The 69360-nt window shown below is 54.9% G+C and overlaps 1 protein-coding gene across 2 annotated transcripts; it reads left to right on the top strand.

Annotated features, from left to right (window-relative positions):
* Positions 1-2168: 2168 nt before the first annotated feature.
* PITPNB (phosphatidylinositol transfer protein beta) lies at positions 2169-49883 on the top strand. Of its 2 annotated transcripts, XM_007529602.3 has the most exons (12): positions 2169-2305; positions 7239-7269; positions 9043-9188; positions 17586-17677; positions 18132-18139; positions 18609-18683; positions 20175-20258; positions 32976-33053; positions 41335-41445; positions 42618-42740; positions 46904-46989; positions 48171-49883. In XM_007529602.3, the coding sequence occupies exons 1-11, from the start codon at positions 2286-2288 to the stop codon at positions 46949-46951; spliced, it is 816 nt and encodes a 271-aa protein (XP_007529664.1). In that variant the 5' UTR covers positions 2169-2285; the 3' UTR covers positions 46952-46989; positions 48171-49883. The 2 variants fall into 2 exon arrangements, with proteins under 2 accessions (XP_007529664.1, XP_016046560.1); XM_016191074.2 differs by lacking the exon at positions 46904-46989.
* Positions 49884-69360: the final 19477 nt, after the last annotated feature.

Genomic DNA, 69360 nt, shown 5'->3' on the forward strand with positions numbered 1-69360 from the left:
GGTCTGGGACACAGTGTCAGGGTTGAGGGACAGTGTCAGGGTCTGAGGGACAGTGTCAGGGTCTGGGGGACAGTGTCAGGGGTCTGGGACACAGTGTCAGGGTCTGGGACACAGTGTCAGGGTCTGAGGGACAGTGTCCGGGTCTGGGGGACAGTGTCAGGGTCTGGGGGACAGTGTCAGGGCCTGGGGGACAGTGTCAGGGTCTGGGGGACAGTGTCAGGGTCTGAGGGACAGTGTCAGGGTCTGGGACACAGTGTCAGCGGTCTGGGACACAGTGTCAGGGTCTGGGACACAGTGTCAGGGTCTGAGGGACAGTGTCAGGGTCTGGGGGACAGTGTCAGGGGTCTGGGACACAGTGTCAGGGTCTGGGGGACAGTGTCTGGGTCTGGGGGACAGTGTCCGAGTCTGGGGGACAGTGTGAGGGTCTGGGGGACAATGTCAGTGGTCTGGGACACAGTGTCAGGGTCTGAGGGACAGTGTCCGGGTCTGGGGAACAGTGTCAGGGTCTGGGGGACAGTGTCAGGGGTCTGGAGGACAGTGTCAGGGTCTGGGGGACAGTGTCAGGGTCTGGGGGACAGTGTCCGGGTCTTGGGGACAGTGTCAGGGTCTGAGGGACAGTGTCAGGGGTCTGGAGGACAGTGTCAGGGTCTGGGGGACAGTGTCCGGGTCTGGGGGACAGTGTCAGGGTCTGGGGGACAGGGTCTGGGGGACAGTGTCAGTGGTCTGGGACACAGTGTCAGGGTCTGAGGGACAGTGTCCAGGTCTGGGGGACAGTGTCAGGGTCTGGGGGACAGTGTCAGGGTCTGGGGGACAGTGTCAGGGTCTGGGGGACAGTGTCCGGGTCTTGGGGACAGTGTCAGGGTCTGAGGGACAGTGTCAGGGTCTGGGGGACAGTGTCAGGGGTCTGGGACACAGTGTCCGGGTCTGGGGGACAGTGTCCGGGTCTTGGAGACAGTGTCCGGGTCTGGGGGACAATGTCAGTGGTCTGGGGGACAGTGTCAGGGTCTGGGGGACAGTGTCCGGGTCTTGGGGACAGTGTCAGGGTCTGGGGGACAGTGTCAGGGGCCTGGGGGACAGTGTCTGGGTCTGGGGGACAGTGTCCGGGTCTGGGGGACAGTGTGAGGGTCTGGGGGACAATGTCAGGGGTCTGGGACACAGTGTCAGGGTCTGAGGGACAGTGTCCGGGTCTGGGGGACAGTGTCAGGGTCTGGGGGACAGTGTCAGGGTCTGGGGGACAGTGTCAGGGTCTGAGGGACAGTGTCAGGGTCTGGGACACAGTGTCAGCGGTCTGGGACACAGTGTCAGGGTCTGGGACACAGTGTCAGGGTTGAGGGACAGTGTCAGGGTCTGAGGGACAGTGTCAGGGTCTGGGGGACAGTGTCAGGGGTCTGGGACACAGTGTCTGGGTCTGGGGGACAGTGTCTGGGTCTGGGGGACAGTGTCCGAGTCTGGGGGACAGTGTGAGGGTCTGGGGGACAATGTCAGTGGTCTGGGACACAGTGTCAGGGTCTGGGGGACAGTGTCCGGGTCTGAGGGACAGTGTGAGGGTCTGGGGGACAATGTCAGGGGTCTGGGGGACAGTGTCAGGGTCTGAGGGACAGTGTCAGGGGTCTGGAGGACAGTGTCAGGGTCTGGGGGACAGTGTCCGGGTCTTGGGGACAGTGTCAGGGTCTGAGGGACAGTGTCAGGGGTCTGGGACACAGTGTCAGGGTCTGAGGGACAGTGTCCAGGTCTGGGGGACAGTGTCCGGGTCTGGGGGACAGTGTCAGGGGTCTGGGGGACAGTGTCAGGGGTCGGGGGTGTCGCCAGCGGGGACTCAGCGTCTGCGGCGTCGCGACCTCCCAGAGGTGCCGAGTGGTCCGATGGCGCCCGTCCGGAAGGCGGGCTGGCTTCCTTCCTCCGCTGTCGAGCGCGCTCCCGGGGTGCCCGGCGACGCACGGAGACCGTGCCGGCGTGGGCGAAGCGGGCGGAGACCCGGAAGGCGCCCGGCCACCATGGGAGGAGCCGCAGGGACTGGCGACTGAACGCGCGAGGCCGGCGCAGGCGCAGTGGGAGATGCACGCGGTCAGCCCCGCGCGCAGGCGCGCTGGAAGCTCCACGCGCCTTGGGTGGGGCGCGGCCGGGGGGCGGGGCTGTCTCCTCGCGCGTGATGACGTCACGCGTCGCGGCGGAAGCGTGCGAGCGCGCAGGCGCCGTGGGCACCCGGGAAGCAGGAAGGCGGGGCCGCGCAGACGCGGTGAGGAGCGGCGGTAGCGGCGGCGGCAGCTGTGAGGGGTTCCGGGAAGATGGTGCTGATCAAGGAATTGTGAGTGGGGCGCAGAGCGCGCGGCGGGGTCCCCCGGGCCTGCGGCGGCCGGCCATCCCCGGATGCGGCGTGCGGGGCGATCGCGGAGGGCGCCACCAGGCCGGCAAACCCGCCCCGCGCCCCCGCCGCCGGGCGCCGGCTCCCTCGGCCGCGCGCCCCCCGCTCCCCCGGGGCGTTGCCGGGGCAACAGGCCGCCCTCCCGGGATGCCGCGCGCGGCGGGGAAGGCGCGGAGGGCGCGGGGGCGCGGCAGCCCCTCACCCCACGCGGGCCTGGTCCCCGCCGGCCCGGGGTCCGAGCACGATCGCGGCAGGCAGCCCGGGGGTGGCCGCGGGAGCGCTGTGTGCACCGGCCTGCGCCTCCGGCCTCCCCGCGGCCCCCCGCTCCTTGCCCCACACCCACACCGCACCGTGCCCGCGCCCATCCCCGCACCTTGCCCCGCACCGTGCCCGCGCCCATCCCCGCACCTTGCCCCGCACCGTGCCCGCGCCCCTCCCCGCACCGTGCCCGCGCCCATCCCCGCACCTTGCCCCGCACCGTGCCCGCGCCCCTCCCCGCACCTTGCCCCACACCGTGCCCTCGCCCCTCCCCGCACCTTGCCCCGCACCGTGCCCGCGCCCCTCCCCGCACCTTGCCCCGCACCGTGCCCGCGCCCCTCCCCGCACCTTGCCCCGCACCGTGCCGCGCCCATCCCCGCACCTTGCCCCGCACCGTGCCCGCGCCCCTCCCCGCACCTTGCCCCGCACCGTGCCCGCGCCCATCCCCGCACCTTGCCCCGCACCGTGCCCGCGCCCCTCCCCGCACCTTGCCCCGCACCGTGCCCCGCACCGTGCCCGCGCCCCTCCCCGCACCTTGCCCCGCACCTTGCCCCGCACCGTGCCCGCGCCCCTCCCCGCACCTTGCCCCGCACCTTGCCCCGCACCGTGCCCGCGCCCATCCCCGCACCTTGCTCCGCACCTTGCCCCGCACCCCTCCCCGCACCTGCCCGCACCCCTCCCCGCACCTCCTCCCCGCACCCACCACACCTCCCTGCATCCCCTCGACCACCCTGTCCACCCCCTGTCCCCGCACCCCTCGCCTGGCCGGGTGGCCGCCTCTCCCCTCAGGCTTAAAACCGCACCCGGCCCCTCCGCCTTGCACCGCGCACACCACTGCAGCCGCGGGGCGCGCGCGCTCTGCCTCTCTCTCTCTCTCTCTCTCTCTCCTTTTCTCTCTTTCTCTTTAAAAAGTTTTTTATTATTATTTTTACCTACTGGGTAGAGACAGAAATCGAGCGGAAGGGAGAGACAGGGAGGGAAAGAGACAGAGAGACACCCGCAGCCCCGCTTGACCGCTCGCAGAGCTCCCCCCCTGCAGGTGGGGCCGGGGCTCGAACCTGGGGCTCCTTGGGCCCTGCAACGCCGCCACCCGGCCCGTATCTGTCTGTCTATTTACTTTTATTCTTTCTCTCTCTCTTTCTCTCTCTCTTTTCTTCTCTCTCTCTCTCGCTCACCAGGGCCCGCCCAGCTCTCAGGCGGACGGTGTTTGCAGAGCCCGGCTGCCCCCCCTCCTGGCTCGGCGGCCGCCCCCACTAGGGACCCCAGCAGACCGGCCCCCCCCCCCCACACCCGTGCAGGTGTCCTGGCCCCCGCGTCAGGACAAACGTCAGGACAAACGGAGGAAGCCGACAGAAGGAAGTGCACTTCCCGCGTCCAGCACGTAGTGGCCGGGCCTGGGGTCTGACCGCTTTGCTCCCGGAAGGCAGGGCCCCCCTTCCCGGCCACCACCGCACACGCCGGGCTCCCGGGAACGTTTCTGGTGTCTGTCCCCTAGACGTCGTTCCTCTCGGCTGCTGGGGATGAGGGCCTGTGTGTGTGTGTGTGTGTGTGTGTGGTAAGGTTTCATTTATTGATTGATTCCCTTTGGTTGTCCTTGTTTTATTGTTATAATTGTTGTTATTGTTGATTGATGTCGTCGTTGTTGGACAGGACAGAGAGACATGGAGAGAGGAGGGGAAGACAGAGGGGGGGAGAGAAAGACAGACACCCGCAGACCTGCTTCGCCGCCTGTGAAGCGACTCCCCTGCAGGTGGGGAGACGGGGGCTCGAACTGGGATCCTTAGGCCCGTCCTTGCGCTTTGCGCCACGTGCGCTTAACCCGCTGCGCCACCGCCCGACCCCCAATTTATTTATTTAGTAATGAGAAAGGAGAGAGAAAGAACCAGACGTCACCCTGGCGCATGTGCTGCCGGGGATCAAACTCGGGACCTCATGCTTGAGAGTCCAGTGCTTTCTCCACTGCGCCACGTCCCGGATCACAAGGTCCTGTTTTTTATTTGAGTTTTCCCAGTATCCACAACAGATCTGAGGCTCGAGCACCGTCGGCATTCCCAGATTGCTCCTGGCCAAGAGCAGTGACTAGGCCGGACCTCTGTGCAGTGTGGGTGAACTGCAGCTCCTTGGGCGAATGCTTGCTGTCTTCAGAAAGCTCTGTTTTGGACACGCTTAGACTTGACTTTGCCGGGTGGCCCATTCATTCCGTTCAACCAGTTCGCTGGGAGAGTGCTCCTGGGAGTTTGAGGTTTTCCAGACGGCTCCAGAAGTTGGAACCCGGCTGGAGGACCTGTAGGGGGGATAAGTAAGCGGGGCCCGTTGCTTCCTCCGTCCGATCTCAGAGCGGCGTCTTGACTCATCCCCTGAGTGTCTTTCTTACTCTTTCGCTTTCATTTTGGGGAATAAAGTCGCCCTGAAAATCTCGTCACGTAGAGACGGGGAGGGACTCTGTCGCTGAGAGCGGTCCCCCTGTGACACTTGGGGGCCTTTTCCTCTTCCCGTTCCTCCCGCCCCTCGGCAGCCCTGCTGCTTGGCCTGGCCCCGGTCAAGCCTTTGCTCCTCTTACTGCCGCTGCGGCTTTATAAGCGTGGCCGTACCGCACAGCAGCCGCCCTGGCCCGATCTTCGATTCGCCCTTTTTTAGGGGGTGCAGGGGGTCCCGGACCTCATGGGCTGCAGTGCGTGGCCTGCGGGATAGCTGTCTGCTGGCGCCCTCGCTCGTCGCCGGTGTCTGCCCACAGGTCACCTGTTGAGGCTGGCTGCAGGCGCGCCATCAACTTTGGGGGCGACCTGCGGGTCCTTCCTGCCTCACCGGTCCAACACACTTCACGGCGGCTCGGGTTGAGAGTAAGAGGTCAGAAAGCGCCAGGCAGTTGTAGAGGGAAGGGGGGTCCGTGGCTTGGAAGGGACCCCTGTCGGGCAGCTTGTCTGAGCGGCCGCCACAGGGCGCAGGCTAGACTGGTACACGTGCTGAGTGGTCGCGCGGCGCTGTGGGCTCTCCGTGTTGGAGGGTTGGCTGGGAGACCTTCCACTAGGCGGAGGAGAGAGGTGGGCTTGCTCCGAGGAAGCTGTAGTGTCCAGCGGTCCTTGTTCAGCAGATGCCCCACAGCGCAGGGGCGGATGCCGTGGTCAGGAGGGTGGGTTCCCAGCCGCCGTGAGTACCTCTGCTCAGCTGGGGGCTGTCTGTCTTGGGCCGGTCAGAGCCACTGGTGTGGAGGGTGTGGCCCCCGGGATGACTTAGCCAGCATAGCCTCGAAGCCACAAACCTCGGGCCAGCCTGTTGTCCGTCTTTCTGTCTTTCTTTTTATTTATTTATTTGCCTCCAGGGTTATTGCTGGGACTCAGTGCCTGCACCATGAATTCACTGCTCCTGGAGGCCATTTCCCCCTTTGTTTTTTGTTGCCCTTGCTGTTGTAGCCTTGTTGTTGATGATGTTGTCGTTGTTGTTGGACAGGAAAGAGAGAAATGGAGAGAGGAGGGGAAGACAGAGGGGGAGGGAAAGACAGACACCTGCAGACCTGCTTCACCGCCTGTGAAGCGACTCCCCTGCAGGTGGGGAGCCGGGGGTTCGAATCGGGGTCCTTACGCCGGTCCCTGCGCTTTGCGCTACGTGCGCTCAACCCGCTGCGTGCGCTTAACCCGCTGCGCTACCGCCCGACCCCAACCTGTTGTCTTAACCCCAACAGAGTCCAGCTCTGTTTTATGTGGTGTGGGGCAAAAATGAATGTTCAGACAGCTGTTGAAGGAGAGTAGGGCTGGAGGAAGAGTTGGGGAATCCAGCTGCAGGGGAGTGAGAAAGTGCAAAGTTGACTTGTCTGTACAACGAAAATCAGGGTGACTGCCTTGAGACTTGCCTTCTCGTACTAGAGTTCCCTGAGAGCTTGTTTGGAGGTCCTAGCAGGGAGCGCAGCCACTCTGACTAAAGACTGGCCGCCGCCGCTACTCGGGGAAGGCCGGTCGTCCTCTTCGAGCGAGCGCGCAGCTTTGGAAGGGACGCGACCCTGGCGATCACTGGGGTGACAGCTGTCCCAGCCAGGTCGCTCTCACATCCTGTACTTCAGTTACTCCTACAAATCCGCGTTCCTGCTGGCTTTTTTTTTTTTTAACACCCTTTTTATTGGACAGGACAGAGAGAAATTGAGAGGGGAGGTTCGAAAGACATCTGCAGACCTGCTTCACAACTTATGTGCATCCCTCCTGCAGGTGTGGAGCCAGGGACTCGAAGCTGGGTCCTTCCACTTGGTACTGTATGCACTTAACCAGATGTGCCACCGCCCAGCCCCCACCTAACCAGCTTTCAAATGTTACATCTCGTAGTCTGTACATTGCAGTGACGTGTTCTCTTTTGTCCCTTGATGAGAATCTATGCCGACTGTCTTCAGCGTCCTGGTACAATACAGAGTTAAATGCAGGGGGTAATCGAGAGCCAAAAATGGTGTTTTCTGACTTTTGCTGGACCCGGAGTCATGGTGAAGACCCTCTTCCATAAGTGAGAGTCCTTGCTCTGTGGTGACGTGTGCTCAGCCGGCTGTGCTGTCACGGGGTTATGGGTAGTTGCAGCGTGGAAGCTGTGTTTCCGAAGCCAAATGCTTACATGTGACGTTCTCTTTCCTTTTGTCTTTTAGCCGTGTGGTTCTGCCCTGTTCTGTCCAGGAGGTAAGTCTTCCTCTCGGCACTGTCTGATCACTGCTTCGCTCCAGAGGGCGACTGGGAGGTCCTTTTCATTGACATTCTTTGCCTTCCACTAACGTAACCGATTACAGGGCGGTTTGTTACAGATACTTGCTTTTCTTTTAAAAGCTGTGTTATTGATTTATTTTGGATAGAGACAGAGAGATTGAGAGGGGAGGGAGAGGTAGAGAGGGAGAGCAAGAAAGACACCCGAGCCCTTGCGCGTGCTGCTGCCGTGTACGTGCTGCGGACCATGCCGCCGCCCGCCCTCCAGTTCACTAGTCTCCGGTGCATTTCTCTTGGACCGCCTGGATTTGGAAGGATCCAAAGACTGGTCTAGCCGACTGTGCAGTGCGGGAAGTCTTCCTGCTGGAGGCGGCCCAGGCTGTCTTTTAGCCCAGACTTGCTCTCCTCCAGCGCCCGCCCACCAGGAAGCCGCCGTTTTCGCTCCTGTCTCAAGCCTTCTCCGCTGGTGAGGCCACGAGGTCAGACATTCCCAGCATGTCATTGGGTCTCACACGACGGGCCCTCTGGGCTTCCTCACCGGCTGGTCTGGCTAAGGCACGCGGTGTCGCTTTCCAGTGAGAACCGCACTCCAGACGTGGCCCGTCGAGAGTTCAGATGTAGGGACCGTCACCTGTTCAGACCCCGAGTCTCCGAGTGTAGATGTAGTCAAGGCCGAGGGCAGACAGGCCGCTGAGAAAGCGGGGGTGCGCGGCTCGGTGCCGACACCGTCTGGGGCCGGCTAGACTCCGCACACACTTTGCACTCGTTTGGCTTCCTGATCTTCCTAGAGCTGACAGCAGGGTGGAAGCAGTGGGTTGGAAGGGGGACAGAGCACGCTGACTGATAACCTACAAGTGCCAGCTGACAGAGCTGAAGGAGCAGCCAGAAGAGGCCTGGAGTGGCCGTGCAGCCTGCCCAGCGCTGCCCACACCTCAGGTGGCATCTGGCGTCTCGGCCACCACGGTCCTCAGGGACTTGGCACACGCCAGGCACCCTTACCGGCTCTTTACTAGCGCACCTGGTGGTCTGGACTTGAATGTGGAAAGGGACATTGGTTCTTTGTTACCTTATTTTATTGTTTTTTGGGGCGGTTTCCAGATACTTGAACCAACTTGTCGAAATCTTTCTGAGTCTTGGTATTGTCACCCAGACAACCTCAGCCATCTCTCCTCAGAAGGCTTTGAAATGAAAATGAGGCGGGGGTGGGGGGGGACACGGACCCTGCCTTGACTTGCCCCGTGTGCTGCCTAGGCGTGAGGCCGGCACCCCACACGGGCTGTGCAGCCCAGGGGAGGCTTCTGGATAGCGGCGTCTCTCGTTTCTCTGTCTCCCTTTATCTGAAACAGCCCAAGGTGGCAGATGTCGCGTGCACAGGGCCCAGGTAATGCAGCTGGTGATAGTAGCTATTGGAAGTCAGAACGGGAAAGCGAGGCCCATGGTAGGAAGTGCGGTTCTGCGTCAGCATCTTCTAGCTACTCTGCTTTTCCGCTGTTTCCATAGGATTCTCTCACAGTTGCTCTTCTTGACCAAGGCTCTGCGGGCCCGAGCTCTGCCGGCATAGACAGGGGCCTCAGACGGAGGGCTCAGCACTGCCCACGCCGCCACTTCCCGGGCAGCTGGATTTGGTGTTCTGCTGTCGCTGTAGTCTGTTTGCTTGCTTGTTTGTTTGTTCGCCTGTGGTAATGTTTTAGCATTGGAAACTTTTGTGATTACTACTGTCTAACTGGACTTTTCTGCTCTTTGAAATTTCAGTACCAGGTTGGGCAGCTTTACTCTGTCGCAGAAGCTAGTAAGAATGAAACAGGAGGTGGAGAAGGAATTGAAGTGCTAAAGAATGAACCTTATGAACAAGATGGAGAAAAAGGACAGTTTACACACAAGATCTATCACCTAAAGAGGTAAGAAGGGTGCTCGCAATGCTTGCTAAACAAGAAACTGCCCAGCAGTGCTGAAGTACTTGCTAAGTGTCACTGTGACCAAATACAGCATTTGAAGAGTTCTCTGAGAGAATGCCCCCTCTTTATTAGGCATTTTCAAATTATAAACATTTCTTATTTCCTAATAAAAACCAGAAGTTGCAAAATGAAAACAGTCCTCACCACTTGCCTTCAGGTCCCCACAGCTCCAGAGAGTGGCCCTGGGGCAGATTAAACTCCCAGACCACTTTCTATCCCTGCTCAATTGAGTTTAGCAAACAAAGATTCCACTGGTGTTACAGTCGCGTTTGGCTGCCGCCAATGGGAACTTTCCACACGTGAGGTTCTGCAGTTGGTGCTGTTGGTCACACAGCTGCGTGCCCTGGACATCCGTCCACATGTGCCCGTATTCTTCTTAAAGCTGTGTCAAATGTCTTAGTATGGATGTTAGCATGATTCTACTTCTCTAAGTGAGTCATTTTAGGTATTCCAAGTATTTTATCGTTTTTGCCTTTGACAGCTAGTATTCCTGTGGTCATGTGTGTGCCTCGGCTGTTTCTCCAAGAGGAACTTACGAAAGTAGGAGTGCTAGAAGGAGTCTTGTTTTATTAGATTGATTGATTTTATTTATTTATTTTACTGGAGCACTGCTCAGCTCTGGCTTAAGGTGGTGCGGTGAATTGAACCTGAGACTTTGGAGCCTTGGGCATGAGAGTCTGTTTGCAGAACCATTGTGCTATGTACCCCCGCCCCAGGCATCTCATTTTAAATGTTGCTACCACTGCCAGACTGCCTAAGCATTTGCTAGAGTTAATTTTTTTCCCCACATTTTTCTTTATTTACACATGTTCTTAGCAGTTTGGTGCACAGAAAGTGGTCTCTTTAAATTTGCATGTTATGGTTAAAGTTGAATGTTTCGTGTAAATTGACCGTTTGCGTTTTTACATGATTTGATTGTTCACACCCTTTGGCGACTGTGCATCTGGTTGCTAGAAGTTTCTCCTAGCTTTTCTCGCAACTCTCTCTTTGGCACAGGTACTTTAAAGTAGACACGCTGATGAAGTCTAAGGCAAACGCCCACAGGAGTCTTTCTTCATTGCCTGCTGTCAGAAGCCTCCTTGGTTTATTAACAACTGGAGGACTCTTAGCTCTTCTTTTGCCTTTATTCTCTTTTGTTTGTTTGTTTATTTATTTACTTACCGGAGCACTGCTCAACTCTGGTTTATGATGCTGCAGGGGATTGAACCTAGGGCTTTGGAGCCTCAGCCCTGAGAGGCCAGTTTTGCTGATAAACTAATAACCACATAATGGTTTTGCAAACCGACTCTCATGCCTGAGGCTCTGAAGTCCCAGGTTCAATCCCTCACCTCACCATAAGAGCTGAGTAGTACTCTGGTAAAGACAAAACAAACATTATGCTGTCTACCCCACCCTGTCCTCGGGCGTTGAAATGAACAGCATTCATCCCTGAAGAGTTCCTTAGTGCTGCAGATGAAATGTGATCGGCTTCTCTTATTTTCTCAGCTTAAGGTTGCTACTTGTTTCATAGTGATAGACACATAGGAAGCGGGCTATTGCTTTCTATGACTTTAAATTCATTATGATTTTCTCTTGGAATATAGCATTTCTTTGCTAGAGATAGATATCGCAGGTCTGAATAAAAGCAGTAACTGACCACCAGTCAGATATCCCTGGAGACTGTCTTATTCATGTTTTTCTTTTTAATGACTTTTCTTGAGGAGTTAATGGTTTACAGTACAATTGTTGACACACGAGCTCATCATGAGGACTTGGGACACTGGACCATCTGCAGGACACATTCTCCCCCAGCTGGGTCCTTTCAGTGAGTGAGCAGCACTCTGCTGTATTGAGAACAGATCTGTTGGCGTTTGCAGTGGCACAGCTCGGGTGCAGAGTTTACTTGAGCAGCCATGCTGGTTCTTTATTGCCCGGCTGTTTACTCATCAGGTGAATTTTATCAGTACTTGAGGCTGTTACATCTGTCTTAAAGTGGAGTAAAACTGCTCCTCGTATGAAAACTCAGAGTTGAAACACTGAGGAAGTAAGTTTGACATTTGTTCTGTAAAGAGGATCAGTCGCCAACATGCACAAAAATATAAGTATGTAACGTTAACCGATGTCTTTGTAAAAGTCAGAAGAGCCCAGGAAGTGATTCATTTCCAGGAAAAGCATACTTACTCCCCTTGGGTTATAGGATGATGGTGAAGAGCCTTGATGGGGGTCCAGGAGCTAGTCCACCCAGTAGAGCTTACACTTTGCAGTGTAGCAGGGACCCGGGTTCAAGCCGCTGGCCATCGTATGAGACCACCTGCACAAGGGAAGCTTCCACAAGTGGTGGAGACATACTGTGGTGTCTCCTTTCTCACTATCTTAATTTTTTTTTAATTTAGGGGTTTTTTAAATTTATTTTTTTCCCTTTTGTTGCCATTGTTTTTTATTGTCGTAGTTATTAATGACATCGTTGTTGGATAGGACAGAGAGAAATGGAGAGGGGGGGAGAGAAAGGCAGACACCTGCAGACCTGCTTCACCGCCTGTGAAGCGACTCCCCTGCAGGTGAGGAGCCGGGGGCTCGAACCGGGATCCTCACGCCCTCACGCCGGTCCTTGCGCTTTGCGCCACGTGCGCTTAGCCCGCTGCGCTACCTCCCGACTCCCCCCCCTTTTTTTTTTTTTTTTTTGAAGAGATTCCTTCAGGAGTGGTAGAAGTGTGCAGGTTCAAAGTTCCAGCAATAAGCCTGGTGGCAAAAAGATACTTCTTTCCATTACTGGTCTATGTTTACTTTTATAAGGAAAAGAGTGATAAAGGGGGCTGGGCCGTAGTGCATGGGGTTAAGCACACATGGCGTGAAGCGCAAGGACTGCCATAAGGATCCCAGTTTGAGACCCCCGCTCCCCACCTGCAGGGGGGTTGCTTCACGACCTCTGAAGTAGATCTGCAGGTGTCTGTCTTTCTCTTCCCTCTCTGTCTTCTCTCTCGATTTCTGTCCTATCCAACAACTACAGCAGTAATAACAATGGAAAAAAGATGTTGTCCAGGGGCAGTGGATTTGTAGTGCAGGCACGGAGTCCCAGCGATAACCCTGGAGGCGGGGGGAAAAAAAGGATGCTAGGTAATTATTGAAACTTCTGACTTGCATGCCGTGTTTCCCTTCTTGGGAACCTTCAGCTTTGCTCCTGTGTTGTGCACACATCTTCACCATCTGCAGGCACCAGGCAGTCCTAGGTGATGGGAAGTGTGTGGACTTCTACCTCCTCCAGAACGGCCTTGTTCCTTCCCGAGAGGTTGAAACAGCGGAGGTTTTTAGGAAAAGAATTTTCACATTCGTGAGGTTCAGGCAAAGAGCTTATTTTTGTAAGCAGAAAGAATCGTTTGCCGGGGATCTAGGGTTATGTTCATAGTTGAAAGATGAGCCGGTGAAATGAGCTCGATGAGAATTCGGATTTCCTGTCACTGCCAGTTCCATTTAGAGAACGCCTGATGAACTGCCACAGCCAGGGAGCGCGCCGTGCCTCTCACGCGCTCATGCACGCACTGTTGAAGAGTCAGCCATCCACGTATCTTTTTTGCCCCTTAAAATGTGCGCCAAAACTTGCAAAACATTATCATTCCTCTGGTCCTCAGCAACTTTTTGTCACACAAAAAATCCGAGTTCTTTTTTTTTTTTTTTTTTTTTTTTCCCTCCAGGGTCATTGCTGGGCTCGGTGCCTGCACCATGAATCCACCGCTCCTGGAGGCTATTTTTTTCCCCTTTTGTTGTCCTTGTTGTTGTAGCCTCGTAGTGGTTATTGGTTATTATTATTGCCATTGTTGATGTCGTTCGTTGTTGGATAGGACAGAGAGAGATGGAGAGAGGAGGGGCAGACAGAGAGGGGGAGAGAAAGACAGACACCTGCAGACCTGCTCCACCACCTGTGAAGCGTCTCTCCTGCAGGTGGAGAGCCGGGGGCTCGAACCGGGATCCTTAACGCGGGTCCCTGCGCTTTGTGCCACATGCGCTTAACCCGCTGCGCTACCACCCGACCCCAAAAATCTGAGTTCTTAACTTTGCAAGCCGGGGCCCATGCCTGCCCCACCATTCCCATCTGGTGTCCCTCTGTCCCTTGCTCAGTGCGACCTGGCAATGGAGGCCTCAGAGCAGCATGAGAAGGTCAGGTCTTTTTGTCTTGGGACCCTGGGCAGCCTGTTCCGGATGCCCCGCACCCACTGCCTCCCGAGGTTTCCGTTTGTCTGGCAGCGCTCCGTTCCCAACCTGTCCAGCTCGACAGCACCTCCTGCTCTCAGCCTGTCTCCCTCCAGGAAGCCGAGCTCGAGGAGTCGCTCTTGTTGGCACGGCCGTGTTTGCGTAGCCCGGCCCCTACAGACAGTCATTGCCACTGAGCACCGAGCCGAGCACCGAGCCGGCGAACAGAGTCTCGCACGGTAGGGAGGGACGGAGGCAGGGTTATGGAATGATGGGCCACTTGCTTTACTTACGGCAAGTTAGTCTGGCCTTCTGATTCTTGCTTGTGTCTTTCGACATTTTGATCTTAATCCATAGTAGTATGGAGGGTAGCAAAATAGCAGCTTGGGGCTGTGGAGATAGCATAATGGTTATGCAGGTGACTTTTCTGCCTGGGGCTCCTGTGATCCCAGGTTCAATCCCAGCATCTCCTTAAACCAGAGCTGAGCACTACTTGGTCTATCTCTGTATCTCTCTCATTAAAATAAAATGAAGTCTGTTAAGAAGCATGGAAACTTGCACTGTTTTGTTCACAAGTACATGTAAAAATTTCATGGGCAAAGTGCATTTGAAATGATTTGTCCAAGGTATGATTTATGTCCGAAACAGAAGTTTGGAACTGGAAGAAAGTCCATCGTACATTGTGATTATTTTTTGTTCTTCATTGAACTGCATAAGCCCTGGGAGTTGGGCAGTAGCATACCAGCTTAAGCGCAAGAGGCGCAAACTGCTTGCAAGGACCGGCATCAGGATCCCGGTTCGAGCCCCCGGCTCCCCACCTGCAGGGGAGGTGAAGCAGGCGGTGAAGCAGGTCTGCAGGTGTCTGTCTTTCTCTCCCCCGTCTGTGTTCCCCTCCTCTCTCCATTTCTCTCTGTCCTATCCAACAACGACATCCATAACTACAACAATAAAAAAACAACAAGGGCAACAAAAGGAAATAAATATTTTTTTAAAAAAAGAAAGAAAACTCCATAAGCCCTTGACTTGCTCTCAAGAAAGTTACCATTACCTTGAGACAGGTTTACATCCATTGTGGCACTGAGGTTAGAGCTTTTTTATTATTATTTTATTTTTATCTAAAGGTTTTTTTTTAAAACTATTTATTTCCTTTTATTGCCCTTGTTGTTTTTGAGGTTTGATCTTAACGGAAATCTTTCAGCACAGTTGTCAAAGCATTCCGTGTGGAACTGTACCTTAAAGTTGGGTGTTCCCGGTGTGCATTCAGGGCTGACGGTGGGTGCTGTGTGGGCAAAGAAAGAGCCTTTGTGCTCTGGGACAGCGCTGGAGTTGACTGAGTGGCAGCTGCGGGCTGAGTGCGCTTACCTGGAGGTGAGAACTCTGAGGAATGAGGTCAGTTCATGGTAGGAACGAACAGCTCGCCCCGTGACTCATTTGGGAGAGCATGGTGGGAAGTCCGCCCTCCGTGTTTACTTGCGCAGACCTAGTTCCATTCTGTCGCGTCCCCCAAGTCTCCTGAGCTTCACCGTCGAGAAAGGGGTGCGCTAGTGTTCTGTCGTGTAGAAAAACATCGACTGGCGGCAAAACTAGTCCAAAGCCTGGGGGGGGTCTTAACTCAGTCAAAGCAGGAACTGGACTGTTGGAATTCCGTGAACAGAAAAGGCACTCTGGCAGTAACCACATAGCTTGCTGGTAACGAGGAGGCCGGTGACACCGCGCCAGACTTTGACGCCCAAGGTTCAGGGCACGGCACCGCCATAAGCCCGAGGCGAGCAGTGCTTGGTGAATAATAGCGTTAGCCCCACCACACTGAAGGGAAGCCAGTGCAGTGGGCCCTCTCGCTCCCCACCCGCCTCTACCTCTCCAGTCAGACAGCAGACAGCAGTAATGCTGATGGTGGGATATTGAAACTTCATTACAGATCTGATCTTGCCAGCCCTTTGACCGGCTGCGAGTTTTCTTCTGTCTGGGTAAACAGTGGAAGGGGTTTGGATGAGTACAGAGTGGATAGTCTTCTGCCTTTTCTTAGTTCTCTAAAAATTTTTTCTTTTTTTTTTTTTTTTTTTTTGCCTCCAGGGTTATTGCTGGGGCTTGGTGCCTGCACTATGAATCCACTGCTCCTGGAGACCATTTTTCCCATTTTGTTGTGGTTGTTATTGAATAGGACAGAGAGAAACCGAGAGAGGAGGGGAAGACAGAGGGGGAGAGAAAGACAGACATCTGCAGACCTGCTTCACCTCTTGTGAAGTGACCCCCCCCCCTCAGGTGGGGAGCCGGGGGCTCGAACCGGGATCCTTAGGCCGGTCCTTGCGCTTTGTGCCACGTGCACTACATGCTCCGGTACCACCTCCCCCCCCCCCCCCCCCGTTTTCTAGATTTTTCCATTGTCATTCTAGAATGTTTTTCTCTGAGATGGATAGACGTTTCTGCAGCGCCTGTTAATATTATTATTATTATTCCTATCAATTTATTTCCCTCTCTGTACTATAGACTTCTTTTAAAGGCATGATAGGCCCTGTTCTTTAGCAATAGAAGAAGTAATCCAGATGTTAGATAGATTTTCTTCGACTTTTAATACAGTATTGTGTTTAGTTATCCTGGCTTCATTTTTTTTTTTTCTGACGTTACACCCCTTTGCATTAGTCTTCCCAAGGTTGTTGAAGATTTGTGCTCAGAATTCTCCCTCCTTTGTCATTGTCTTTAAGGAGGTGAAGGCAAGGCTTCATTTCCTCAGACTCTTCCTCCTGCCCACATAAATGACTTGGCCACCACAGCGGGCCCGCAAGCCTCGCCCGTGCTGGTCACTGGGGAGACGGGAACGTGCTGTCGGCGCGGGGCTCCTCCCATCTGCCACACTCCCCTCAGAGATCGGCAGAGATCTGACCCTGCCCGGCTCTCCATCTCCCGAGGCCGCGTCTTCCTGCCCTGCTTGCGGAGCTCCTTCTCTCACTTGGGGAAGTGGCAGTGCTCCATAGCTTGCGGAGAAGCAGCCCCGATGCGAGATCATGGGACGGCAAGGTGGAGCTAGCGGTCGGTGCTTGCCTGGCAGTGAAGAGGGGCTTGTGTCGCGCTCACTCACCTCAGTGTCCGCTTATAGGAGGCGGTGGCCGCCACTGGCAGGCCGCTGCTGGGAAGTGTGCTCGCCGCGCCAAGTTCACCTGCCAGGCAGAGCAGGCCCGTGAGCGCCGCTACCTCAGAGCAGCGCTGGGATTGGAACAACCCCCCCCCCCCCCGAAAGCCTTGCAGGTGAAACTGCTCTCTGCTCTCTGGCTGCTCGTCTGCCTTGCTGTGAAGGCTGCTGTGACACCTCCCCATTTGATAACCAGTTATGTTTTCTTTCCTTTTTATTTTATTTATTTATTTATTTATTCCCTTTTGTTGCCCTTGCTGTTTTATTGTTGGATAGGATAGAGAGAAATAGAGAGAGGAGAGGAAGACAGAGAAGGGGAGAGAAAGACAGACACCTACAGACAAACCTGCTTCACCGCTTGTGAAATGGCCCCCCCTGCGGGTGGGGAGCCGGCGACTCGAACCAGGGTCCTTATGCCGGTCTTTGCGCTTCGCGCCACGTGCACTTAACCCGCTGTGCCACCGCCCGACTCCCAGCCAGTTGTGTATTCTATTTGCGGTGCCTCTGCTTCTGAAGACTGAGCAGTCTTTCCAGACTCTTACTGCAGCAGCTCAGATTTCATGCTTAGAAATATTTTACTAGCTCAGTTTCTCCATGGGATCTTCCCACTGTCTTTTATTCCTTAAGTTTATTCTGTAAATTGTATTCAACTTTGATTTTTCAGACACTCTCTTAACCTAGAGCTTTTCCTCACTGAGAGAAGCTGCTGTGTGGTTCAGCAACACGGGCGGGGTCTTCTGTGTCGAATGTCTTCAATGCACTTAGAGTTCCTAGTAAGTCACAAGTTCACAAGGGAAAACTGCTTGTATTTGAAAAAGAACTCTGTATGGCTGGACATGCTCTTACTCATGTTGTTGTGTCTGTATTAATTTTCTACCTGATTACTTTGAATTGGAAAGAAAACTGTTGATCAGAGAGCGTTGAACACAAGTTACGGAGCTGAGGTCATAACCAGCTCTGATCACAGTTCTCTTCGAAGCAGCAGGCTGGCGGGTGCCAGCAGAGAGCAGTGCCGCCGCTCAGAGTAACGCCCAACAATCTCTCCACAGCAAAGTCCCTGCGTTTGTGAGGATGATTGCTCCCGAGGGCTCCTTGGTGTTTCACGAGAAAGCCTGGAACGCATACCCCTACTGCAGGACGAGTAAGCCGCGCCTGGCCGCCGCGCCCTGCCCTTCCCCACCCCGCGGCCCGAGGAGGGGCGCCCCGGGTTGGGGCTCCTGGAGAAGCTAGGCCCTGCGAGAGTCACCGCACGAGCTGTGACAGAAGAAAGGCCAGTGGGTGTAGTGGGCTCCTCCCCTCAGAGCTTCCTTCGGGCGTGTTCCCAGACAGCAGTCGCCCCAGGCCCTTGGAGAAAGTGAGGGCTTCCTGCTTGCCCGCCAGCCTCGTGAGCAGGGCTTCGGCTCCGTGCCACCATCCCTTCCTCTGGCCCTGCAGTGTCACCTGGCCAGAAGGAAGCAAGCTATGTAGACATGAACTGTTCAGTGTTGTGTCTGCAGGCAGTCTGGTTGTGACGTGGAATCTCGGGACACCGTTTGATTCTGATTAATATTCTGCATTTCTCTCCCCTTTGCCTCCGCCTGTCTGTCACGGCCCAGTTGTAACGGTGAGTGCAGTTTGTTTTTCTGATCTTGCTTTTCTCCCCATCTTTAGACTTTGATTTGCCTAGTAGTCCTTTTCAGCCCCTCCTGGCTTGTTTAGCGGAGACTGCCCGCTGCTGGCGGCTCTTCTCTCGCCCCCGCCCCCGTTCTGCCCCGTGGCCCCGTGGGAATCCGGGCTTCCCCAGCCTTCTCTCATCAACCCCTTAGCGCCTTGATTTTGCTTCTGCTCCTTCCTTTGAATGCCAGAATGGCTCAGCAGAGTTCACGGCTTCTGTACTCGCAGCCCTGCATGCCACGAGCCCGCAGGGTCGTGTGAAGTCTTCCAGAGTGCGCCTGGTCTGTCGCTCGGGGCCAGTGGCCTTCATGGAAGGCTCATTCTGGGCCTGGGCGGGCATCTGCGCGCGGGCCCCCCCCCCCCCCCCCCGTCAGGATGATCGAATGGTCACTGCCGCTTTGCTGTTGTGTTGTCTGCAGAATGAATACATGAAAGACGACTTCTTCATTAAAATCGAGACCTGGCACAAACCAGACTTGGGAACACTGGAAAACGTGAGTTGGGGCCCTGGGCACGCACCCCACAGATCCCCAGAAAGGGCTGTGCTGTCGCCCGTCTCGTCAGCATGCCTGCATCTGGCCACAGCCGGGTGTGTCAGAACTCGGTGAGCAGGCTGCTTGGAGCCGGTGGAGTGGACTTTGTTGTGCTTGCTGTCCTGGGGCTGGGGCTGGGGCTGGGAGAGCGTGACCGGTCAGGTCATAGACAACCCCCAGTCTCCCGTGTCTGCTGTCCTCGCCCTGTGTGTTTGTCAGGGCTGCTTGCAGAGCAGGCTGACCGCCTTCAGTCCCGCCTCCATCCCTCTTTGCTGGGGACATGGGTTGATGTCAGATAAGCGACCAGTGGCAGGAGGTGCTTTGAATAATTTACAAAAAGTTGACAAGCTCCTAGATTTTACAAGTTGGTGAGCATTTATCCAATAAATAAGTTTCAGCCAGCCAGTACTGTAAGCCAGAACTGAGCAGAGCTTGGAGAAAAAGCAAACAACAAACTATGTAGCCATTTAAAAAAATAATAGTAAGTTTCGGGTCAGCTGGGACTTAATGTAATCATTAACTTTCACTTAAGCTTGTGTGGGAACTGATAAAGGGTGGTGGCCTTGGCTTCCAAAGGTGTTTTGCCCGGGCCAGCAGAGGCACCTGGGAACTTGGCCTAAGTGCCGGCTCCATGCCCCCAATTCGCACGCACTCGGTGAGCCCCTCTGTGTCCTGCCGCTGCTCCTGCTGGGTTATTTCTGCCCCAGCTGCTGGTGCTTCTCTGTGTAGAGGGCGGACTACGGTCACTGCGGTCTTAAAATCTGGCTGCTTCTGTGTTGTCGATTAACACAATTCAATTTTTGAGTCACATGATTTATAGTATTTAAGTTTTCTAATTCATTACTTATTTCATGTTTTTTTTTCATAATAACTCAAATTTAACTTCTAAATGAGATAATTAGGTGTGCTCTGATCTGTGTTTGATTTAATAAGCCGCTTTGCAGTTTTTAAGCAGTTCTTAATTAGTTCATAATGGAGTTTCAGAAATAAATGAGCAACAAGAGATAGAGAAGAGATGACATCACAGTGAAGCCGAATAACTGTAGGATAGTGTCAGCTTCCGTTCCCCTGGGACTTAGAGGTGAGGAGGGCTGCAGAGTCTGATTCATGCCAAGCACAGGCCAGCTATGTTTCTCTATATAAATCGTGTCCGATTTTTGCTCATTTGACAGTGTCCTCACTCTTGGGTGGGGGGAGTAGGGTGAAGAAAGCCGACACACATCACCCTGACACAGACAGCTGGGGCTGGACCAACCTCCAGCTGCACCCCCAGTAACCTCTGTGGGTTTGCAAGGGGTAGCAAAGAATTTCTACACCCCCAAGACTCATAGTCAGTGTCTGAACCAGGGTAGCAGTGGTCTCAGAGCCTCAAGAGGAATATCACATGTATGTATTAAGGTCTTGGCTAACAAGAATCGTCTATAGTTTCCTTTGTCCCTCTGTTACTTACAGGTACACGGTTTAGACCCCAACACATGGAAAACTGTTGAAATTGTCCACATAGATATCGCAGACCGAAGTCAGGTTGAACCAGCAGTAAGTACCACATAGATGCTGAAGTTCTTAGACTCTGTTACCTCTAACATGTACAAAGATTTTCTTTTTTTTTTTTTATTCTTTATTTTATTTATTTATTTTGTCTGACCTGCATTTCCATAGCAAAATGAGCCTGGAAGATAGGTCTGGGTCTGTGCAGCAGGAACAGTGAGGAAGAAGGTGATTTTCTGTGGAGAGCATCTCCTTAAGCAATCTTAGCACACCTGGCCTAGGGGTTTTCATTGAAGAAATAAAAACTACATTTTCTTAGAAGAGGATTCTGCCCTGGCTTCTTTAAATCACACTGGCTCCCTTGCAGCTCCCAAGTGTGACTGAGGAAGCACAGAGCCGCTTTGCATATGAATATTAGCAGCTCAGCCAGGGCTAATGTTGGCACGGGGTGCTTGATGGGGGCCAGAAGGTGGCTTACCAGGTAGAGCGCACGCTGCTGTGTGTGAGGAGGCAGGCTTAAGCCACGGCCAGCACACAGGAGCACCTGCAGGGCCGGGCGGTGGCTCACCTGGCTGAGCGTACACGTCCCGTTCACAGCTGGAATTTGAAGGTAGACCTAAAACGGGTCTCAGGGTTGGGACTGGTTGCAGTGACATCTTAACCTGGGCCCTGGTTTTCTAGCGTCCCCCCCACCCCACCCCCGTTAGAGGAACAGTGTTAAGGGACCCTTGTAGTGCTTGGGTAAAACTTGGGTTTTTAGTTGTCCTGTGATTTGAAATTCGTTTCCCCCACCCTCTCCCAAAGCACTGAGCAGCAGCTCTGGTTTATGGTGGTGTAGGGGATTGAACCTGGGGCTTGGGAGCCTCAGGCACAAGAGTGTCCGCATAGCCAGTATGCTGTCTAGCCCTGCTGCCCTGAAGTTATCTTGATTGTAGGGTTGGTTGCACCTTTGAAATCGTGTAGGAAGGATCCTTTTTCCTTAGACGCAAGTGCACGTTCACTTGTCTCGTGCGCTTTTGTTTTTTCTTGGTCTCTCGGAGAGGATGCTGGGAGCACAGGAGAGGCCATCAGGAGCCGCTTGATGCGTGGGCAGCAGCATGACAGCACAGGGCCGACCCCCGGCCCGACTCGTACAACTGTCTTGCTGTTTTACAGGTGGCCTTTGGAAAGGTCGTGCTGGCCAGGCGGGATGATGGGCTCTCTCGGCTCTCAGGTGTGCTTCCCACGTCCGGCACAGAGACTGCCAGGGACACTCGAGCTTTGCGCCGTCCCGGGGCTAAACGGACTCAGTTGAGGTTTGCTGGCCCACATGCTAGGGAGAGGAGTCGAGAAGGCAAACGGTAGGGAGGCTCTGGGTGAGGCCCTGCTCACTCCTGCCGCAGCCTGACCTGCAGGAAGGGGAGGAAACCGCTGGTCTGGAGGGTGTGTATCCGCAGCCTGGAGAAGGGGCGCTCCCGAAGGAGCATGGTTGGGACCGAACCTGTGGAGCCGCCCCGAGCAGGAGTTGTGATCCTTGTCCACACCGGGCGTCGGCTGGGGCGTGGGTGAGCGCACATCTGTGTTTGTGTGTGCTCGCCCTTCTCTGTTCACAGCTGTTTTCCGAATTTTGTTTCAGAAAGATGAATTTGAGTCATAGCACCACCTTGCTGTGTAGAGTGTGTGTGTGTGATCGTGTGTACCGCACACTCGCCCCAGAGGGACTCCTCAACCTCATGACTGCCGCTGCCGGCTGCTGCTGCCCGGCCTCGGCTGCAGGGAGTCTGTTTTCCCCGGATTTGCCCGTCCGCTTATTTCCTCTTAGTGGGACCACGGCAGTTTGTGTGTGGCCAGATGTGACCCACTCCTCTCACTTCATCGTGATGTTGCCAAGGGTCGGCCATCCCGTGTCCTGTCGCTCCGTCGTCTCTCCCTCCGTCTGACTGGCTGGTGCCGGCACTCAAAGTGCGTCTGCTGTCGTGCGGGGATGCTCGTGCCATCTGCGCATCCAAAAGGAGCCCCGGCACGGTTCCCTTCTGCCAAGGAGTGTGGGCGTGCTGGGGGGACCAGCGTGGAGCCGCTCCGCCAGAGGTGCCGGCTGTGCTCCGGTAAATTCTCAGCGGATTCTCCCCGTGAGGCTGGGCTTCAGGCAGCGAGGCCGGGTCGCCATAGCTCAGCCCCAGGACCCCCTTGAGCGGCGTGGCTTGCCCTTGGGTTGACGTGCTGCTCTGATTCTGCCCTCGCATTCTGTCCTTGAGCGGCTCCACCTGCCGTGCTGGAGAAGAAGGTTTGTGGCCAGGAGGCAGATAGCCCAGCTGGCAGAGCGCTCGTCTCCCATGGGTGAGGCCCTCGCGCCCTCTGCCGACAGTGAGAAGAATGAGGGAGGCAGGTGGTGGCCCGCAGGCGGCGTGAAGCTCGGAGCGGCGTAGGGATCCCGGTTCGAGCCCCCGGCTCCCCACCAGCAGGGGGGAGTAGCTTCACAGATGGTGAAGCAGGCCTGCAGGTGTCTGTCTTTCTCTCCCCCTCTCCATTTCTCTGTCCTATAAAGGGCAACAAAAGGGAAAATAAATATTAAAAAGAAAGAAAGAAGGAAGGAAAAGGAGCCGGTGACTGGGGACCCTGTCGCGGTGACAGAGGTGTGCACCGCGGATTGGGGTGGGGGCCCTCTGCTTCAGTGTATCTGCTTCATGACCCATCACGGATTTAGTGGCCGTGTGATGGCCCAGTCAGAGGAACGGCCCCATCACCTTTGCCGTAGTTTGCCGCCTGGAAGCAGATCCGTGTCTCCCTGCTCTCCGCTCTCCGGGCGGGCAGGAGGTTGTGTGAGAGCGACCCCTGACACCTGGCGCTGTCGCACTGAGGCAGCCGTGCGCCGGGTCTCACGGGGAGGCTTCCGACCACCAGTTTTCAGCTTGCTTGATGGGCTGTGGCTTCTGAACCAGCTGATTCATGGCCTCTGCTCGCCTGCTCTGAAGGGAATAAGAGCAGTTACGCAGTGGTTTTGAGAGGGAAGCTAACCGCATCTCCTCCAGAACCAGACAAATGAGAGAGCTGGGGGGGTTCAGAAATCCAGAATGGAGGGGACTCTCCCCACTCCACCTGGTGGAGGTTTCTGTCACTGCAGGGGAATCTAAAACCAGCACAGCCAGCCCAGACACTTCAAGTCAGTGACGCTGGCACAGTCAGGACTGGGCCCTCCCTGCTGGGTTTCTTGTGTCAGATACCTGACTTGTAGACCACTCTCCTTACAGAATTGCGACTTGCTGGCCATGCTTAGGAAACAAGTAAAGGAGTCCCACTGAGGAGATTTCTAACTCCATCTTGCAGTGACATATCTTTCTTCCTTGTTCTTTTCTTGCAAAGTTCCCTCAAGTCCTCACCGCAACTCTCGGAACGAGGGCTGCTTTGAAAAATCTGTCAGGCTCAGGGTTACAGGCTAAGAGTTACTGGAGGTTTTGTTGATGATTCATAGAAGTTTGCACAGGACCGTGGCTCCAGGCCCTCCTGTCTGTAATCTAGAAGGTCCGTCAGCGTCTGCTGAAGCTGGCGGGAGTTGAGGGTCTGGGTCTCTGCACGGTGTCTGCATCCAGCTTCTTTTCTCGGCCACGTTTCCGGTTTCCGGTTTCAGGGCGAGAGGCACGGTAGTGGAGTGCTGGCATTGAGGTCCTTTAAGGAGGAGGACTCCTGCTCAGGACATATATCCCCCCCCCTTGAATAGCCTCCACTGGGGGGCCAGGGAGTGGCGCACCTGGCTGAGCGCACACATTGCAGTGTGTAAGGACCGGGTTCAAGCCCCTGGTCCCCCCCTGCAGGGGGAAAGCTTCATGAGTGAAGGAGGGTTGCAGGTGTCTCTCTGTCTCTCTCCCTTCTCAACTTCTCTCAGTCTGTATCCGATAATAAATAAATTAGAAAAGCCTCCACTGGTAAACTGGGTACTGCCAGGGGCCTGCACGGAGTCACCGTCTCCTCTAAGAAGGGAAGCTTCAACGCTCTCCAGTTCCTGAGCATGGATTTATTAGTTTCATCAGTGTCTTGCAGTTTTCAGAGTAGTTGTATTGCTCAGATGTTGAATAAATGCTACTTTTCCCTTTACTAATATCACATATATAAACTATATATACATATCTGAGATGCCTCCACATCTTAGACTCCTGAGTGCTTTCAGAATGTCAAGTGCCTTTCTTTCAGATTAAAGGTGCTTGAACGAATCAAGGGATCTCGCGTCAAACACCATAACGTAAGGTTTAATGTTTTCTAATTTCTGAAGTTCTCGCTGTTACAGAACCACAGTGTAAAAAAAAAAAAAAAAAAAAATTGAGAATTCTTTAAATGCCCTGATGGAATGCACATGCATCTCCAGCTCATTTCCAAAACATACACAAATGCAGTCAGTTGACATCTGCTCCTGTTTTTTTTTTTTTTTTTTTTTTTAGGTATAAATTGGAATCTGGCCGCTTTTAATCATCCCCAGCGTGCTGTCTAAGTAGCTCCCCAGGATCTGTATACAAAAGCCACTTCCCAGGAGAGGAAGGCCCTTTAAAGTGTAAGCCGAAGTGTACACACGATTAACATCACAGAGACCTTCATTTTTGGAAGCAATTTGAAAGAAAATGAGCAGGGTTTAAAAAAAAAAAAAAAAAAGGAAGAAATTGGAACCATATTTTTAGGTATTTCTGTGTGTTGGCAAAGATGGGCCCTTCCCTGCCTGCCCCACTTGAGCACTGCTGGAGCAGAGGGCTTTGTCTTCACAAGTTTTCAGTTCTGTTTGTTTTTTGTAGTAGAACTTTTGTTTAATTCAAAACTTTGAGACTTACAGATCTGCATCTGACATACTCTAACCCGTGTCTAACTTTTGTAGATGTCAGCAGTAAGCAGATATGAACAGTAGAGAAATCCTGAATTGTTTGGGGGCTGCAGCTTGAAAATAGACCACAGAGATACAGCAGATCAGAGAGGGGGTGACCCCAGCAGGAGGCCGTGCGCCCGGGGCCTGGGCCTGGCGATGCTCGGTGGGGCGGCAGCTTCCTCTCGACCCTCTCCAGCCCTGTGGGTGCTCCGGTGGCCTTGAGGCGGTGCCCTGAGTGTGGAGCCTCGGCCTACCTTCCCGAAGTCGCCGCTCTTCTCGTCACTTGTGGGCGGCGCAGGGAGGGGCGTCTCAAGCCGCAGGTTCACCGGCTTCCCTGGCCGCTCCCTCCGGCACAGGGCTCCTGGGATCGTGGCCGCCGCTGGGCTCCGCGCAGAGGGCCTCGCTGTGCTGTCTGCATTACGTCCTTTATTCTTCCCTCCCAGGGCTTCTCCGGGACTTGATACCTCTATGATTCCACTGCCTGGGATGACCTGCAGACTTTTTTTTTTGGGGGGGGGAGGGTCATAGACGTTGAATCTGTGGTCCGGGGGGTGGCGCAGTGATAAAGCTTTGGACTCTCAAGCATGAGGTCCCAAGTTGGGTTCCCAGCAGCACGTGTGGAGAGTGATGTCTGGTTCTTTCTCTCCTCCTATCTTTCTCATCAATAAGTAAGTAAAACCTTAAGAGAGAGAGATCACAGCACCACTCTTGAAGCCTCACACAGGGTAAGGCGCACACTGCACCGGGCGGGCTGTCTCCAGCCCTCAGGTCCTGCACTGCCGTGTTGCTTTGGTTCCCGCTGTCGCCTTTGACTGGAAAAGAAAGGCTTTCTGTCTGCTGGAGCTGTGCTGTGGCTATGCAGCTGCCCACATCTGTGGCTCTAAAACAAGAGCTTTTGTTTCGTAGCAGTCTCTGCTGACAGTCAGCAAGCCCAGGGAGAGTCCGTGCTGGCCAGATGCTGCCTTGGAAGCGCATGTGGCGTGAAGCCCCAGGACCGGCGCGAGGATCCCGGTTCGAGCCCCGGCTCCCCACCTGCAGGGGGAGTCGCTTCATAGGCGGTGAAGCAGGTCTGTAGGTGTCTGTCTTTCTGTCTCCCTCTCCTTTCTCCATTTCTGCCTGTTCTATCCAACGCCACCACCACCAATAACAACAACGGAAAAATGGCCTCCAGGAGCAGTGGATTCGCAGTGCTGGCACCGAGCCCCAGCGGTAACCCCGGAGGCAGGGAAGGAAAGGAGGAAGGGAGAGAGGGAGGGGAGAGAACTGCTTCTGTGCTCTAAGGAAAGAAGGAGGGAGGGGAGAAAACTGCTTCTCTGCTCCTGATTTGTAATAAACTCGAGTCCAGATCTTGAGGAAATGGCAGTTTTGCTTTGGCTTCCGACTTGGTGTTTCAGGTGTCGGTCCGGTCTGGTCTGTACTGTACCTGAGACGTGTACCTGAGACGTGTCCCCTGCCGGCCGCATCCCAGAGTTCATCGAGACCCATGTGAGCATGCTTCCTAGTCAGAGGAATGTGGGAGTGTTTCCGCCTTGGCTCTGCTTTGAGAACCTTGCAGGATGTGCTTCCCAGGAAGATTCAGAGACCCGCTGGAGGGTGCTGTTGGGCGGCAGTGCCCTCTTGTGGACGAATGCCACACCGCCTCTTTGATGCCTCTGATGTCTGGGATCTTAGGCAAACTGCACCACAGACATGTCTGGCCCCAAATGCCCCTTCCTCAGCACTCACTCATCACCAGCTTTGTGTTCTTTCTAACCTGTGTTTTAAAAGAAGGAAGGAAGCAGGACTTACGGTGGAGTATGAAGCAGAATCACGGCAGTTTCTGGGTGGGTGGTGTGTTCTCTGAGCAGCTGATAGCAGTGAGTGCAGATAGCTCAGCGTTTGACGTGCGCTCGTGCTGAAAGTCCTTCACCACCGGCGGTGCAGACTCTTGGGAAAGGTGTCTGGGCGGAGAGGCAGACGTCCCTCCACCGGAGTCTTGTCCTGGGGTGAGGGAGGGTATGAACCCGACCCTCCTCGTGCCTGTGCCGCCTCTGAGCCCAGCTTGTCCGAGCTTGGGAGGAGCCAGAGGAAGCAGGGGGCTCGGCCCAGGGTGTCGGTGCTACTTGTAGTCCACACCCCCCCCCCCAATGCTCAGGGATCTGTGTGATGTGTTATGAGCTGGCATGTGGGAAAAGACACAGGCGTGTGGCATATACTTAAGGATTTGTAATGTGTGCGTACTTGCGCCAGGAGCCTGCCTGCAGGGGGTTTGAAGCGGGTCTGCTGGTGTCTGTCTGTCTCTCCCACTCTCTGCCTCTCCCAGTTTCTCTGTCCTATTCAATTAAAAAAAAAAAAAGTACTTGCACCTTTAACAGAACTGACAGGTTAATATATTAAAATCTCTGGTGTCTAGCGTTTAAAATGGCTTCATTGTTAAATAATAGGCTTAACCGGGCCCAGAAAACCTAGGTGCGAGCCCGGCCTCCGCTATGTTGGAAGAAGCCTCCGTGTCTGTCTGTCTGTCTGTCTCTTTCTGCCTCTGGTCTCTCTTGCCCTGGGCGGTTGGCAGTCCTGCAGTGACAGCAGCAGCCTTGCTTCCTGGGCTCTCCTGGAACCTCCAGCCCGGCTCCCATTCCCCGGGGTCTCCTTGGCCTCCACTCCTGCCTCCATCTGGGAAGCAGATACCTGCTCTCCCTTCTGTGGGAATTCGGGTGTGGAGTCTGCTGCAGCAGGCTTCGGTTGTCATCTCATAACCCCCGATTTTTATTTCTCTCCCTCTTTTAATTTGTAACCTTGAGCGGACTTTGAGGGCCTGCCCTCATCAGCACAGCCAGGAGCGAGAGGGGAAGGAAGCAGAGAATCCTGGCTGTGCCCTGAGTTGGCACCTGGGCTGTGGCCACCCCCGTGCTCTGCGCTGAGAATGGTTGCTTGTAGGTGTGACCGCGCCTCAGGTTAAAGCTCAGCTTTTAGCAGCATCCTTGGTGAAAAGCCAGCAAGGATTAGCGAGGGGCTGAAGCGGAGAATATTTCTAATGCGGGCTTGTTCCTCCGAGGTATGTTCAGTAACAAAAACTAGGCCAACAAGTTATTGACAATTAGTGGTCCTTTGGGAATCCGTCTAGTGAATAGATAAGGACGATTTGTAATTAGCATAATAATTATATGCAAATGAATGCTTCTGAATTGCTCTAAAACACTTCTGAACTGTTGAAACAGGCCTCCTGAGATCTTGTTACTCTATTAATTTGTGTAGCAGATCTTTTTTTCATAGATCACGCAAAGATAAACTTCAGTCCAGCCCCTGTCCCGAATTGTTATGAATTCCAGTCATTCATATTATGAATTAATGAGATTTACTTATCCCACATTAATGGTACTCTGTGGGAACTGGAATGGGCTCGGGAGTCATTGGGGAGATGTAATTAAGAATAGAGGAGCAAGCTTCTTATTTGAGAACAACCACTGAGACGAGTTTCTTGAACAAGTCAGTCAGAGTTCCTCTCCACACCTCTGCTGCTGGCCCTTGGAAGTTCAGCACAGCTCTGTGCTTCACAAATGGGCTTCCCCTTCGGAGGCAGCCCGGGGTTTGTTGACTCCAGTAAGGCGCCGGGTCAAGGGTGACCCTGCTCGCTGAGGCCGCCGGGCATCGCCAGCAGGCCCTGTGGTGGTCTTGTGCGCTCACAGCCTCCGCCTCCACCCGGCCTTTGTCTTTGGCCGTGACGAGCAGGTGAGCAGCCAGCGGGGATGGACTTTGGGAAGTCCGGCACCCCTGCCTTTGAAACTTTGTGATTCTCTGTGAGCTGTTTGAACAGACACCTAATTGATCACCTTAACGCTAAAGAAAGGCATTTTCTAGCTGGCTACTCTCAGGTTTTCATGTTTACTCGGGAGACTTGTTGAGGGTCTGCGCCGGCCGGCGTGGGGGGTGTCTTTCTAAGTAAGCAGGTACCCAGCCTCTGCTTCTCCCAGCTGACACTCGGCCTCACCTGTGCCGACACACACGGGCTTCTCTAAGCAGCTCCTCGTGTCTGGGGCTCACCGCGACTCTGCCGCAAGCTGTCAGAAAAGCCGCCAGCCTGCCCCTTCCCATTCATGGTCATGAGTTGAGTCTGGGCTCAAGGACAGTTAGGTGGGCCCAGCACAGATTCTGCGCTTGTGTTTGGGGGTGGGGAGGCAGCTGCAATGCCCGAAGATTCATTAAATTAATATTCTTTGTCTTCGATGAGTCTGCTTCCTATTGAAAGTTTCTGTGGAGAGCCGTAGCAAGTAACAGATGGACACCCAAGAGGTAGCGTGGCTCTTGTATCCCAGTGACAGAAAACAGTTATTTATAAGACTCGAACGAGTGGATTCTGCAGCTCCAGCCGCGAGGCTCTGCAGCCCCTTCGTTCACCATAGTGTGTTTGTTTATTTGCTCTCCAAAGGCTAGCTTGACTCGGGCTGGCCGCCGCCTCTTAAAGACGAGTTTTCAGTTACATAGAGTTGCAGTAACACTAATTCAGATCTAGCTCATGCTGATGCCATTGTGTTTCTTTCTCTGTGGCTCAGGCACCAGCATTGGTGGTGCGGGCAGCGTCTGGGGACATTACATCTAACTTGATGATGACGGTTTTACTAAGCCCTTATCCTGGCCAAGCCTCTGGCATAAGATAGATAATTAAAATTTGATCAGAAAAGATTTTTTTTTCAATGCAATGCACCTTTCTACTCTCGAACAGGATTTGAAAACTCATTTTAAAAATACGTTTCCTGTGGTCTAGAAGGTGGTACAGTTGGATAAAGCATTGAATTCTCAAGCATGAGGTCCAGAGTTCAATCCCCGGCAGCACATGGACCAGAGTGATGTCTGGTTCTCATTCCATCTTCCCCTCTCTCTCTCTCTCTCTCTCTCTCTCTCTCTCTCCTATCTTCATGAATAAATAAATAAAATCTTTAAAAAATAATACATTTTCTTGGTCTAGTGAATTTGCATTCTTTCTTCCTTCATTTCTTTCTTTTTTTTTCCTTCCCCTCCCCTCCCCATCCCTTCCCTTCCCAAGGATTATAGAAAGTGAATAGCAAATTCAGCCTTCAGAATACCCAGGAGCTGGAGACTCAAGTAGGCTACAGCTGTCTTCACCCACAGTATTCTAAAAGAGCTAATGAGATGAGAAGTCTGCAGCTGGTGGCAAACACAATAAACCATGAGCCAAGGGCTTCTCTTCATCAGAGCCTCTCCTTTCCCCATGGGATCCCAGAGGAGCCGGAATACTAACAAAGCCAGCAGGCTGTCTCACTCCACACCAGTGCTCATTTGCAGCTACAATTGGTAGCTGAGGTTGCATTCCGTATGCTGGAACTGTCATACATGAAGGAATATATTTGTTCATTGTGATATGGATATAAATCGGCCAGTTTCCAGTACAGAAAGACCAGACCAGATACCCCACAATAAAACAGTAGCAAAAAAAAGGATCGTGCTTGGAGGATTTAGTGTTGGCTACCAGGCTACCAGAACTGTTAAACAACACCTGACTCTTTGCTCTTTAATACCTTGCTTCTTAATTCAACTGATTAAACATTTACGTGTTCACACTAACATTAAAAAAAAAAAAAAAAAAACACGGGAATTCCTAGGTTTTGACAAGATGCATTATTCTCATCTGTCAAGGGTAAGGTGCTGTTGTTAGTAATTGGGTTTTGTTACATTTTCAGTCTGTCTTTAATGTTTAATGTTTGATGCTTTTGCTTCAAGAGAAAGGGGGAAAAAAAAAAAAAAAGGACAGAGAGGAAAGACTCAACTCCCCGGGTGAATGTGTAATGTTTTCTCGGCACACACTGAGGCCTGACAGGAGGGTCCATTTTGGTTGCCAGAGCTGCTGCCTTTTTGGTGCTTTGGAACTGTGTGTTACCCGCCTGGCGTCCCTGGACGCCTTGCCCTTCTAGACTGTGGTTTCGGGGAGCGGGCCCAGGGCACGGGCGGGCGAGGACACGGTTTGCTTTCGTGCTCCGGGCCGCCTGCCTTTGCCGGCCCGCGGCTGTCTGGCCTGTGCGGTGAAGCAGCCGGGCCGGCCTGGAGGTTCAGTCCCCTCTGATGCTGGGAGTCCCCCGTGCAGAGAAGGGAGGAAACTGAGCATGTGTAGGTGCCCTGGCCGCTGGTGGTGGGTGTGAGAGCTCCAACTGGAGGCCTCTTGCCTCCAAGCTGCTCTGCCCCGGGACAGCGTGCAGTCAGTCGGAGAGAACCAGTTTCAGCCCCTCTCTTTAGTTCGCTCGTGGTGTCAGACAGGTACTGGAAAGCAGCCCCAGTGTCACCCTGGCATGGCAGGGGGTTGGGACAGTCTCGGCCCAGGCGTCCACTTAACCCCTTCCCTCCCGTCGTCACCTTCTCCGGCTGGCATCGTGCTCGTAACCCGGCTCGGGCCATCTCCTGGGGTGAGTGTTCCCTTAATGAATTCAGCCCTACCCTAAGGGAGCGTCCTTTGCGCAGGCCGGAGGTGGCCGAGGCCCGCTGTTCCAGCTGCGGTTCACGCACAGCCCTTGCGAGCGGCCGCTGCTTGGGTCACGCTGCTCTTCTCTATACACAGCGTTCGCTGAGTTTCACTTTTCTTCCTTGCGCATTGGAAGCCACAGGTTTTCCTGCAGAACATTTCTTCAGTGTGAAGGTTCTCCCCCTCCCGCCCCCCATTTTTATTTATTCAGCGTCAGGCTTTGTCTTCCAGTTAGAGATTGTTGTATTGGCCGAGTTTGTTCCTTAATGGTCCTTAAAATAATGGGACGTCCTCTGACTAATGGTCGCTCAGATTCAGAGAGTGTGTTTACTGTGCAGCTCGTGCCAGGCTCCGCTGTGTCACCTCAGCTGTGATACGGCCAGCAGGACGTTCCTCTAAGACTCGGGAACACCCTCCCCTAGTGACAGGTGCTTTCCTCAGACGCTTTGATCTGCTAAGTGCTGCCCAGGCCCCGTGGTGTCTAAATACGATTTTCAGACTCACTCGGAAATACCTCTCTGGGCTCCGTGCTGACCCGACTCTGGGCTGGTTCCCTGTTGGCGGCCGGGGCCTGTGCCCTGGGGCTTCTGTTCCCTCCTCTCAGATTGTCCCCAGCCCCCAGCGTAGACCCACTCGCCGGGACCCGGAGCAGGTTCCGGTTCTGGTTCTGCCCCCGGGCCCCCTCTGGCTTCCCACGCCAAAGGTGGTGGCTCCAGTGTTGGCGCTCGTCCGTGGGGGAGAGCAGGCTCGACCTGCTGGCCTGTGTGTCTTTGTGTCGGAACGGCCGTGCATGCAGAGCCGTCGGCGCTTTGCCGGGTTTGCAGCCGGCGTGTTTGTGGTCAGGCTGTGGCTCGATCGTGGCGTTCAGGCGGCCGTGCTGCCGCCCTAGCGAGCGAGCCCCACTGCCCGGCTCCCGAGACGACGCCCGCAGCTCTCCGCCCAGCGCGTGGTCTCCTCGATGCCGCATTCATACTGGCTCATACTGGCGGCGTCCTCCTGAGGAGTCATCGCCGGGACTGGCCGTGAGTCTGTCTCCGGTGGGTGCGCTCGGAAGTCTGTCCTGTGCCCACACCGTCCCCCGCTCCAGATGGGACGTCCTCGCCCAGAGCCCGGCTGCTCAGACGCGGGTTTTCCTCCTACCGGTAGATTGTGTGCGTGATGCCAAAGGGACTGGGAGGCAGGTGGAGCTGCAGAGAAGGTCTGTCGTCCCGGGGGGAGCCGGAATCGCACTTGCCGGAGGCGTGGCTGGCAGTGGGGAAGCCTGGGAGCCGGTCACCGAGGTCGCCGGTGGTCTCCGGAGGGTCTGCAGACCAGCGCCGCTTTCCGGTGTGTTGTCGCCGGACCTTGCGGTGGAGGCTCCAGGCGGGGCTGGAGCCAGAGCTGAGAGACGGCAACCTGCTCGGTGTCTGTGTGCTCCCATCCCTGCCAGACGCTCTGAGCGAGAGGAAGAGGACTCTCTGGGTTTTTCTCTGCCTCTGACTTTGCTTTTGCTTTGCAGGACTACAAAGCTGATGAAGACCCAGCGCTATTCCAGTCAGTCAAGACCAAGAGAGGCCCGTTGGGAGCCAACTGGAAGGTACTTGATGCTGACCTTTCTGACAGGCAGAATCCTGGCTGCCGAACACTTGACAGGTCCCGGGTCCGGGAGAGCCGGTGACGTTGAATTGAAAAATAGCAGTGGCACAAAGATAGTTGTATTTGCGATAAGGACTCACAGCCAGTTGCAGTTGGCCAGCGAGTCGGTGCCACATTAGCAAACAGAACAGAGCCAGACTGTCACTTCCAGCGTAATGCTATTCTGATAACTCTTACAAGAGACAACTGATTTAGTCCGGGGGGCTGAGATGTTGTCTTCTGAGACTTGGAGCAGTACAGACATCCATGTTAAGTGAAGGTTTCTAGTTAGTAAGTGCGGAGCGAACCCCCTCACCCAGCGTCACGCTCCTGGCTTTTTATTGGTTATATTTTGGAAAGTGGGACCACAGAGAACAACTTTGATGACAAGTAGTTGTTTTCTAAAAAAGAACACACCCATACTTGATTCATGGAAGTCAGAAAAACACTGTCAAGGTAAGAATTTCAATCGCTGTAGAAATACAGTGCTTTGTTTAATTTCTTTATTGGGGGATTCATGTTTTACATTTGACAGTGAATACAGTAGTTTGTACATGCATAACATTTCCCAGTTTTCCACATAACAGTACAACCCCACTAGGTCCTCTGTCAGCCTGTTCCAGGATCTGGACTCTCCCCCCACCCACCCACCCCAGAGTCTCTTACTTTGGGGCACCCAGCTTTCTAACAGACAGCTTCGGTAGTTTGACTTCTGACTCTGACTTGACCTAATTTCCAACCTTTTAGGAACTTGGAATGCTTTTATTTATGATCCCTCCCCCTTAATTCACATTGCATTTTTTTGGTAATAGATTCGTGTTCGTTTAAATTTCTTTTTTTTTTTTTTTTTTAATTTGCCACCAGGGCTGTTTCTAGGGCTCAGTGCCAGCACTACGAATCCACCACTCCTAGTGGCCATTGTTTCCTCTTTTTCCTTTTTATTAAACTTGACAGGACAGAGAGAAATTGAGAGGGGAGGGGGAGATAGAGAGAGAAAGAGACAGAGACACTTGCAGCCCTGCTTCACCGCTCATGAAGTCTTCCCCCTGCAGGTGGGGAGCTGGGACTGCAACCCAGGTCCGTGTGAGTGATGATGACATGCACTTCAGTAGGTGTGCTACTGCCCGGCGCCCTGTATTGGGGTTTCTTGAATAGATTTAGGTTTTAGAAATAATATGATTTTACCCTTTTTTTTTTTACTTGCATTTTAACACCTCCTGCATTTTCTCTCTGTGTGTGTGTGTGTGTGTGTGCGCGCGCGCACGCGCACGCACGCGTGTCTGTGTCTGTCTGTCTGTCTGTCCCCTGTTGGCTGTTAACTGTAGCCACACTGTGGTAGGTGCAGCAACCCGTTATCACTTGTATTGTGTTGAACTGAATTTCAGTGACCTGCCGTGGTCTCTGAAATAGCGGGGTGGTTCTGAGTAGTCAGTTGAGCACTCCTGCTGTCATGAGGCGGGCAGAGTCCAGAAGGAACTGGCTGTCCGACATGCAGAAAAAGGAGCGTGCCAGCTGACTGAGGACTTTGACCCCTTTCGCTTCCCACCTCGCATCGGTCAGCAAGCTGGCAGCCTTGATTGTCGGTGGCCGTAAGATCCCGCTGGTTTTTCAGCCAAGGTGAGAGGTGTGTGTGGAAACCAGCATGGCGTCTGAAGCCACCCAAAGAGTTCTCTGCAAGCTGATCTTTGTTGGTTTAAAGCAAGACGCCATATTCCAGATAGCCTCGCAGAGGGGAGGGCTGAGGGCGCCCCCGTACGCCCTCCCCTGTGTGTGCCCGAGTCCAGGAGAGGTGTTCACAGCACCCTGTGGTCTCTCCCTGGCAGCCTCACGCAGTTTCTGGCTGGACCTCCTTGTGGACGAGGCATTGTAGCGCAGACCTTGAGGCGGGGCTGGCTCTTCTAAGTGCCTGATTCGGCAACTAGCTTTGTCGCTGGTTTGGTGTAAGGATATAGAGACTCGCTCTGCGGTGGTCTCACAGGACACCACAAAAGGCTTCTCTGTGTCCTCCAGAAGCTCTGTGCTCAGGACGGACTCCTTCTAGCCACACCTCAGATCTCAGAGCCCAAAGTCTCCTGTCGGGTCCAGACAGTGACTGAGCGGGCTGGCCCTCTGCAGGGGCGACGGCACGGGGCAGATCAGGACGCAGACGTGCAAGAAGCCAGGGGGCCCTGTCACAGGCAGGACACTTTCCTGTCTTCGTTTTGGAGCTGTTTCCGTGAAATTAGTTTGACCCTTGGGGGTTGGGCGGTGGTGCAGCGGGTTACGCGCACGTGGTGTAAAACACAAGGACCGGCGTCAGGATCCCGGTTCGAGCCCCCGGCTCCACAGGCGGTGAAGCAGGTCTGCAGGTGTCTTTCTCTCCCCCTCTCTGTCTTCCCTCCTCTCTTCATTTCTCTCTGTCCTAACAACGATGACATCAATAACAATAACCACAACAGTGATTAAAAAAAAAAGACAAGGGCAATAAAAGGGAAAAAAATGGCCTCCAGGAGCAGTGGATTCATGGTGTAGGCACCGAGCCCCAGTGATAACCCTGGAGGGAAAAAAAAAGACTTTAGTTCATTCAGTCTTCCGACCTTGGGCTCACCTTTGCTCGCTCTGCATGGCGTTTCTCTTCTGTCCAGCCAGCTGGCAATCTCCCGCCACTGAACCCTACTTCGGGGTTCTGTCACTTGGGGTGATTTGTGTCAGGTTAGCTGATGTGTTCCCTCTGACCCCACCCCTGTTCCCCCTGAATCACAAGCCACAAGACTTCGGGTCTCACTGATGCACAGAGACTTACTAAATTTCTTTATATGTATTTATTTATTCTCCCTGCCCTCGCCTGCCGTCAGGCATGGGCAAACAGCGGCCCCGGCAAGGTGCTCATTTTTAGCTTTCTTCCTGAAATCCGTGGTGTACACTTAAATAACTAAATCGACAACCTATCAGATGCAGAGAGAATCTGGGCACTCCTGGAACCGGCGTCCTTGCAGAGTGTTAGCTGGCGAGGTGGTGCGCAGGCCTGTCCGTCTTCTCCGGCATGTCTCACCCGGGGAACCGGAGTGGGAGTGGGCCTGGGGCGGCACAGGGCCCGGCGTACCGGCTACAGGCTTAGCACACGAGCTTCCAGGAAGCCTGCGGCCTTCCGTTGTTTTACTTTCTAACTCCCTTCCATTTGTATATATTTGTTTGTCACGGACACAAGAACCTCGGCCTTGTGGAGAGCACGGGCTGATTGCGCCCCACTCGCTCAAACACGCCGCGTCTTGTTTAGTTTGCCGAGAGCTCCAGTATGCATTTCTCTCCCTCGGGCCTCGGCCGCATACCTCCGAGTAACCCAATCTGCCTTGTGAAATTAGAAACATGATTCGGGCTTGGGGCTTTGATTTCAGTTAGAAACATGAAATGTAAGGAATTCAGTGAGTATACAGACTGTTTAAATACAGCTTTGGAAACATCTCACAACTAGCTAGTACTTGCTGTGCTACAGTCGGAAGGTAGATTCCGTGTAGCGATGAATCATAGTTTGGGGTCTCTGTCAGCCCACAACTTTGGCTGTTTGTTTTTTAATTTTTTATATTTATTTACTTTCCCTTATTGTTGCCCTTGTTTTATTGTTGTTGTAGTTATTGATGTCATCATTGTTGGATAGGACAGAGAAATGGAGAGAGGAGGGGAAGACAGAGAGGGGGAGAGAAAGACAGACAGCTGCAGACCTGCTTCACCACCTGTGAAGTGACTCCCCCGCAGGTGGGGAGCCGGGGGCTCGAACTGGGATCCTTATGCGGGTCCTTGCGCTGTTTTGTGGAAGGAGCTGAGTCCATTGTCACCCAAGACTTGACAGCCACCTGCCCAGCCCAGTTTTTATTCTGTGCGTGTAGAGAAAGGGAGAGACACTGTCCTGGGATTCCTCTGACCCACCCCTGGTGCTCCCACCGCTCAGCTGTCCGCTGGGCCGCCACCTCAACCCACCTTTTCTTTTGCTTTTGCTTCCTTGCTTTATTGTTCTTCTTCTTTCATTTATTTATACGCTGTTGAACTATCCCCGCCTTCAAATCTGTAAGAGAGAAAGTGTATGAAGCACCAGCACTTGGGGAGCTCTATGTGGCTTCCATGCGGTGCCGGGCGCTCAGTGCACACCCAGGGGGCTTTGCGGGACCCCCGCCCCACGCAGCTCCAGTTGCAGGTTCAGCAGCTTTGCGGCATAGCAGCCGCTCCAGGACCTTCCGGCTGCCTGAGCCGCCCCCGAACGGTGGTGCCAAGAGGAACTGGGATCTTCACTCAGTCACTTCCGGGCAGGGTGGCCGCTTTGTGTTTTCACGACCAAATACGGAGACTTAAAGCCATTTCCAGGGGGCCTGGGCGGTAGCGCAGTGGGTTAAGCACACGTGGCCCGAAGCGCAAGGACCGGCGTAATGATCCCGGTTCGAGCCCCCGGCTCCCCACCTGCAGGGGAGTCGCTTCACAGGCGGTGAAGCAGGTCTGCAGGTGTCTGTCTTTCTCTCCCCCTCTCTGTCTTCCCCTCCTCTCTCCATTTCTCTCTGTCCTATCCAACAACAATAACAACCCACAATGATAACAAAGGCAACAAAAAGGAAAAAAAATTTTAAAAAGATAAATGGAAAATTTAAAAACCCACTTCCAAAGTGAAGCGTCAGCGCTATGGCCGCGGCTCAGATTAAAAGTTGAATTGCGTGAGTCGGGCGGTAGCTCAGTGGGGTTAAGTGCATGTGGCACAAAGCGCAAGGACAGGCTTAAGGATCCCGGTTCGGGCCCCCGGCTCCCCACCTGCAGGGGAGTCGCTTCACAGGCGGTGAAGCAGGTCTGCAGGTGTCTGTCTTTCTCTCCCCCTCTCTGTCTTCCCCTCCTCTCTCCATTTCTCTCTGTCCTATCCAACAACGACATCATCAACAACAATAATAACTACAACAACAATAAAAAAAATAAGGGCAACAAAAAGGAAATAAATATTTTTTAAAAAATTGAATTGTGTAAGCCGTTGTGAGCATTAGTGGGAGGCCTTACGGTAGCAGTGGTCAGACAGAAGCCTGGGTGTGGGGCTCCCGCTTCCAGTCACCTGCGCTGCACACTGAGGTCGCACGCTGTGCGGAAGCGGCTGGCAGTACCGGAAGCAGCTGTTACTCACCTGCTTGGTTTCCTGTCAATTTACATGTTCTTTCCTGGCCTTATTTTAGGCACTGTGTGTACGCTGGGTGACAAGCAAATAGCACATTGAAGTTGAATATGCATTTTAGATATGGGGAAGACAACTTGAGATAACTAATTCTTTTCTGCCCCATATGGGCTTTAAACGAAATTTTGTAGACCACTGTTACTTTATGAGTTAATTTATTTAAGCAGCCGGCCAGAGAAGGAGTGTGAGAAGCTTGTGTAGCTGTTGAAGTTGTGTGTGTGTGTGTGTGTGTGTGTGTTTCTCAGTGCCAGTTTGGTGTAGCCTGTTTGTATTAACTTTAGCTCTTCACAGAGGACCCTGCCCCATCCTGTGGTTGTTACAAGATGGTGGGATGGTTTTTCTTTTAGCACTGGAGCCTGGCAATCCAGAGTGGCCTGTGATCAACAGCACTCTGGTATGTTCTCTTTTTTTGGCCTTCAGGTTATTGCTGGGCCTCAGTGCCTGCACCATGAATCCACTGCTCCTGGAGGCCTTTCCCCCCCCTTTTGTTGCTTTTGTTGTGGTTATTGTTGTTATTATTGATGTCATCATTGTTGGATAGGACAGAGAAATGGAGAGGGGGGAGAGACAGACACCTGCAGACCTGCTTCACTGCCTGTGAAGCGACTCCCCTGCAGGTGGGGAGCCGGGGGCCCGAACCGGGATCCTTATGCCGGTCCCTGCGCTTTGTGCCACTGGCGCTTAACCCACTGTGCTACCACCGACCCCTGTTTTGTTTTATTTTAATGAGAGAGATCAGAGCACTGCTCAGCTCCGGCTTATGGTGGGTGGTACTGGAGATTGAACCTGGGACTTTGGAACGTCAGGCATGAAAACCTTTAGCATAACTGTTAAGCTTCCGCACCCCGGGATGTTTCCTTAAAGCAAATCTGCTGTGGAGTAACAGTTGGGAGACAAGTCACTGGGGTCCCAGGGCGCCACACGCGGCTCAGCTCAGAGCACCCGCCTTGCTGTGTGAGCGCCTGGTTGGCTCCCTGGCACCACAGGAGAACAGGGACCGGGCGGCGGGTGGCACCACTTAGTGTTTGCTGGGGGGACCTTTGCATGCAGTGCAGTGCGTGTGTGCGCTGCTCTCTCACGGGGCTGCTTTGTGGCAGGGAGTCCTGGGAAGATACGCTGGGGGTCCTTTTGTTGTGTAGAGCTCACTGCAGAAGGGCCCATCACTGGTATTGCCCACGTTTGTGCCCACGTGCCATTTTCAAGAAGAAACGTTAACTACAGCAGAGCTCGGGGTCCCGTTAAAACAGCAGGAGAGAATATACACGGACACTCACACACATGACCGTCCGTTCACTGGAGGCGGGTCGCCAAGGCCTTGGCAGGAACGAGGCCGAGTGCTTCTGGCCGACGTGCAGCGGCAGCTCAGGCTCGTCCTCTAAGTCGACGTGTCTGTGGCTAAAGGGAGAGAGAGCATCTGCTCACACACCACTCGGCGTTGGAGGCCGGCGCGGGTGTGCGGGCTCGAGCACCCCGTGTGTGAAGGGTGTCCGTCTGCGGGCTGCTCTCGTGGGAACCGGGACTGCCCGTCATTGTGCCGGGTCTAAGTTGTGAGTTTGACTGTCGGGAGCCCCGAGCAGAGTGGGAGCTGCTCTGGTTCTGCAGGCCCGCGGTGCCGATGCAGGATGCACCCCAAGCTGACCGGGGAGGACCACCCTGCAGACTCAGCCTCACTGCCCGGGTGCTTGCCAGAGGGGACCTCCACGTCAGGATGCCTGTCCGCGCTGCTGAGCCCGCAGGCTGTCTGCCCACCTGCTTTAATCGGGCTGTCTTACCTCGGCCAGTGCCCCCTCCTCACCTGAGCCCGCAGGCTGTCTGCCCACCTGCTTTAATCGGGCTGTCCTACCTCGGCCAGTGCCCCTCCTCACCTGAGCCCGCAGGGTGTCAGCCCACCTGCTTTAATCCGGGCTGTCCTACCTCGGCCAGTGCCCCTCCTCACCTGAGCCCGCAGGGTGTTAGCCCACCTGCTTTAATCGGGCTGTCCTACCTCGGCCAGTGCCCCCTCCTCACCTGAGCCCGCAGGCTGTCTGCCCACCTGCTTTAATCCAGGCTGTCCTACCTCGGCCAGTGCCCCCTCCTCACCTGAGCCCGCAGGCTGTCTGCCCACCTGCTTTAATCCGGGCTGTCCTACCTCAGCCAGTGCCCCCTCCTCACCTGAGCCCGCAGGGTGTCAGCCCACCTGCTTTAATCCGGGCTGTCCTACCTCGGCCAGTGCCCCTACTCACCTGAGCCCGCAGGGTGTCAGCCCACCTGCTTTAATCCGGGCTGTCCTACCTCGGCCAGTGCCCCTCCTCACCTGAGCCCGCAGGGTGTCAGCCCACCTGCTTTAATCCGGGCTGTCCTACCTCGGCCAGTGCCCCTCCTCACCTGAGCCCGCAGGCTGTCTGCCCACCTGCTTTAATCCGGGCTGTCCTACCTCGGCCAGTGCCCCCTCCTCACCTGAGCCCGCAGGCTGTCTGCCCACCTGCTTTAATCCGGGCTGTCCTACCTCGGCCAGTGCCCCCTCCTCACCTGAGCCCGCAGGCTGTCTGCCCACCTGCTTTAATCCGGGCTGTCCTACCTCGGCCAGTGCCCCCTCCTCACCTGAGCCCGCAGGCTGTCTGCCCACCTGCTTTAATCCGGGCTGTCCTACCTCGGCCAGTGCCCCTCCTCACCTGAGCCGGCAGGTGTGGTTGTTGGCGGCAGTCAGCCCAGGACCTGTGCGTTTGCCTTGTTGGGCGGCCATGTCTGCGCTGCCTCTTTCTGCCTGTCCCCCTTCTGCTGGAAATACCCCCCACACACACTCGCCAGAGTTTGAAGACTCTCCCGTACCCACAGTGGGGGCGCGGCGCGCAGTAGAGCTCACGGCTGAAGCACAGGACTGCTGCGCTCTGAGCAGAGCTCGGCGTCGCCGGACAGGAGGGCCGGGTGGTGACCGCGTGGGCGGGTTTGCAGCTTGTGCTGAAGCGGTTATGGGCACACGGGCGACAGGGATGGGCCGTGCATGTCTGTGATCTCCGCACACAAGCTCAGTCGCCATCAGCACGTGAATCCGGAAGTGACGGTCTCTCCCTCTGAACTCTCTTTGCAGAAGGAGCTGGCAGGCAACCCCGACTGCCCTCAGATGTGCGCCTATAAGCTGGTGACCATCAAGTTCAAGTGGTGGGGTCTGCAGAGCAAAGTAGAGAACTTCATCCAGAAGGTAAGGGCTGCCTGTGGGCCGCCAGCCGGAGGGCGTGTTCGCGCTCTGAGACTGCTTTCATTGCGGCGGCTGCTGTCTGAGCCTGCCCTGCACACACGCTGTCCTGTCTACTGGGCAGTCTCTCCTGCGGGGCCTTCAGTAGCTGCGACTGAGCATAGTTCTGTCCCGGGCTCCAGGTCCAGCTGCCTCGTCTTTCTGTCACTTTTCTTCAGTGACAGGCGTGCGCGCTCTGGGCTAGAAAGGGGAGAATTGTTTTTGTCAGAGCCCGTGTGGTGGGCACATGGGGAATCTGGAAAGTCTGGGATTTTTCTGTCATGTGAATGTTCTAGACCATTATGAAAAGGCTCCCGTTCTGTCTGCAGACCGACAGCTACTTGTATCTTCAGCTTCATCCTCACTTCTGACTTGTAAATTAACTGCTGAATGAAGCGTTTGATTTTAGCAGAGTCTCCCAAGTGCTGGAGACTGATCACTCTCGGGCCCGCGTGCAGTTGGCCCGCGGCAGGCAGGCACTCTGTAGATGCTGGCCCGCTTCCTTCCTTCCCGGATCACTAGCTGCACCAACCCGGCCTGATAAATGGAAGACACACGTGTAGTTGATCGAGTCCCTTCTGGTCTTGGGGGAAAATTTAAATGTTGAAGATTGTCCAAAAGTACTCCCTGTTCGGTGCACTGTTCCCTCTCGTCGGGGAAGTTTAGTAATGCTTAAATAATTCAGACCCCTCACAGAGACATGGTTCTGTAGTGGCAGTGACACTGGAGAAGAGAAACGAGTGGAGGCAGGTGAGGGCTCTTGGTTGACTGAGCCAGGAACCCAGGACGCCTCTCGCTTGCGAGTTGCTCTCCCTCACGGCGTTCCTTGGACCTGCAGAGATGTTGAGAGTGACACTAACGAAGCACAACTTCGAGTTGATCTCGTAGAAAAGGGTAAAAATGGGACCCAGCAGGAGCTTGTGTTGGATCAGGACGTGCACGCGCTGCCTCTGCTCGTGTTCAGGGATCTTGAGTTGACGGGAGTCAGTTTTACACCGCTCCGCCACCAAAGGAAGGACCCCGGTTTTTATTTGTCGACTCGGTGGTCTTTTTAAACCAACTTTATGTAGACTTCAGGGATTGATTGGGGCTAGCCTTGGTCTTTTGACATCTTACACTACTCTCTTTTGTTTTAAAAGCAAGAAAAAAGGATATTTACCAACTTTCACCGCCAGCTCTTTTGTTGGATCGACAAGTGGATCGACCTGACAATGGAAGACATCAGGAAAATGGAAGAGGAGACCCAGAGAGAGCTAGAGACCGTAAGACTTCCCGCCCCGTGGAGAGGGGACCCAGAGACAGCTAGAGACCGTGAGACTTCCCGCCCCGTGGAGATTAGACCCAGAGACAGCTAGAGACCGTGAGACTTCCCGCCCCGTGGAGATTAGACCCAGAGACAGCTAGAGACCGTGAGACTTCCCGCCCCGTGGAGAGGGGACCCAGAGACAGCTAGAGACCGTGAGACTTCCCGCCCCGTGGAGAGGGGACCCAGAGACAGCTAGAGACCGTGAGACTTCCCGCCCCGTGGAGAGGGGACCCAGAGACAGCTAGAGACCGTGAGACTTCCCGCCCCGTGGAGAGGGGACCCAGAGACAGCTAGAGACCGTGAGACTTCCCGCCCCGTGGAGAGGGGACCCAGAGACAGCTAGAGACCGTGAGACTTCCCGCCCCGTGGAGAGGGGACCCAGAGACAGCTAGAGACCGTGAGACTTCCCGCCCCGTGGAGATTAGACCCAGAGACAGCTAGAGACCGTGAGACTTCCCGCCCCGTGGAGATTAGACCCAGAGACAGCTAGAGACCGTGAGACTTCCCGCCCCGTGGAGAGGGGACCCAGAGACAGCTAGAGACCGTAAGACTTCCCACGCCCCGCCCCGCGCCCCCCCCCCCCCCCCCCGTGTGCTCAGTTGGGAATATTCTTAGGGGCCATCCTGGGCTCTTGCATCTGACGGGTTTCCTAGGCACTAACACCTCCCTGCGCCCGGCTTTCCCTTTTCCTTCTGGTTGGGCATCTTGTATGGAATTAGACGGATGGCAGCTGCTTCGTGGCTCTTCTAGACACTCACTGTCAGACAGGTTCCCTTTGGCAAGTTAACGGTGTGAGCACAGTCAGCCTAGTTCCCACCTCTGAGAAAAGGTGAAGCTGGGACTGCCGGCCCGGGTTCCAGAAAAGCCTCCTCTCCTCTTACCTAGCTGGGTCTCCGGGCCCCTTCATAAACTTCGGGCAGGTCTGCGTGACCTGTCCCGGCAGGAGCTCACACCAGCCCCTCCCTGACACGCACCCAGGAACACCCCTTCTCCCAAGAACTGGTGGCCCCCGCTTCCTCTTGCATGGATCTGGTTTGAGTTTTGCTCTGGGCTCCACTTCTCAGTTGAAAGTTGGGCCCCACGGGGGAACTGAGCCCAAGGAATGTCCGGGCCGGCTAGCGGTTTCCAAGCAGTCATCTCGAGTTCTGCCAGCATCCCGGTTTGGGGAGCCCTGCAGGCAGGCGAGAATGTCTGACGGATGCCTGCGTGTGAGGCAGGAGCGCCGTTTAATCACTGAGATGGCAGCAGATGAGGTCCTTTGGCACAGGAGGAAATCTGTTAGTCTGGCATGTAGTATTGTAAAGAATCTGTATTTGAAATTGCTTACTTTTGGTGATTACAGCAGATCTGTTTCTAATTAGTTTTATACAAACCTTCTGAGAGGACTAGAACATATTCTCTTTATAAGGCAATAAAATGTTTTAGCCTTATCTTTACGTAAAGTAAACTTGAAGCTGTCTCCAGCTTATGAATGGACTTTGTTCCCAACATTTTTTAAGTTGATTTTTTTTTTTTAATTTGGTATATGTTTTCCCAAAAAGATGGCATTATAAATTGGGATTCATGGGCGGAGGGTAGATAGCATAATGGTTATGCAAACAGACTCTCATGCCTGAGACTCCAACGTCCCAGGTTCAATCCCCCGCACCCCCATAAGCCAGAACTGAACAGTGTTCTGGTTTAAAAATATATATATAATATATACATTGGGATTCATTTTCTGACCCAGTCAGTAGAAGCCCCTCTGGCTTCATTGCTTCACAGAGTGGCTCTGAGTTGTGGGTCTTCGCAAAGTGGCGATAGGGTGAGCCTGGGGCCCTCCCCAGCCCTGCGATTCCAGGCTGACCCCAGCAAAACGCTCAACCAGAAACAGGCAAGAGGAAACCACGCTGCCTTCCGCCTCCCGTTCCGTGCCTCTCCCACATGCTTTCCTTCTCGAAGGCTACGCGCCCTGGGAAGCCCTCTCCCACCCAGGTGCATCTCTTCTCCCCACCTGGGCTGGTCTCACTCTCTCTGGGGGGTGCGGGGGGGGGGGCTCACGATGGCGACCTGAGCAGTTGTTGATGGCCCAGAAGCTCCAAGGCAACTGAAGCTCTCTTCATAGCACAGTTCGTGCTGGTTTTTCAGTTGGTAATTCTGTCTGGCCCTTGGCAGAAAACAAGTTCCCACCTCCACTCACAGGCTCCAGAGATAGCTGCCGACTCCTTTGCCAGCCCATGGGCGGCCGGTGTGGGCTGACCGCACAGCAGGAGACAGGTCAGCCAGGACCAGATACACGCGGCCTCTCGGGAAGGGCCATTGTTTTCACGCTGAGGTTTAGCTGAGGAACTTCCCGTAGCAAGGAGGAATCGTGCTTAGAGCGGGGTGAGTGGAGCCCGGACGGGGGGACTTCTTGAGCTAGTTGGGCAGTGTCCTCCCTCCCCTGCTGCGATGCCCACCGGCCCGTCCCGCCAAGTTGGGAATGACACTTGAAGACAGAAGGCAGGCCGGCACTAGCTGAGATCCTGGGTTGCCGGAGGCCATCGTTGTCGTCGGCATTATTTTTGTGTCCCCCACCTTAGCCACTCAAGTCCCTCACGAAGTGAGTAGAGGTCTGTTCTGGCTCCAGGGTTGGGGCCTCGTGATGGCTTTTCGCCCCCCTTAAGATTTGTCCAGTGAAGGGTGGGAAGAGACCAGAGCACTTGGGCACACGTGCGGGGGGTCCTGTGCTCTGAGCTTCCTGCTGGCTGCTCTGTCAGTTATTTCAAGAGGGAGTTTCGTTTGCCCGTTGAAGCGGTTTTTCTTTAGATGAGCAGTAGGTTAGCAGATCGTGAGGCTGCAGAGCAGGTACAGAGTGCAGTCCCGCACCACACCCTGAAGAGGACTTCCAGACAGACCGCGGCTCTGCGGGCTCTGCGGGCTCTGCGGGCTCTGCGGGCTCTGCGGGGCGGGCGCACAGGCACACACGTCGGGTTTATGCAGGCCATGGAGGGAGGGAGCGTTTTCCCTTGCTGCGGCCTCTGGTATTTGGCGGAGCAACACGGTGATGCTGCCCGGCGCGCACCGCCTCCGGGGCCCCCCTTCACCAGGGGCCGCCTGCCTCTTGGGGTCCTGCACTCCAGTGCCCGAGCGGACAAGTGAGTGCGGCTTCTTTTCCTCCTCTCCTCTTCTGTTCTCTTCTCTTTTCTTTTTTTCCCCACTTGGCAGAGCCAGGCCTCCCACGTGCACAACTTCACTTCTCCCAGCTGTCTTGTTTTGCTTTGCATTCTGTGAGCAGAGGGGGGCAACACCGCCAGGGCCAGAGCTGCCCACGTTGGGGCCCCCACGGAGCGCCAGCGTTCACGCGCAGGGCTTGGCACGTGCCTTCTGGGTGAGCTCGCTTCAGTCCGGAACGTCCCTTCTTGCAAGTTATTTTGAAGATTTGGGTTTTTGTTGTTGTTGTTGTTGTTTTGTTTGGGGGAGAGGACTAGCGGCTGCGGAGCTGAGTCCAGTGCGGCCGGCGTGTCCCTGCCCACAGGCTGCCTCGGGGAAGCACCGGCTGGGGCTCGCAGCTCAGGGGCTCTTTGGGCAGACGCTCAGACGGCCTCCTTCTCTCGGGACGCTTGTTGGGGCTGGGGGTCGGTGGGCAGCGTTGCCTTTGAGGAGCACACTAGCACTTGTTCCTTTTCTATTCATTGCTCTCTCCTCGGACGCCCCTCAAGCTGTTGTGAGCATCTGCCCTTCTGCTGTCCCCGGCCCTTGACGTCGTCTGTCGTTCCTGTGATGACCTCTTTCTCTCATCCCCTCCTTGGCTCCTCCTTTCCCACGAAGAGTTACTGGAGGGTCCTGGTTTCGGAACCCGCACGGTGGCCCCCAGCCCCTTCCCGTGTGGGAGAGGGAGGGAGGGAGGGAGGGAGTACAGCGGTTAGCTCGCCTCCCCTCCCCTCGGCTAGCGTCCTGGAGTCCAGAGTAGGTGCACGCTTCTTCCGCCGTGTTTCTTGGGGCAAGATGACGAGGCAGGATTCGGAGCTTCGTCCTCAGGGGGCCGTAGTTCTCTGCAGACAGCAGCCCCTTCACAGTCCCTTCCGGGTCTCCCTGTCCCGCTTACTAACCCAGTGAGAGCCTGTACTCCAGCAGCTCACGGTTTTATTTTACGTTTAGATGCGTAAGAAGGGTTCCGTCCGAGGCACGTCGGCTGCTGATGTCTAGATGAGTCCCCTGTAGGGTCAGAGACAATACCAAACTGTGTAAGTGAAGACCTGGGTGGGGAAAAAGAATGTTTGAAAACTTGCTGCGCAGAGGCTAAGGGTTAAAATGTCTGCTTCTTAGAATCCAAGCTGATGCGCGTACCAGGAACTGACACCTCCACTTCTGTGGGGACTGATGTGTGGGGCAGGTCGCGCTCCGTGTTCAGTGCCATCGTGTGGGGCCCGCTGTCCCCGCGGTAGCCGGCTAGATGGCCCTTCCCGGTCGGCCCGCCAGTGCCTCCCCTCCCTCCCTCCCGGCCCATGAGGGCCGGGCCCCCGTGACGTGAGCTCATCTTTTTCAACCCCCAGCGGCCTGCCCGCACATCGAACTCTCAGTCCTAACAGCGAACCTGCACATGGGTAGCCTTGATTTCTTTGCACTCGCGGTTTCCCTGACAAATCTACATACCCAGATCAGACAGACATTTTCCTAGAGAAGGAAATTAGAAGCCTCAAACTTGGGCAGGGGCAGAGAGTATAATGGTCACGCCGAGGCTCTCGTCCTCGAGGCTCCAAATCCCAGGTTCAACCCCCCCGCACCTCCATAAGCAGAGCTGAGCTGTGCTCTGGTGTGGACAAAGGAAGGCGGCCTCAGAAATCTAGCCCACATCTTAAAGAAGTCCGCTGCTGCTGTCAGAGTTTCTGCTGGTGCTGAGCCGTGGCGTTTCCGGGAGAAGGGGTCCAAATGGAGCGCTTCCTCTGCGCTGGGGTCTGCGCGCCCGCCGGGGAGACTCCCAGAGAAGCAGTCGGGCCGCGTGCGAGTGAGGGGACTCCGCCAGGATTCCTAGCAAGTCCTCTCATCAGATTGAGTGTTCATGTGGGAATCGAAGTTACTCTTGCTTTTGTCAAATTTTCTATGGTTCATTTCTGCTTCTCATTTATTTTCCCTCTAAAAAAAAAAGTCAAGAACAAGACCTCTAAGAGGTGACACTGTCTAAAATGCAGTCAGTGGAGGTACATTTTCTGCTCAAGGTTTTGCCACTTTTGAGGGTTTTTTTCTTCTGGAGAACGTATCTGACCAGCTGCCACCTGGTGCGCGCGCGTGTGTGCGCGTGTGTGTGTGCGTGTGTGTGTGCGCGTGTGTGTGTGCGCGCGTGTGTGTGTGCGCGTGTGTGTGTGCGCGCGTGTGTGCGCGCGTCTCTGTTTTAACACATTGTGTTGTCTTTTTGCTCTCCTTACAGTTACGTAACCAAGGTCAAGTGAGGGGGACAAGTGCAGCCAGTGATGAGTGAAGACTGACCAGTACCTTGCAGTGTTGGTGTTTCCCGGCCGGGCGCTTGTGGCTGTGGGCCCGCAGCTGTGTGTAAAGCGCATGTGGGCTGTGGGTCCAGACGCACACACTCGTGTATATGTGTACATACAAGCAAACGGGATTAGTGCCGTCTCTCCAAAGTACTGTACCTATCTTCAGCAAGAATGCAAAGGAAATATTTTCAATATGTATACCTGGGATAAATTTTAGTAATTATCAGAGTAATGCTATGAATGGACAGACTGACTGCGATGTAATCCTAGCCGGTGTGTTTCATGCCTGTCAAGTTGTGGACCAACATACACATACATATATATATATATATACATACATACATATCTATACATAGACTTTTACTACTGTTCTGTTATTTCAAATCAGTCTCTTACACATTTTTATTTTAGTCCTGTAAGCAACAGACTCCCACAGAAAAATGTTCAGAATCTTTTGGTATTCCACTAAATCTGGAATGTAAACTCTGAATGTATTTATAGCGATTTATTTCTGGATGGCCATCATTTTGAAACCAATTGAAATTGGACAATGCCTATTAGCAAGAAATAAAGTTGTAGGCCAATTTCTACTTGTTTGCCCCAAAAGAAGAAATCCTTTTAAAAAAATATTCTGGTTTATATTGGATTTTTGTATTTTAAATTTCAAGTATTTTTCTACATCAGACCTATTAAAGTAGCAATGGTGGTCTGTGATTTATAATAAATTCTGTACGATTTTCAGAGTCCTGATAGGCAAGCAGAGAAATTGGTGAGGGAATTAATAGTGTTGTAAGCTGTGTAGAAAAATTGGGAGTGCAGCACCTCCGTGGAGTTTCTGAGATGACTGCTTTCTGAAATCACAGCTTGGAAACTATGCAAACGGTCGGAGATGCCCGGCTTACCTGATGGACCGGAGCCAGGCCTGCGGCCTCGCTCTCTGCAAGCTGAAAAGCAAATCGAAGGGTTCACATCCAGGCGCCGACACTCGGGCAGTTGGGATGCCAGGCAGTGGTGACGGGGAGCCCTGCTGAGGGTCTCCCCGTCCCCCACGGGTGGGGCGTGTCTGTGTCCGAAACGAGCAGGGTGGTGACGGTTAGAAGCTGCTGCTGCCGCCTTTCTCCCCCCGACCCCAGGTTTTTGTTTTTGAGAAAAGGACAGTAGCTCGGTAGGGGTCCTGGGCCCGCTCCTGTCTGTCCGTCCGTCCATCCACCAGTCCGGGGTGCTTGGCTGCAGCCATCCTGTGCGGGCCTTCAGGTCACAAACTGTCTTCTCCCCTCGAGGCCCCTAGCCACCTACACTAGCAAGGGATCTGTCTACCCACGTCGCATCCATCCTCCCCGTGACGTGATGCCGGTGACTCGGACACGCTGAGGAGCACCACCGCCCAGTGACGCTCTGACCCCACGCACTCGGGTTCCAGACTGGGGCTGGGTCTCGGCAGCACGATCGCTGCTGAGCAGCGTCTGGGGCCGGGACACGTGGCAGCCGGAGCCCGCCGCACGGAGCTGAGCGTCTCTAACAGCTGGAAATTAGAGGGGATGTGTGGTGAATGTAAACACCTAGTTTACTTGGCAGTCTCTTGTGTAAATTACAGTAAAACAAAAGTAAATGAAATTTAAACAAAAAATAAATCTGATCACAGAATGCCACTTGCGTGCCTGAGTGGTGGTTTCCCCGGCCCTGGGTCTGGCTCAAGCGTGAGGGGGTGCCCTCTGCCCACCCCAGAGTGCTCCAGCCGCAGCACCGCTGCTGCCCTGGGGAGGCCTCGCAGGTCTCTGTGGTGCACATCCTGTTTGTTGGGCTCTCTAAATGTTTATTTTCTAGGACAAAGAAATTGAGAGGGGAGAGCAAGAAAGCCGCCTGCAGCACTGCTTCACTGTTCCTGAAGCCTCCGTACCTGTGGGGACCGAGGGGGACTGGAACCTGGGTCCTTTTTCATGGTGACAGGTGCACCACTGTCTGGCCCCAGAGTCCTGCTCTTAAAATCTACCTATGGGGGAGTCGGGCGGTAGCGCAGCGGGTTAAGCGCACGTGGCGCAAAGCACAAGGACCGGCGTAAGGATCCCGGTTCGAGCCCCCGGCTCCCCACCTGCAGGGGAGTCGCTTCACAGGCGGTGAAGCAGGTCTGCAGGTGTCTGTCTTTCTCTCCCCCTCTCTGTCTTCCCCTCCTCTCTCCATTTCTCTCTGTCCTAGCCAACAGTGACATCAGTAACAACAACAATGAAAACAAGGGCAACAGAAGGGAAGATAAATAGATTTAAAAAGTCACAAAAATCTGCCTCTGATACCATAGGCTGTTCACTTAGTCCCTTTTTTAAGGATTTCCTCACTGGGTTAATTTTTTTTTCTCCAGTATTTTTTTTACTTGTTTTGCTTTAATGACTTTATTTTTTGTTTCACTTTAAATTTTTAATTGGCTTTATTTTTTTATTTGTTTTACTTTGAAGAGCTATGGAGAGACACCACCCCACCCCTAAGCTCTGCCTTACGGTGGGGCTGGTTGGAGCTTGAACCTGGGACCTTGGAGCCTCAGGCAGGAGAGTCTTTCTGACTAGACGTCATGCGGCTTCCCCAACACTCCTCCTCTGGGTTCTGATGATTCCAGATGGTTTTCTCCTCTGGAGTTGTATCTTATCTCTACTCCCACCAGACCGTCCGGTTTTCCTCTCCTCCCCGCGTACTGTTCTTGGACACGTTGACAGCCGCTCCCGGTTGCAGCGCACGTCCCGGTGCCTGGGCGAGGCCCAAGCACATGGCTTTCACGTACGATGTCTCCACGATTCCCCTTTGTTTTCTGAGGCCGTCCTGTCAGTGTCTGAGTCCATGGCAACCACCGGGGCCGTGCGATCAGCCCGGGCCGCGGGAAGCTGGGTGCGTGAATTGTCAGCCCGGTGCCAGCTGCATGGGAGGCCGTGGGGGTCCTGAGCGTGGACGGGGCCTGGGGCAGGCGCTCCCAGTCTGTAAGCGGAGGGGGGGTGTAGGGCGCAGGACCTCCTTGGCCAGACGCCCGCACTGCTCCTTCAGCCGCCCCTGCTGGATCTGTTGACAGCAACCACTTGAGTTTCCTGCTCTGCGGACCCAGCGCCCAGTACGCCTTTGTCACCCCATCGCAGTCGGCCAGACAGGTCTCACATGAAGTAGGAGCTGCGAACCGGCCGAGCTGATGACAAGATTGCCTGGCATTCCCTCTGCTTGGTCACTGGGAGAGACGATGTCCGTGCCTCTCAGATGTCCTCAGAGGTGATTTGAGAGCCACCGAGTGGTGATCTCAGGGCAGGGGGACAGGTCAGCGTGTGCGGGACACCCAGTGCAAGCCCTGTTCCTCCACCTATCATCCAACGCTGCCTCACACTGAAGGCCGTGCTCAACAGGGCCCGGGAGACGCTGGCAGGGCACACGACACCATGCACAAGTACCTGGGTTCGAGCCCCCGACCACCACACGGGAGCAGCTACATGGAGGAATCTTCCAGAGCCGTGCAGCAGTGCTGTGGCATCTCTCTGTCTCTTACCCTCTCTGTCTCTCTCACCCTCTGGCTGAAAAAAAGGGGGCAAGGAGAGAGCAGTTACAGAATGAACAAAATTGTGGCAGATCAAGAAAGCTGTTTGCGGATCGGGGCACCTGGCACTTAGAAATTCCATCTCAGGAGTCGAGCAGTAGCGCAGCATGTTAAGCGCATGTGGCGCAAAACAGACCGGTAAAAGGATCCGGATTCAAGCCCCTGGCTCCCCACCTGCAGGGGAGTCGCTTCACAGGCGGTGAAGCAGGTCTGCAGGTGTCTGTCTTTCTCTCCCCCTCTCTGTCTCCCCTCCTCTCTCCATTTCTCTCTGTCCTATCCAACAACGAAGACTAAGAACAACAACAATAATAATAATTGCAACAACAATAAAAAACAACAAGGGCAACAAAAGGGAAAATAACTAAATATATATAAATAAAAGAAACCAGATGGAGATGTGAGGAGGGCAGGAATCCCATCTTGACTCTCGTTCAAGGGAACAAGAGCCAGGCGTGTTCCAAGATGGAGTCAGATCTGAGGAGGGCTAAACCGGGCCGGACAGGCTGGGGATGTTCTGGGCCGTCACGGGAGCTACTTGGCTGGGGTCACTGAGGCCCAGGGCCCCCCACGTTTGGCCGAGCACAGAGACCAGGTGGCCGCTCGGTGCCCCCACTCCTCTCCCGCCCGCCCGGGGGCCACAGTCTCCACTGCATCTGGCTTTGAACCTCCAGAGGTGAGACAGCCCCAGAGGAAAACAGCTGAGGGGAGGACTAGGCCACCCCAACAGACTGGAGCCACCGCTGCCTCAGGACCCGCTCTCGCTGGCCCAGCCTGCCCAGCCTGGGACTCCTCGTTCTACTCCGGGGGGCTGTCCTGGAGCCCCTGACCGGCCCTCCCCTTCCCAGGACGCTGCCCTCAAATACCTGGGAGTGTGTTCAGAGCACAGGCCTTGCAGGTGTGAGCCTCTGAGTCCCATCCCTGTCACCGTGTGCCAATCATGCTTTCTCCCTCCCCCCCTTCCATCCATCAATAACTAAACAATTTTTAAAATATTTATTTATTCCCTTTTGTTGTCCTTGTTGTTGTATTGCTGTAGTTGTTACTGATGTCATTGTTGTTGGATAGGACAGAGAGAAATGGAGAGAGGAGGGGAAGACAGAGAGGGGGAGAGACAGACAGACACCTGCAGACCTGCTTCACTGCCTGTGAAGCGACTCCCCTGGGGGCTCGAACCAGGATCCTTACGCAGGTCCCTGCGCTCTGTGCCACGTGCGCTGAGCTTGCTGTGCTACCACCCGACTCCCTCCCTACCTCTCTTTTTAATTTTTTTTATCATCTTTATTGTTTATTGGCTAGAGACAGCCAGAAATTGAGAGGGAAGGGGAAGACAGAGAAGGAAAGAGAGAGAGAGATACCTATAACCCTGCTTCACCACTGGCAAAAACCCCCCCCCCAGGTGAGGGCTGGGGGCTTGAACCTGTGTCCCTTGTGCACTGTAACGTGTGTGCCACCACCCGACCCATCCCCTACCTCTCTCAGAGAAGTAAAAACTGAAAAAACTGGAGGGGCCCTGGACTTTCCCCCCCAAGATCCAGTAGTGCAGTGGCGGCAGGGAGGCAGGGAGGGCCTCTCCCCTTGACAATATTAGGGGTGACGCCCAGCCTGACACTGACACTGGGGTTCAGGGAGGAGCCTGACCCAGGGAGGGGGCAGGAGGGACAAACAGGCCACACTCTCCAGCCTGGATGACTTGGGGTGAGGGGGTGTCTCAGTGCTGGGTCAGAGGTCTCTGCCCACACGTCCTTCGGGGCCACACTCTGAGCGGTTGGCATCACAGTCTAATTTTGGTGGGGCTGTGTGACCCACTAGCGGTCAGCTGACCTCTCTCCAGCAAATGGGGGTGGTCATCCCTGGGCCAAGGAGATGGGGATTTGCCCTGCCCTGCCCTCCTCGACCCATGGGACTCGCGGCACCTGGCCTGGCCATTCTCCCGCAAGGGAAGGCTTTCGGCTTTAAAATGGGGGAGGCTGAGCTGTCTCCCCTGCCCCATGCCTCGTTTCTTCCCTGGACCCCAGAAACAGCCGACAGAAAGGAAGCAGCAAACAGCTTGAGTCTTCAGGACAAAGGCTGGGGACTCGGAAGAAGCAGACACCCCTGTGCCCTTTTCCTGCCCTTGGTCCCCCCCACTCAGGGGGACCCGCTGGTCTCCCCCTAGGTTGCCGCCCCCAACTCCTGACACCTCGGCCCCCCCAAATGTATGCGGGGACCCAGAAAGCCCTGCTGACCGCCTTCCAGCTGCAGTCTCTCTCTTTTTTTTTTCTTGCTGGGGCTCGTACCTACACTACGAATCCACTGTTCCTGGAGGCCATTTTTCCCCTTTTGTTGTCCTTGTTGTTATTATTGTTTTTGTCATTGCTGTCATCGATGTTGGATAGGACAGAGAGAACTGGAGAGAGGAAGGGAAGACGGGGAGAGAAAGACAGACACCTGCAGACCTGCTTCACCACCTGTGAAGCGACTCCCCTGCAGGTGGGGAGCCGGGGGCTCGAACCAGGATCCTTACGCCAGTCCTTGCGCTTTGTGCCATGTGCGCCTAACCCAGTGCGCCACTGCCCAGCCATTCGTCTGCAATCTCTTAACATCTCTTTGCCCCAGCCTATGTCCAAAGCTTCCCTCTGGGAGAAAGTCTCAGGTTTTTTTTTTTTTTCTTTCCTCTTCTGCCATGAGATCCTGTGTTTATTTTGAGCCACACAGCTCCTCACCCAGACTCCTCTGCGTTGGCTCAGACTCAAGGCCACGGCCAGCCTCGCAGGCCCAAACCACGCTTACATAACCCCGGGTGACGCTGAGTGCTTGTGAGGCTGGGGACTGGCGGCTGACCCCACCCCCCACCCCCCAGCACAGGGGACGTTCTGTCCTATGAAGCCGGGCTGTCAGGGCTGTGTTTTCCCTTCCTGAAACCTGAAAAAACAGCTCCTTTTGCTCAAGCTGTCAAAAAGGAGAAGGCAGGAAAAAAAAAAAAAAAAAAAAGCCGGCAGTAATTCCAGCACTGGGCCCAGATCAAGAACTTCGGACGTTCGGAGAATATCTTCCAAACTCCTGAGGCTCAGAGGAGGCTTGCATTCCGGGAAATCACAGGCCAGCCTGTGTCATTCCAGGGGCCCCTGTCTCCAGCCCGCTTCGCCCATCACAGCTGCCCGGCCTGCTCCTCCCCGTGTGCCAGCCTCCGGCTCCGGCCGAATTCTTTCCCCTTATTTTCCAGCTGTGGCCTTGGAAGGGAATCAGGCCAGAGAAGCTGGACGCGTCTGCCCAAGGTTAGCATGTGGTGCTGGGGGCCTGGCCTGCCTGGATGAAGGACCTAGGAAAGTTTTTTTTTTTTTTTTTTTTGCATTTCCAATATTTCATTTTCTTTTTTTTGGGGGGGTGATGAATGGTTTACAGTCAATACAGTTGTTGATACAGGTGTACAATTTCTCAGTTTTCTGTAAAACACTCTGACCCCCAGCCTAGGTCTGCCTCCACCGTCCTGAAAGCCTGAAAGCCACCCCTACCCAGAGGAGGATCCCTACCCAGAGGCCTTTACTTTGGTGCAATACAGCAAACCCCAGTCCAAGTTCTGCTTGGTGTCTCCCCTTCTGATCTTACTTCTCCACTCCTGTCCGTGAGTGAGGTCACCCCATCTTCATCCTTCTCTTTCTGGCTGATCTCACTTCACAGGATTCCTTCAGGCTCCATCCAAGATGAGGTGAAGAAGGTGAAGTCATGATTCTTCACAGCTGAGTAGTATTCCATTGTGTATCGAGACCACAACTCAATACTCAGCCATCATTCGTTGTTGGACACCTGGCTTGCTCCAGTTTCTGGCTGTTACAAATTGTGCTGCTATGACCATATGTGTACACAGATCTTCTTGGATGGATGTGTTGGGTTCCTTAGGATCTGTCCCCAGGAGAGGAATTGCAGGGATATAGAGCAGGTCTCCTTCTAGCCTTCTTATGTTTTTTAATCTTTTTAAAATTTTATTTATTGGCTAGAAACAGCCATAAATTGAGAGAAAGGGAAGATATATATATATATATATATATATATATATATATATATATATAGAGAGAGAGAGAGAGAGAGAGAGAGAGAGAGAGAGAGAGGGAGGGAGAGACCTTCAGCCCTGCTTTACCACTCACAAAGCTTTCCCCCACAGGTGGGGATGGGGGTTTGAACCTGGGTCCTTGCACATTGTAACATGTGCACTCAACCAGGTGTGCCACCACCTGGCCCACTTCTAGCCTTCTGAGAGTTCCCCAGACTGCTCTCCACAGGAGTCGGACCCACTGACGGTCCCACCAGCAGTGCTGGAGGGTTTTTTTTGTCTCCACAGTGTCTCCAGCATGTGTCACTGTTGTCTTTATCTGCAAGGCATGGATGTCTTTTGTGTTGCTGCTGGGCTGTCTCCCCAGCTGTTTCTAAGCTTCTGAGACTCAAAGGGGGTGTCTGGAACACTCAGGGCGGGAGGAGGGTCTGTCACCCTGTGTGCTATTTGGAGAAGCCTGCTGTGCTGATGAAATCTTGGGTGGAAAGGAGGAAGGGCCATTTGCATGTGTGTGTGTGTGTGTGTGTGTGTGTGTGCAGTACTTTTGTGTTTCTGCCACTCCTTAGTTCACTCTTCCAGTCTTTTTATTTTAAACACACAGAGAAGGAGAGACACGAAGGCTCCACTCCCCCATCCATGGTGCTCTTGTGTGATGCTGGGGCTTGAACCCAAGGCCTCGCACTCCGGAAGGCACATACCCTACTGGGTGATCTGTCTCCCAGCCCTACGGGTGTGTTTGGCGGGGGTGGGGGGCTGGGGGTAGAGGCCAGAGCACCACTCAGCTCCGGCATTTATGGGGTTGGTGGGGGTGAGGGTGGTCAAACCTGGGCTCCCTGGGGCTGCAGGCTCCTGTTTCCACACGGAGCAAAGTCCTAGCAGGCGGCTTCAAAGCCCCAGCAGGTCCTGCCAGAGCCCTGCCCTGCCCCTCGGCTCACAGTCCCCCGGCCTGTTTGTTCCTGCAGACCCCCCCCCCCCCACCGCCCGCCCCAGGCCCTGTAGATGACATCTGGCCAGCACGCTGCTGGCTGCTGGTATTATCTGACTTTTGAGACTTCTCAGACCAGATCCGAGAACCATACCTGCCCGGAGCTGGTCTTACTCCTGAGATTGTGTGTGTGTGTGTGTGTGTGTGTGTGTGTATGTATGTGTCTCTGTGTGTGTGTCTGTGTGTCTCTGTGTGTCTGTGTGTGTGTGTCTGTGTAAAGCCCCCCCCACACACACACAACCTGTTCCTTAACTATATTCTGAACCTTGTCGCTGCCTGTGCCCCCATATGGCTGGTACCTTCAGGGACTTAAACACTGCTTTGCTACAAAGAGGCTTTTGTCTGCCCGGACGTCACCCGAAATCAGAGCCCCAGACACCCCTAGACCCAGGCACTAGCCAGAGCAGCAGTGGGGGGACGGGGCAGAGGATGGGGGGCTGTGGACAGGGGGATGGCAGTGGGGGACAGGGGTCAGTAGTGGATGGTGCTGGGAGGGCTTCAAGGATGGTGGGGCAATGCTCTGCTCCATCTCTCTCTCTCTCTCTCTCTCTCTCTCTCTCTCTCTCTCTTTCCTTCCCTCTCTGGAAGCACAGACTAAAAGTTGGCCCATGTGTGAGGCCCCAGTGGACTCACAGCTGGTGCCGCTGGGGAGACGGCACAGTGGTTCGTGCCTGCGACTCGTGACCGCAGCTTCCATCCAGCAATAGCAGAAACTTTTTTCACAAATGAGGTTCCGGAGATGCAGGTGGGCAGTGCTTTCTGGTCTGAGGGGTGATGCCCAGAGGTCCTCTATGACTCTGCCCTGTCTTCCTCTCTGCTTCACAGCCTGGCCAGAACATAGAAGGGTCCAGAAAGACCAGTGTGGTCTTAGCCAGTTCTTTCAGCTCTGGACATTTGCTGTGGGAAAGTTGCTGTCTCCACCTAGCCCCAGCCCTCATCACCTCCATGCCGGACGATTATGCTGTGGCTTGGTGGTCATATCCGTCTCGCTCCCTGTGACCACAGAGCTGTAAGCATGATGGGAAGTTCTCTCAGAGTGGAGTTATCATTTCTGTACGGCTGGCGGGACTTTCTGATCAAAGGTGGATGATGGTAGTGCCATGAAAAAAAGACTACTTCCTTTACAAAATAAGTATTAGGGGGCCGGGCGGTAGTGCACTGGGTTTAGTGCACAAAGTACTAAGCACAAGGACCCACACAAGGATCCAGGTACGAGCCCCCGCTCCCTGCCTGGGGGGGGTATAATTCACTAGTGGTGAAGCAGGTCTGCAGGCCTCTCTCTCTCTCTCTCTCTCTCTCTCTCTCTCTCCCTCCCTCCTTCTCTATCTCCCCCTCCTCTCTTAGTTGATTTCTGTCCTATCCAATAAAATGGAAAAATGGCAGCAAGGGGTGGTAGACTCTTAGTGCCTGCACCGAGCCCCAGTGATGATCCTGGAGGAAATAAACAAACAAACAAGTAGTGTTAGCTAGTTTGGAAGCGAAGCCCATAGTGAGTCACCACCTGACTTGTTCCCTCCCAGAAGTAGGCTGGCCTGCCTCCTGCCTTCCTGCCTTCCTGCCATCCTGCCTCCTGCCGTCCTGCCGTCCTGCCTTCTTCCCCAGAGCCCTGCTCAGCTCTGGCTTGTGGTGGTGCGGGGGATTGAACCTGGGACTTTGGTGCCTCAGGCACGAGAGTCTCTGCATAACCATTATGCTGTCTTCGTGCTCAGTTTGATTTAGTCTTTTCTTCTCCTCCTCCTCCTCCTCATCTCCCTCTTCCCCTTTCTTCTCCTCTCCCTCTCCTGCCTCTCCCTCAGCTTTTTGGTTCTGTTTTGTTATTAATTGCTGAAAGAAGCTAGTAGCTGTGAGTCACAGTAACTGAGATGTTACTCTGAGCTGTTGTGAAGTGAACTGTAACAACCCAAGGAAGACCACTTGTACGTTGTTCCCACTGCCTCCTCATTCTTTATCCCTCTGGGACTGTGGACCAAAATTCTTTCTTCTTCTTCTTCTTCTTATTATTATTTTTAATTTAATTATTTATTTTCCCGTGTTGCCTTTGTTGTCCTTTTATTGTTGCTGTAGTAGTTGTTGTTATTGATGTCGTTGTTGGATAGGACAGAGAGAAATGGAGAGAGGAGGGGAAGACAGACGGGGGGAGAGAAAGACAGACACCTGCAGACCTGCTTCACCGCCTGTGAAGCGACTCCCCTGCAGGTGGGGAGCCGGGGACTCGAACCGGGGTCCTTATGCCAGTCCTTGTGCTTTGCGCCACGTGCGCTTAACCCACTGCGCTACTGCCCGACTCCCCCCAAATTCTTTATGGGGTGCAGAAGGTAAAAGGTCTGGCTTCTGTAATCGCTTCTCTGTCGGACATGGATATTGGAGGGTCCGTCCGTACCCCCAGCCTTTTCTGTCTTTTCCCTAGTGAGGTAGGACTCTGGAGAGGTGAGACTTCAGACACATTGGTGAGGTCGTCTGCCCAGGGAAGTCAGGATGGGCTCCTGGAAAGGTACAACTTGCATAAATAACCAGCATGCTCTCTCCCCAGCCCATACTCCCAGATTCCCATATTCACTTCTCTGCACGGCTACCCACCACATCCTGAAGAGGGCCTGCAACCCATCCATCCGTTCGGCATAGCACTTGGCGGGACTTGCAGGACAGAGGGCAGTTTGCAGGCTCTGCAGGCCTCCACCCAGAGGCCAGTGAAGGAAAGGGGAAGGGAGAAGACGGGGGCCGTGTGACTCGATGTAGGGGCGTGGGGGAACCGGGCAGAGAGGTCTGTTCCCCCAGATAAAGCAGGTGGGCTTCACGGACACGCCCTAGGAGAGGGGGAGGGTGTGTGTGTGTGTGTGGCTGTGCTGCCCAGTCTGAGGGATGGAGACCTGGATTCCCAGGAGCCAGGACCGGAGCAGGGCTGGGGTGGGAGTGTGTGCCCCGATCCCCCTGCCCTGTGCAGAGACCCCCGGGAGACAGCCTGGGAGAGCAGTACCTGTTGTGGGTCCCGGGCCTGGGCCTGGTCTGGGCTGCCCACCCTGTGCTCCCTGCCTGCCGGGCCCCTGGACCTTAGGAGACCCTGCCCCCGGGGGTGCATCCCTTTCTCCCTGAAGCCAGGGAAGCCGTCCTAGTTCCAGGCTGGCTCTCTGCAGGCGTGTGTGTGCGCACGTGTGTGTGTGTGTGTGTGTGTGTGTGTGTGTGTGTGTGTGTGTGTGTGTGTGTGTTTGGGAGGTGGAGGGGGTCCAGTTTCCCACTGCTTGCTGCCTGGCCTGGAACATTTGAACAGACATTCCTGGCAGCCTTGGAAGTTACCAAACCCAGATGAGCTCATCTGGTGGTGGGGGGGGTGGGGCAGTGGCGCCCACTCGCCTGCCAGGAGCCTCCCAGGTGGCCGGGTGGCAAATGTCAGAGGCCAGGCGCCCGCCTGGCCTCCACTGGGGAAGGCAGGGCCTGCACAGCTGGGACCTGGCTCCGAGAACCCCAGGGTGGGGCCCTCTCCCTGGCTGGCTGTGGCTGGCGGGAGGCTGGGGACCGCATGCCGGGCGGGTGGGGAGGCTGGTGTGGGGGGAGCCGTGCAGGGCAGACACCTCATCAATCCTGCCTGAGCCTGGACCTGCAGTAGCACGGCGTTTATTGAGTGTTAACTGCATGCTAAGTGCTGTCTGCCCCTCCTCACAGCCCTGGGGACCCTGCCGCCACCACCTCCCGCCCCCCGCAAGTTGGACAGATGAGGAAACTGAGGCTCCACAGGTACACAGTGGCCAACCCTGGCCCCTCGAGGCCACTGTGCCTTTCAGCACACAGTCCTAAACCCAAAAGCTGAAACTTCTAGAAACGTGCTGTGTCAGGGGCTGAGCGTTGGCACACTCAGTTAAGTGCACATAGTACAAAGCGCAAGGATGCACACAAGGACCCGGGTTCAAGGCCCTGCTCCCCACCTGCAGTGGGGATGCTTTACAAGCAATGAAACAGGTCTGCAGGTGTCTACCTTTGCCTCACTCTATCTCCCCCTAACTTCTCAGTTGTTCTCTATCCTATCAAATGAAAAGAAAGAGAAAAAGAAAGAAAGAAAAAGAAAAGAAACTCACTGTGTGTGCACTGTCCTCAGAGGACCAGTGAGGATTTATGCTAGAAGCACAGAGCTTCCTTCCTTTGGACTCTGTCTCACGTGCAGAGGGAGGGGCAGTCAGAAGCCCCCAGCCCCCAGCCATGGGACCCACCTATGCCCCCATTCCCTACCACACTGCCTTCCACGAGAGGGTGCCGCCTACAGGACTGGCCTGAGAATGAGCCACGATCCAGGTGGGGGCCCGGGTGGCGCTGAGCTGGCGGAGGGGCCCCTCCCCCAACCCGTCTTCCCTGAACCACCCGGAGAGGCGTGAGACTGGGTACCGGACGTCTGCTGTCCCCTTTTGTCTTTTTTTCCCTTTTAATATTTTATTCATTTTTATTGACTAGAGACAGATTGAGAGGGAAGTGGGAGACAGAGAGGGAGAAGCACAGAGAAACACCTGCAGCCCTGCTTCACCACTCGTGAAGCTTTCCCCCTGCAGGTGGGGACCAGGGGCTTGAACCCAGTTCCTTGCGCATTGAAAAGTGAGCGGTTGGGAGTCGGGCTGTAGCGCAGCGGGTTAAGTGCAGGTGGCGCAAAGCACAAGGACCGGCGTAAGGATCCCGGTTCGAACCCTGGCTCCCCACCTGCAGGGGAGTCGCTTCACAGGCGGTGAAACAGGTCTGCAGGTGTCTGTCTTTCTCTCCCCCTCTCTGTCTTCCCCTCCTCTCTCCGTTTCTCTCTGTCCTATCCAACAACAACGACAACAACAATAATAACTACAACAATAAAACAACAAGGGCAACAAAAGGGAATAAATAAATAAAAATAAATAAAAAATATTAAATAAAAAAAAAGAAAGAAAAGTGAGCGGTTAACCAGGTGTGCCACTGCCTGAACCCTCCTGCTCCCTTCCATCCTCACACAAACCCTCTGACAAAGGCGGGCGCTAGGAACTGGTGACCTGTGTGGGGACATGGAGGCACAGAGAGAGGCCACAGGCTTGGGGGACCTCAGCACCTCAGCGCCCTGGGAAGCAAGCAGCCTGCAACCTGAAAGGGCTGACAGTGGGGACACAGGGAGCTGTGCCCTGAGACAACGGCTCTCCCCAACAGCGATCAAAAAGTAAAACAAACACTACGGGGGAGGGGGGCCCGGCGGTAGCGCAGGGACCAACGTAAGGATCCCGGTTCGAGCCCCCAGCTCCCCACCTGCAGGGGAGTCGCTTCACCGGAGGTGAGGCAGGTCTGCAGGTGTCTGTCTTTCTCTCCCCCTTCTCTGTCTTCCCCTCCTCTCTCCATTTCTCTCTGTCCTATCCAACAACGACGACAGCAATAACAACAATAATAATAACAATAGAAACAAAAATGGGAAAACTGGCCTCCAGGAGCAGTGGATTTAACCCTGCAGGCAAATAAATAAATAAATCAATAACACAGGAGGAATGCAGAACGAGGGTCTGCCTGCCTGCCTGGGGTCAGCCACTGAAGCCACAGGCCAGCTGGACCTGGGGGTACCGAGCTCTGCTGACTGCTGCAGAGAGGGAAGACGGGGGGGGGGGGCAGGGGGTGTTAATAGGCTGCTGAACAATAGCGACCCCTCAAGCCTTGGCGTCGCCCGTCTGGCTGTGTGCTGTACGCAGCCTGGTTTTACCCCTGCTGGGTGGGAGCTCTGGGGAGGCCAAGGATGGACAGGCCTGGAGTCTCTGGGCTGCAGTTCCAGCCGGTGGGGCTGGTTTGAGTTATTCTGGGATGGGGGCCGGGATTCGGTGCTCTCAGCTTAGAGAATGGAAAATAGATGCTCATAGCTGGAGGCCTGCTGGGGAGAGCAAGTCTGCTAGAAGGATCGGCGGGGGGCGTGGGGGTGGGGGAGCCCTCACATCATCCTGGCCTGAGCTTCAGCCCTGGGGTGGGGTGGGGGTGTGGTACCACCTCTAGCAAGTTTCCCAGGGAGTGGAGTCACCGGCCTCCCAGGATGGGCTCCGAGATCCAGTGAGGGGTGGGGGAGTTTGGGGTCTCTGCCAAGGACTCAGACCCAGAGCCTGTGTGCCTCCCCGCCCGGGGGGGGGGGGGTTCTGCAGGGACACTGGGTGGCCAGGGCCCTTTTCTGCGTGGGCAGCGGTGACCAGCTGAACTGGACACTGGCTACTTGCTCTTGGGGGTCTCCTCCGTGTGAGAGGTTCTGGAATCTCTGGGAAGCAGTGAGCAGTGGACTCAGAGGGCAGCGTTCCTCGGGGGCATTTCTCGGGTTCTGCTGACACCCCACCCACTTCCGCAGGAGTGTCAGACCCGGGCTGCAGAGACCGTGGGCCATGTGGAGGTGCCCAGTGAGGTCGGCCGTGAATGTGGCTGCGCCTGTCACCTTCTGAATGACCACAGGCAAGTCCCTTTGCCTCTCTGTGCCTCAGTTTCCTCCTTTGGACATCGGGGAAATTGGAAAACAATGGAATCTACCTCCCTCCCGGGGAATCTACCCATACACCAGAACAGCATTCTGTCTGATATGATAGCAGGGCCAGGCGGTGGCGCACTTAGTGCTGGCTAAGTGCTGACTTTACAACGCACAAGGACCTGGGCTCGAGCCCCCGGTCCCCACCTGCAGGGGGAAAGCTTCCCGAGTGATGAAGCAGGGCTGCAGGTGTGTCTCCTCTCTATCTCCCCTTCCCTCTCAATGTCTCTGTCTCTAGCCAAGAATAAATTTTTTAAAATATTTATTTTACTTATTTATTCCCTTTTGTTGCCCTTGTTGTTTTATTGTTGTAGTTATTATTGATGTCATCGTTGTTGGCTAGGACAGAGAGAAACGGAGAGAGGAGGGGAAGACAGAGAGGGGGAGAGAAAGACAGACACCTGCAGACCTGCTTCACCGCCTGTGAAGCGACTCCCCTGCAGGTGGGGAGCCAGGGTTCGAACCGGGATCCTTACGCCGGTCCTTGTGCTTTGCGCCACCTGCGCTTAACCCGCTGCGCTACCGCCCGACTCCCAAAAAATATTTTAAGAGGATAAAAGATATGAAGGCAGAGTGCAGTGGTAGTATGGCCGACAGAGCATGGAGTCGGGTGTTCTCCAATACCTCTAGCCTCCCCCGCACACCTAGGACAGGGAGCGTAGCTCTCGGGGGCTGTGCGGCGGGCAGAGCACAGGACTTGCATGCTCGAGGTCCCCAGTGTGCCCCTTAATGCTCAAGTGCCAGAGTTGACCTGCTGCTCATTCTCTCTGTCTCTCTGTGTCTCGTGAGCACAGAGACAAACCTTTTTGTTATTTTTATTTTTAAAAAACATTTATTTATTCCTTTTTGTTGCCCTCGTTTTATTGTTGTAGTTATTATTGTTGTTACAGATGTCATTGTTGTTGGATAGGACAGAGAGAAATGGAGAGAGGAGGGGAAGACAGAGAGGGACAGAGAAAGACAGACACCTACAGACCTGCTTCACCGCCTGTGAAGCGACTCCCCTGCAGATGGGGAGCCGGGGGCTTGAACCGGGATCCTCACGCCGGTCCTTGCGCTTTGTGCCACCTGTGCTTAATCCTTTGTGCTACCGCTTGAGTCCTATTTTTATTTTTGTATTTGTGATTTTTTTGTTTGACTCCAGGGTTATTTCTGGGGTGCAGTGCCTGCACTATGAATCCACTGCTCCTGGAGGCCATTTTTTCTATTTTATTGGATAGGGCAGAGAGAAATTGAGAGAAGAGGGGAAGACAAGAGAGAGAGAGAGGGAGAGAGAGAGAGAGAGAGAGAGAGAAAGACACCTGAGGCCTACCTCACTGCCTGTGAAGTGACCCCCCTGCAGGTGGGGAGTCGGGGGCTTGAACCAGGATGCTTGAGCTTTGTGCCATGTGCACTCAATGTGCTGCACTACCACCCGGCACCCTCCTGACTTTTTTTTTTTTTTTTTTAAGACAGCCATTATTATAGACTCAGAAGTTGAAGCTCCAGTCTGGGCTCGTCCCCATGGTCACATTGACATTTGGTTGTGGTGGGGCAGAGCTGAGCTTGGGGCTATTTGGGGGAGTCCTTGGTGGTAGACATCATGAGAGACTGTGAGGCGGGGTGGGGTGGGGTGACGGGGACTGCCACCTCTTGTGGACTGTGTCTTCTGGGATGTTTCCAGACAGACCAGTGGAAAGGGCTTCTTGGCTTTCCTGAAAGACAAAGGAAAAGGAACCCTGGGGCCTCTGTGGAACATTCTAGAAACGCTACTGGGCCTTGCTCCTCAGAACAAAGTCCAATGTCCCCGCCTGCCTCGGAGGGCCTCTCAGCCCCAGTGGCGGTCCAGACCCTGCCCACCCTGCTCCACCGCCATGCCTCACTCGTCCTCTAACTCCAGCCCTCTGCTTGGGGAGTCCTTTGATCCTGTTCTGGTGACTAAAACTCCTATCCCACCTTCAGGACCCACCTCTGGGAACCCTTCTCTGCCCTCTCTCACCTTTTACCTGTCCTGCCCAGTGTGGGTACAGTTCGGGCGCAAATTCACAGGTGCCCTGTGAGCTGACTGGACAGTGGGGACTGAATCTTGCTCACATGTCCTTCCTGAGCCCCAGCAGATACTCAGTGTGTGCCCAGTCACTGGGGACATGGAGGGCAGAGTCCTCCCCTCTCCGCCCCCCAGATCCCAGGAATCATGTAGGGGAGGTGGCTGTCCACCTTCATGCAGGTCATTGTCCTCTGTCCAGAGTGCTGCTGGACCTTCCTTCCCTGAGGCTTCAGCCCCCGGACACTCCATGGACAGATGCAGCACCCTCCTGCCCAGTACCCTCCTGTCCCCAGCACCCTCCTGTCCCAGCACCCTCCTGTCCCAGCACCCTCCTACCCCCAGCACCCTCCTGCCCAGCACCCTCCTGTCCCCAGCACCCTCCTGTCCCAGCACCCTCCTGCCCCAGCACCCTCCTGCCCAGCACCCTCCTGTCCCAGCACCCTCCTGCCCCAGCACCCTCCTGCCCAGTACCCTCCTGTCCCCAGCACCCTCCTGTCCCAGCACCCTCCTGTCCCCAGCATCCTCCTGCCCCAGCACCCTCCTGCCCCAGCACCCTCCTGCCCCAGCACCCTCCTGTCCCAGCACCCTCCTGCCCCAGCACCCTCCTGCCCCCAGCACCCCCCTGCCCCAGCACCCTCCTGCCCCAGCACCCTCCTGTCCCAGCACCCTCCTGCCCCAGCACCCTCCTGCCCCCAGCACCCCCCTGCCCCAGCACCCTCCTGCCCCAGCACCCTCCTGCCCCAGCACCCTCCTGTCCCCAGCACCCTCCTGCCCCCAGCACCCCCCTGCCCCCAGCACCCTCCTGCCCCCAGCACCCTCCTGCCCCAGCACCCTCCTGCCCCAGCACCCTCCTGCCCCAGCACCCTCCTGCCCCAGCACCCTCCTGCCCCAGCACCCTCCTGCCCCAGCACCCTCCTGCCCCCAGCACCCCCCTGCCCCCAGCACCCTCCTGCCCCCAGCACCCTCCTGCCCCAGCACCCTCCTGCCCCAGCACCCTCCTGCCCCAGCACCCTCCTGTCCCAGCACCCTCCTGCCCCACCTCCACATGGGGTGTGGAGGCCGCAGTGACATGCTGTAGGAACCACCCCTTCTGTCTGCAAAGACTAGGCTGATTCATCAAGTAACCCACTTTCTCTGGGATCCTGGTTTTCTCTCACCCTCCCTGGATCTAAACTTGTAAGAAATAATAACCATGCGGATTAAGCACACACGGTGCAAAGCACAAGGACCGGCATAAAGATCCCGGTTCGAGCCCCCGGCTCCCCACCTGCAGGGGAGTCGCTTCACAGGCGGTGAAGCAGGTCTGCAGGTGTCTGTCTTTCTCTCCCCCTCTCTGTCTTCCCTCCTCTCTCCATTTCTCTCTGTCCTGTCTAGCAATGACGACATCAATGACAACAATAATAATAACTAAAAACAACAAGGGCAACAAAAGGGAAAATAAATAAATTATGAAAAATTTAAAAAAATAATAACCATGATAATTTGAACATCAAGAGAGGCTGTCCTTTAATGAATGCTTGCCACCTGGTCTCCTTAAACATGGTCTCCAGCCCTGACGCTCCCTTTGGCTTGCCTTTCTAACATGGGAACTGAGGCTCAGAGGAGGAGAGCATTTTGTTCATAGCCCACAAGTGGTGAAAACATGTGAGTCTGGGCCTGTCATGCCAAAGTTCAGACCCTTTTAACCAGCAGCTCTCAAGTCCCATTCTGTGGACTGTGCCCTGGTGTGAGTGGAGGTGGGTGCCCCTTTGGGCCTCCTAGGGAAACTTTGCTTATAAGGGAGACTGTACTTCCTGTGAGGCACTGCGCTTCCTGTGAGGAACAGTGCTTCCTGTGAGGCACTGCGCTTCCTGTGAGGCACTGCGCTTCCTGTGAGGAACTGCACACTGTGCTTCCTGTGAGGAACTGCGCTTCCTGTGAGGCACTGCGCTTCCTGTGAGGAACTGCGCTTCCTGTGAGGCACTGCGCTTCCTGTGAGGAACTGCGCTTCCTGTGAGACATTGTGCTTCCTGTGAGGCACTGTGCTTCCTGTGAGACACTGCGCTTCCTGTGAGGCACTGTGCTTCCTGTGAGACACTGCGCTTCCTGTGAGGAACTGTGCTTCCTGTGAGGAACTGTGCTTCCTGTGAGACACTGCGCTTCCTGTGAGTCACTATGCTTCCTGTGAGGAACTGTGCTTCCTGTGAGGAACTGTGCTTCCTGTGAGACACTGTACTTCCTGTGAGGAACTGTGCTTCCTGTGAGGAACTGTGCTTCCTGTGAAACACTGCTTCCTGTGAGACACTGTGCTTCTTGTGAGACACTGTACTTCCTGTGGGGAACTGTGCTTCCTGTGAGGCACTGCGCTTCCCGTGAGGAACTGCGCTTCCCGTGAGACACTGTGCTTCCTGTGAGACATTGTGCTTCCTGTGAGACACTGCGCTTCCTGTGAGGCACTGTGCTTCCTGTGAGGCACTGTGCTTCCTGTAAGGAACTGTGCTTCCTGTGAGACACTGTACATCCTGTGAGACACTGTGCTTCCTGTGAGACACTGTGCTTCCTGTGAAACACTGTGCTTCCTGTGAGACACTGTGCTTCTTGTGAGACACTGTACTTCCTGTGGGGAACTGTGCTTCCTGTGTGAGGCACTGTGCTTCCTGTGAGACACTGCGCTTCCCGTGAGGAACTGTGCTTCCCGTGAGACACTGTGCTTCCTGTGAGACACTGTGCTTCCTGTGAGACACTGTGTTTCTTGTGAGGCACTGTACTTCCTGTGAGGAATTGTACTTCCTGTGAGACACTGTACTTCTTGTGAGACACTGTACTTCCTGTGAGGAACTGTGCTTCCTGTGAGACACTACTTCTTTGTAAGACACTATGCTTCCTGTGAGACACTGTACTTTAAAAAAATATTTTATTTATTCATGAGAAAGGAAGAGAGAAAGAACCAGACATCACTCTGATACATGTGCCGCCAGGGATTGAACTCAGGACCTCATGCTTGAGAGTCAGTGCTTTATCCACTGCGCCGCCTCCTGGGCCACACTGAGACACTGTACTTTCTGTGAGACATTTTCTTGTGAGACACTGAGCTTCCTGTGAGGAACTGTAGTTCCATGCAGGGTGGAGGAAGACAACAGGCTGAGGATGTGTGCATGCGTTTGTGGCTCATGACGGTGTGGGAGAGACACACAGGACACACCAAAGCACAGTCTCGTCTCGACAGTCGGCCATCACCACAGAGCAGCCCCCCTGCCCCGCACACTTTGTCCGAATCATCACTTTGGGGGTCTAAGAGTCAGGTGCCCCTCACCCCACCCTGGCTGCTCTTGCTGTTGGAAAGTCACTGGAGCGGAGGCTTCAAGTCCTCATTGGGAAAATGGATTCCTGACCCACGTGTGAGGATCTGGGTTCGAGTCCTGCCACTATGTGGGTGCAGTGGTGTCTTTCTAAATAAATAATGGCAAAAAGGGGGTGGGGCCCAAGAAGCTGCTCAGCTCTCCCTCTGCACCACATTAAAAATGACTGTGACCCCCCCCCCTTCAGCCCAGTCGTGGCCCCTCGAGGGACAGACGGCACCTGGGTAGAAGGCGATGGACACGGAAGTCTAGCACAGAAGTGGCTTCCACACAGACTTGTCCACCCCGAGGTGAGCGTGTGCTGTGTGGGTGCCTTGCTGAGCGAGGGGGCCGGGTGGCTGTGTGGCCCCAGCTCCTGGCCTGGTTTGGTCAGGCCAGGCTCTGTGGGGATGGTGGGGGGTGTCCCAGACAGCTCGTCCCCCGCATAACCCCCCTCTCCAGAGCCTGAGCCCAGTGGGGTCCCCCCACCCACTAATGCCAGTCCACTCAGCACCCCAAGTGGCAGAGACAGAGCGAGACCCAGGGTGCCGTGGGCCCGTCTGGACGCTAGGGGGCAATGTGTCTGTTCCAAAAGAAATGCTGGGTTCCCGCAGGTGAACACAGACCCACACAGGGATGCCCTCTGTGGGGGACCCTGGGGGGGCACAAAGGGGGTACAGGCAGGGCCCCCCACCCTCCAATTCACAGACACACGGGGAGGCTGCCCCTACCCC

The sequence above is a fragment of the Erinaceus europaeus genome, chromosome 6, assembly GCF_950295315.1.
Source record: "Erinaceus europaeus chromosome 6, mEriEur2.1, whole genome shotgun sequence".
Classification (NCBI taxonomy): domain Eukaryota; kingdom Metazoa; phylum Chordata; class Mammalia; order Eulipotyphla; family Erinaceidae; genus Erinaceus; species Erinaceus europaeus.

Bases quoted from the DNA above. Each gene is read 5' to 3' on its own strand.
- PITPNB (XM_016191074.2), top strand. From the start codon at position 2,286: ATGGTGCTGATCAAGGAATT. The intron at 20,259-32,975 runs GTAAGTACCACA...TTTGCTTTGCAG, and splicing joins GAAGTCAGGTTGAACCAGCA to GACTACAAAGCTGATGAAGA. The intron at 42,741-48,170 runs GTAAGACTTCCC...CTCTCCTTACAG, and splicing joins CCCAGAGAGAGCTAGAGACC to TTACGTAACCAAGGTCAAGT.